Below are 72089 nucleotides of genomic sequence, written 5' to 3' on the forward strand. Positions count from 1 at the left end.
CCATTAAAAGACCATAAAATTGAAGATGTTATTCCAAAACTTTCTATCGATAGACTTTGTGAAATGCAGAGAAAAGATTCAAATTTGTTTGCAATAATAAACTACTTGGAAAAAGGGGAACTGCCTGACCAGTCATCGAAAGCGCGAGAAACTGTGATTTTATCGGATAATTATGAATTAGACAATAGTGGTATTTTATATCATTTATTCACACCGGGGTCCAGAAAACGACGACAATGTTTAAGAAGACAATTAGCAATACCGAGATGTTTAATTGGTGAGATACTGTATGCGTGTCATGATGATGCCACAGCGGGACATCTATCTCTAAATAAAATGTACACTAAGATTCAAGATCGATTTTATTGGAAAGGAATGTATTCTGATGTCGAATTTATATTAACATTTAGTGATTATCTGACAAGATGGCCTGAGGCAATACCTGTGCCTAACGCCGATGCTACCACTACCGCAAATGTCTTTATAGAAGAAGTTGTTTGTCGTCATGATGCGCCAAGACAGCTACTTTCAGACAACGGTAAAAATTTCGATCAAACCTTGTTAAAGAAATTTGTAAACTTATGAACACGAAGAAAACATTTACAACAGCATACCATCCTGAGACTGATGGCTTAGTGGAACGTTTTAACGGATCATTAACTGCCATGTTATCCATGTATGTTAGTGGACACCAGCGTGATTGGGATACCTTTATTCCTTTTGTTTTGTTCGCTTACAGAACTTCGTTGCACGAAAGTATACAAGAGACTCCGTTTTTCTTAATGCATGGCCGTGATCCAGTACAACCAGTGGAAGCAGCGATGTGTCCGCCTACTATAACGTATACCTCGAGTGATGATTACAAATCAGAAATAGTGACCAGACTACAAGAGGCATTTACACTAGCCAAAGACAATTTGCAAGCAGCGCAGCGGAAGCAGAAAGAACAATATGACTTGAAGTCTGATGTAATAAACTATGCTATCGGTGAGAAGATATGGGTTTTTAATCCAAGTACAAAACCAGGACTATCAACAAAACTGTTACACAATTGGCATGGACCATATGTGATAATTGATAAACTTTCAGATGTGAACTATAAGATTCAAATGTGTGATTCGAAAAAGTCTGAACAAACTGTACACGTTAATCGCATCAAACAATTTGTTGATCCAGATGATAGGCCCATTATAGATGGAGAGGACATTGTTCCGAACATTAATCCAATTGAAAATAGTGACAATACAATGGTGAAAATTTTAGATACAATGCGATCACGAAATGAGTCTAAGAGATTAGAAAAACATTATTTTGTACACTATGAGAATGGTGAGACCCAGTGGGTAAAAGAGGATGCTATTAAAGATTTTGCCAATATAAATGACTTTCATATTTCAAATGAGAACAATGATTAGACTTTGAATTTGTTTAAATGTGTTATAAAAGAAAATTAAAAGAACGAAATTTATTAAAAAGAAAAAAAAATATTGTGTATGTATATATATACCATGTATGAGTAAGCGTGTGTTTGTGTGTCGGGACGTCACAGTTAATTGGGGAGGTATGTCATAGAGTGAAACTTTGCACATTTATTTCTTATCTCAGATCGGTATTTAATTGCCCACATTAATTTACTATGGTCAAGCGTGTTAAGTATTTGTAGATTTATTGTTTTCATGAACTTTAGCAGACTGTCTGATTGACCGTTAAATTTAATGTATGATGCAGCTGTGTTTTAACTGTAATCATTTCTAATTAGTAGCCGTATAATTTATGGTTCTGTTTGTTTATATTCTGTCCCTATACTTGTGTGATCTTGAGGCGAATGACGATTTAATGTGTGAGAAAGTCATGAAAGTAGGAAAGGCCTTTTCGATGATAAAAAGTAGGTGGATGTTGAGATGCGAGAGAGTTTAAGATAGTTAGTGTTAGAGAATGGATGTGTCTCTATATTGAACAATGTAATTTAATGAAAGTGTATATATATGAACTTGTACATAATAAATATGTATATATGAAAATTAGTTTTTAAAGCCAGTGCCTTAGAATAGCTCCGTGACAAACTGACAAATATAAAAAAAATATGAAATTTATTACAAAAAATGAAATAATATAGTATTGCCCTTGTGAAATCATCTCAGCTACTTTTGAAACTATTTTAGCTAATTTTTTTAAAATATTTTTTCCGTCGAATTTCATGAATCCTGTGCTGTTGTAAAGCGTAGTTTGCGCGAATTATTGATGCTTGCGAAACAGTGGTTGACAGGAAATTCGACTGACCTGTCCTATTTACTGTAGTATAACTAATGAAATGTGAGTTGTAGGTTGATAGAACTTGTTGGATAAAAAATTGTCATTTAAAAGACTGACCAGTGATAAAAAATGCGATGAATGGCCATTGCTCAGATTATATAAAAAAAGAAAGGTATGAGCTGAGTAATCCCCCAAGTTGTAAGATATTAAGTGAGGTGGAATTTAAAAGCGATATAAACGAAGCTTTCAAGTCGCATGTGGTGAAAATGTAAGAGAGAGAGGGAGAAAATCAAAAATGAATATACAAAATATGATGCACAATAACATGACTGTAAAGTTTGAATGTATCTAGAAGAATGAAACAGCAACTCGTCACATGGCTGAATAAATTTAGAAAAAACTATAAAGTTCACATGTGTTACTTTTCACGTTTCCTGTAGGCTCTAAATTGGAATACGCATTTCTCGGCAAAAACTCAATGATATAAGTTCCGTAAATTACATTAAAAGATAAGCCCACATGTATCAGGAAAAAAAACAGCAACTCTTCAAACGGCTGAATATTCTATGAAATCCGTTAATTCGAATTCAGATAATTGTCACTATAGATAAGGCTTAAAGTTAAAAAAAAAAGGCTACTGTACAAGCCGTTTCTAACATATCTCTCAAAATAATTTCAATAATAATTATTTTAAACAAACAAACACCCGAAAGTCGTTATGGGTCATTAAGTGAAGAACTTCTCAAACGAGCAATAAAATGCAGTTGTCGAAACAATTATAAACCAAATTATACCAATTATGTAAATCAATTGTATCTGATTTTATGCCCTTTATGGGCCCTGTAATCTGGGAAATAAAAATATTCTATTCTATTCTATTTTATTCTATTCTATTCTATGATATATATTCAAATAATTTACATTAATCAATTCGGATACATAGGCATCCCTGTATACAGTGGGGTTTACTGAATTTTAAAGATTCTTTAGTAAGGGTACAGATATATAACGTCTGTTGATTTTTTTAGCTAAAAGATGTTGTGCTGCAAGGAGTAAATACATTTTGTTCTCCCTATCATTGAGAGTGTTGAATGTTGCACACCGTACACATTATCCCTATGTTCCGTTGTCTATGTTGTTAAATTCATTAAAATGTTGCCTTCCCTTCAAAGTGTCTATGTTTTTTTTAACAGCCCTTCCCCTTATTGCACTCACTTTAGAGATTGAATCATAGTACGTCAAATGCGTCATGGAAATATTCTATTTTACACCACGTGGAGGAACAGATGACGCAAACACTGTTGAAAATAAAAAAGGTGTATCAAACTTTTTTCACATGATAAGATTGAACATTGCTAATTTGAATGATTTTGTTTTGGGTTAAGATACTGTTGCCAGGCAAAGATGCAATTAAATGGTTTTAACAGAACAATCTCTTACATTTATTGTAATTTTAATGTAATTTTATCTATCCTTCTTCAAGATCCAAAATAGTCCGTGTACATTAACGCCAAACATTTGTCATTTAAAAATGAAAAATAGATTTTGCAAAATGCTCTGCAACTTTTGAAGTTAATTGGTTTGAAAAATGTAACAAAAATCTATTGAAGTCACTTTTGAAAAACCATTTTCTCTATGAGATTTGAAATTTGTTATTTTCATGAGATTATATTTTTGATTTCACGTAGATATTGAAACAAAAAACAATAAGTTTGTGTTAAAAATGATTTTGTTTTGTCAAAAGTTTAAATATATTAAAACATTTGTATTTGCTTGTTTTAAAGAACAAAACATATTTCAATCTCATTCTTAAAAGCAAATACTGAAATTGCTGACCTTTAGCATTTTTCAATTTCACTTACAATATTGAAAAATGAAAAATGCTCTAACGTGGAGCATTTTTCAATTTGACTTCAAATATTGAAAAATGAAAAATGCTCCAACGTGGAGCATTTTTCAATTTGACTTCAAATATTGAAAAATGCTCCACGTTTGTTGCTCTTTGTCTTTTCTTTCTTTGAATTGTCGGGGTTGAAATTTTTAATTAAGTTCTCTCGAAGTGAAGAAGTCACTTGTTTACATGTACATGTTGAAAGAATGTTTTAGACCATCATTGTTTGATTCAACAAATGATAATTGACGGAAGAACACACCAAGACATTTCTCAACACTTGACTTCTTTAGGAATCAAGCATGCATCAGCGCGAACAATAAGCCGTTTTTGTTCTGAAAATGGAATTACTAGGCGATGCGGAGTAGACGAAGGAACATTAAACCATATCGTGACTGAATGTGTCAAACATGTAAGAAAAGAAGGGAAAATATTAGAATATTAGATATTGTCCATGTCAGTTTCTGTGCATGTTCAAGGAGGAGGGTTCGCGGGTGGAGTGGGGGTGGGGAGGGTTGGGTGTAGATGTTATATTATTCTGATCACTGCGCTAGTATTTGTTTTCACATTTGTATATTTGTATATACGAATATTTTCTGCATTGTACAGCATTTCCTAATTTTGATTCTGTTTAATACAAACTTGTTATTATCAAGCTTATAATATTCACAATTCTCTGTCGCAGAATATCAAATAAGCATCATCTTATAAAAGAAAATATGAATTTAACTCACATGCATGTATGTGTGGTAAATGTATATTTCGAAGGATGAATCACTTCTTATAGCAAAGAATATAATATTATCATAATTATGTGAATAGTATTTCAACAAACATAATACAGTTCCCATGAAGTTCTGTTTTATGTACATTCTATTATCTTTTATTTAATATGATTTTAATCTTTACTATGTGAAAGCAAAACGAGTATTATAGGACAAATATGTCGACACAAAAAATGGGTCTCAGTCAGTGACGATCTTCTTTTGAAATAAAAAAAAAAGTAAAAAAAAAACAACCAGATCGACACAAACGTATTCCAAACCATATACATCATGTACATGGAACATATACTAGTAGTTACATTTAAAACATGATGTGCGCATAGTGTGTGTTAATATCAGGTTGGACCCACATACGGTCGGAAAATGACGACAGGCCATTTATCAAGCGAAGGAATCAACGTGTCTGAGGCTAGAGTAGATAAAGCATTAGCGACAGTTAATCCTCGCTACCATCATTTACGACAGCAGGTATACGAAATAATATTCATATTACAATTATACGCTGGATTTGACTTAAGTTTGTGATGATTCAAATCTCTTTTTCCTTCTTCTCAGATGGTTAAGTGATGAAACCCCGGCGTTCATAACACTCTCCAAATCACACAATATTTTTAAGATATAACATGTAAACCTAATTTCAGATTTATTGATTTGTTTTATTTTACTTCCTCATTTATTTCTTTTAAATTGAAATTTGAATGCTTCCTTTCATAGTTTTATTAGGACATTCATCTACATGTAGGTCACCAACGGAAATACATAGTGTTTCAACTTCTGCAATGATGACAGCGTATTATGCACATGGTCGACGCTTTCACAAAGCCAAGAAGTAAGGGACGACATCAAAAGTTCAATGTAGGATAAAAAACTTAATTCACATAGTTTTTTCACTGACACCCCCCACCCTCCTCCTTCTTAACTTAATTTCGGAAAAATTGATTGTAAAATATGGATATATGTAAAATCGTTTTGGATAAACAAAACTCGCAGCAATTTTACACCCCCCTCCCCCTCTCCAACCTCAAACTATTTGATTTAAGTTTTTCATCCTACATTGATCTTTTAATGTCGTCCCTAAAACATGAATGCAGGATATGGATAAACGCTGACAATTTTAATTCTGCTTTGGTACAATTACCACGTTGCTAGTCAAAAGAAAGGTCAATAAAAACTTAATATTTAATACATAAATCTTTTGTCATTGTACAAGTTTTTTGTGTGTGTGTAAAAATCGTCTTCTAGTTAGTCATGTCGATTTCTTCTTATATATCATTAATTTTTATCTTGGTATCGTTCTTTACTACTCCCAAATGGCATGACAGGGACTTGAACCTTACAAACATTCTAAAACAGTAACTTTCTTATTATGTTCCTGCCTACTAGTATCCCAAGCTATTAATTTGTATGAATGTATTACAGTTGTGGTCCTTATTCAATTTGCTGTCATTCATAACTTTTTTTTTTCATCGTTTTATGATAATTTTAACCGTGTTTTTTTTCTTTTTCGAAATCGAAAAAGGAATTCCCGGATCCCCAAAGGATCAATCCCGAAATCCCGCGCTTAAAAACACCCCATCCCGACGTCCCGCGTCCCGAAAAAGGTCCTGCCCCCTCAATGATGATAACAAACTAAAATTTATTAGTTTACTTCGCTTCCTCTACCTAGTATTTGTTTAGCAACCAACAATCAATCAATCCAGCTCTTAATTATTTGTAACAAACGTATATAATGGTCCTTTCATATTTTTTATAATTATCATTTCTCTGCAGGGAACGATGTTTTGGAATATTGTTTCATATCATTTTGTAATACGCTTACGGAAATATAATTGTGCAAGGTTTAACTTAATTTAAGAGTTATGGAACTTTAATCACTGTAGGGTAAATTCAACTGTTTCATACTAATTACTTTCCCCTGAATTATAAATAAAAAAAAAACTTTCCTTTCTGTTGTCAGAATAGGAACGAGAATTGGGCAAAGAGACAACAACCCGACCAAAAACAGCCCAAGGCCACTAGTGGGTCTTCAATACAGCGAGAAAATCTCGAACACGGAGTCGTGCTCCAGCTGGACCCTTTACACAAATGTGTACTAGTTCATCGAAAATGGACGTCACATTCATTTCCGGAACATATTAATAAACCTAAATAAAAAAATATTAAATACAAAACGAACTAAGGCTACATAGCAAGATAATCACACCAGCTTCTTCTTTTTTATTCTATTATAGTACTTAACTTATTAATAAGTAGTTTGTGCAAGCGAATGTACTTCCAGTGTGACTTTCAAAAATAACTTGATAGTTGCTTAAGGTATATCATACTTTTCAAACGATTCGGAAGTTGACATATTAATATATGTAAAGAGACACCCGTCTTCTGTTGAATACAATATAAGTGCTTCCCAAGAGACTTTTGGTTATGTGTTTCGTTGGGTTGTTATTTCGCTGCCGTGTTAGCGACATCTTTTTCTGTTCATATCAGTATATATCAAATTGTCGTGTTGCGATGTAATTGAAAAAAGGGTATGAAGAGAATTATAAAGCCATAGTTTTAATAGAGATTCTGCTGAGAATACTAACTTACAGAAAAAATAAATAAAAAATTAACTGTCGATATGTTTGATACATAATTGATTTTTAATCCGAACAGGTGTCGATAGTAAAATTACAGTAATTTTTTGGGCAAAATCCATTGCAAGTGTACTGACTGATTTTGTAGGCTCAGACACATGATGGTTTATAGGTTGTTATTCGCTTTGAACTAACTATCACAAACTTCGAGCACGCTTGTATTTGTACTATGTGTGTTTAGCCTTTTTTATAACTTGTTTCTTGGTTTTTATACGACCGTCTAAGACGGGACGTATTATGGTATACCGTTGTCCGTCCGTCCGTCGTCCACACTTCGGACAATTTATAAAAAACGCTTCCACCAACTTTTATGAAATTTTGTTGAATTGTTTAATATCTATTGACGTAAGCGCCCTATCGATTTTTATAAATTTTAAATTTTTCGTTTCCATGTTATGAAGTTTTATCCATAAAATTTTTTTTTTTTTTTTTTTTTTTTTATAGTTTTCGGACAATAACTCAAAAATGCTTCCATCAACTTTAATGAAACTTTGGAGAATTGTTTATATCTATTGACGTATGCTCCTTTTCGATTTTTATAAATTTCAGATTTTAAGTTTCCGTGTTATGAACTTTTATGCTTAAAAAAGGGGGGATTTTCCAGTTTTTGGACAATCACTCATAAACACTTCCACAAAATTTTATGAAACTTTGGTGAAATGTTTATATCTGTTGACTTAAGCTTCCTTTCAATTTTTATAAATTTCAGATTTTACGTATTTCAGTTATGAATTTTTATATTGAAAAAATGGGGATTTTCCACTCATTGGACAATAACTCAAAAACACTTTTACCAACTTTTATGAAACATTTACATTTTGGCGTTATGCAGTCTTATTTCTTAAAATAAATTAGGCTTTTTCCAGTTTTTCGGATATTAAATCAAAAATACTTTCAGCAGTTTATGATGAAACTATGGTGACTTGTTTATATCTATTGAACTAAGTACCCTTTTGTTTTTTTATATAATTTCTGATTTGATGTTGTACAGTTGTGGAATTTTTCCTCTGAAAAAAATGTCGGAAACGGCCAAGGAAATTTATTCGTTGAAAAAATCATTTAAAGCATAAAGACAAGCTAAAAGGGCAACGGGCGTATCATACGCTTATAGCGCAGCTCTTTATTTATTTATTTGATGAGTCAAGTCTTTTCAACTGATTTTATAAGAAGTTTTATAATATTTTGTTTATCACTGTTCAATGTTAAGGGGATGGTTGTGCACCTAAAACGAGTTTAATCACTACGAGTTCTATATATGCGCCGTAAAATTATTTTTTCTCGAATGAATTGAATTGTTATAAATTTTTCATTTTGGAATCTTTTGTAGCTTGCTATGCGGTATTGGTTTTCCTCAATGTTGAAATCTGTACTATGAATTATACTTAACACTTGATCATCATTTAATGTCTGGTGGAAAAAATTGTTTCTCTGGCAATCATGCCACATCTTTTTTTTATAAACTTATGAATAAAACAAACACTAGACGTATTCGTCAGTTCAGTTACAAAGTTCAGTTACAAAGCACGCCATTCACGAATTGAGTAAATGAATGCATGGAGAGCGCAGCGTTATATATTTCCATGTGCCATGCGTAGCTATACATATGTGAATTGTTATAAATGTACATGTATCAATTGGTGATGCTTTTTGTACTTGCTAAAGGGGAAACTGAGAAAAAATAAGAAAGCAACGTTTCTTCGGTATTGATTATGTTTATTGATTGCGTTACGATCAATAACAATAATAACAACAGATAAAATTACTGAACAATAAGTGATATATATCAGTCAGCGGGCATCCTTTATAAAAAAATTTGGAGCCGGCAGATTTTTAGAGGAATAATATATATAAGTATATATATATATATATATACAAGTCTAAATTGAAAACAACTTTCAAACCTATAAATTCGTTGGATAAAAACCGCAATTTTTATACGTGTGCATGCAAAACAAATTTCTTAGTAAAGGGGTCTAAATACAGCACAAACAACAATTTCCAAAAGACCAAAAAAGTGACAAAATCTTTTTTCACAAAACGCATTTGATTAGCAGGTCGAACAACAGATGTTCTTAAACCCTGCTGACTACCATTGGTGATAGCCAAATGAAATGATCACCAGATGTAACAAAATGGATCTTAAATATTAATTCAATATCAAACAGAAAACAATAAACTCGCGGAAAATATGGTATACCGCAAACAAAAGGTACAAAATGTAGTACACCATATCCGGATTTCGACAATTAATGTCTCTTCAGTGATGTTAGGAATCGAAACAGTATTTGGAAGGACATATAATTTACCTCAATTTAGGATAAACTCTTGAATTTTGAAGAGTCGAAATAGTATGGACGGATCAAATAAACCTGAAGGCAAATAAAATACAAGCACAAACAAAAAATATAAACAAGTCTAAATTGTAAACAACGTTCAAACCTATGATTGCGTTGGATAAAAACCGCAATTTTTATACGTGTGCATGCAAAACAAATTTCTAAGTAAAGGGGTCTAAATACAGCACAAACAACATTTTCCAAAAGAACAAAAAAAGTGAAAAAGTCTATTTTAACAAAACGCATTTGATTAGCAGGTCGAACAACAAATGTTCTTAAACCCTGCTGACTGCCATTGGTGATAGCCAAATGAAATGATCACCAGATATCGATGTAACAAAATGGATCTTAAATATTAATTTAATATCAAACAGAAACATTTAACTCGCGGAAAAGATGGTATACCGCAAACAAAAGGTGCAAATTATGTATAATTTGTATCATTGAAAAAAGGTTCTCAGATAACAAATAAGGGAATGATAGTAATAATAAATTCAGTTCATTCACAGTGGCAGATCCATAAATTTTTAGGCCAACAATGTTAAATCTAAATTAACATTGTTGGGCTGATGTTTAGACGAAATTTATACAAAAGTGTGGTTTTTTGAGCCTTGTATCACCATCGCTGCTGGTGATCCGATGGATACAATGTGTCGCAGAGCTGTCACTGGTTCAAACGTGTTTATATATACATCATTGAAGAGACATTAATTGTCGAAATCCGGTGTACAAATTTTTGCACCTCATGTTTGTGGTATACCATCTGTCCCGCAAGTTTATTGTTTTCTGTTTGGTATCAAATTAATATAAAGATCTATGTTGTTACATCTTGTGATAAATTTAAATTATTTGAGAACATTCGACAATCGTCAATGACAGTCAGTAGGGTTTAAGAACATTGGTTGTTCCATCTGTTAGTCAAATGGGTTTTGTAACAAATATACTTTTTCACTTTATTTGGTCTTTTCGAAAAAAAAAAATGTTGTTTGTGCTGTATTTTGACCTCTCTACCACAATTTTGTTCTACATGCACACGTATAAAAACTTTTGTTTTTAATCCAACGCAATCGTTGTTTTCAATTTGGACTTGAATATAAGTACGTCTAAACCAGTGAAAACTCTACAACAGATTTTATCCATCGGATCACCAGCAGTGATGATGATACAAGGCTGAGAGTACATTCTGTATATATAATTCGTCTATACATCAGCCCAACAATATTGGATTTTTTTTTTTGCGAAAGCAAAGGAGATAAGGGCCGATTTTGGCCTCAAATTTCAGGTTCATACGACGAAGGATTTTGGACACTTTTTGAACACTAAAGTGTCTATTTTGGTTGATTCTATTAGTTTATGTGAAAGATTTTAACTGATTTAGTCATTAAACACGCTCCGATTCAAGCTTAAATATGAATAATATATCAAATATGCCAAAAATGTCACTTTTCAGAAGGTTTTTGTCAAAATTTAAAGTGGCCGCATCCGTGTTCATCCTCAACCTTTATATATGTTATGCATTTTCATTAAATACAGCTTACATTTCAGTATTAAGAATTAACAGAAATGCGGCCACTTTCATTTTAGACGGAAACCTTCTAAAATTTAACTAAAATGCTTAAATTGTGAAGATTTCAGTAATTTAGCCTGACTAAAGGATGCTAGTACCCGATATATGTGCATTGTTTTGTCAAAAACGGCCCATATTTATGTAGCAGAAGCATTCTTCTTACCAATAAATAACTTAAAGTTTACATTTTAACAATTTTGTAAAACTGCTATATTTTGAGGCCAAAAAGTGGTCTTACTGGACCTACTCCTTTACAGATCTAAAATTGACATAACTTAATAAAGCTTAATTACATTGCGTAAATGAATCTTGCAAGTAGCTCTCGAAGTGGGATATAGAGAGGGGGGTGATGTTGAGGTTACAAAAAGGGGATGTTGGATATAGGATTATAAAAAGTGGGGTAATGAAATCAAGGGGACAACAAAGGTGGGATCTGGAGAAAAAAAGAGTAATTTAAGAAAAGGAGCACACCGAGGCACTCCGATAGAATTCCATCTGGAATGTCGGAATAAGATTTTAGTGTTGTTTACTTTTTTTTTGGGGGGGGGGGGGGGGGTGGAGGGACGGGTCTTATAGAAAGATCTCCCACCTCTCACTCAAAATATGGATGATTTTATGTCAAGGGCTTTATAATTCTCCTTCAGACATAATAATTTTGTACCATCTATTTTTTTAAATGGACAAAATCCTTTACTAGTATGTTAACTTAAAATGCATGAGTCAAACACTACCCGAGTTTGTTTTATAAGTATTTTCTTCCCTCTTCTTACAATATAAAGGCATAGATGAAGTAATAACAACGGAATATATATGATTTTTTTTATAATTATTCGTTATCCACATTGGACTATATACAATTCCAATTACCAGTAACCAGATTGTGCCCTAACAATAAAGTTTACAAAACATCGATTTTTAAATGCCCATATATATAATGTGCTACCCCGCTGGTGCTGCTGGAGACAATATTATGTATGCACACGCAAATAGTGCCATGCGCATTGTATTGGCCGAAGTAATAGTCCTGGGTACTATTCGTTCGGCTAGCCGGACAAATAGCAACTGCGAATTTTCTGCATCTTTCCAGTCTCAAAATCTACGGGGATAATCTAGGAATTGCGATATTGATATACTAATTCCTGGAAGTTCAGTAACGAAGAAAATAGTTTGCGAAGTTGTACCATTATTCATCAAATATCCACATGAACGACTCCCAAAAAAAAAAAGAAAATTGCATCTGCATATTATCTTGAGAATTTTTATGGTTGTAATAAGGTCAAAAGTAGAACGTGCATATGAATTACTGATCGGAGTATTTTATGTGACATCTCGTATCCAAGATCACTCCCAGTGTTGTGAAAAAATTACTGGCAGACTTATAACCGCGAAATATGTAGCTAGACTTTGGAATAATCCACCGACTTGCGGAAACTGCAACTTGTGTGGACACTTTGTTCAAGATACACTTTACCATCAAATTAGTATGTGCACAGAACTTCAAACACACTTGCTATATAAAAGATTACTAGTATCAGAAATGACCAGTGACAATTTCGTATACACACTGCTTTCGAAATCAGACGAGTACGTGTCTTGCTTTCTGCTTGGCAATGAGGAAGCTCTCTTAGACCTTTTAACACCAGAGCATTTTTTGGAAGTATTTAACGAAGGAAATAATGTACGGATGTAATGCCATACAAATCGTAAAATTGAGAATGTAAATGAGAATGTGTGCCTGTATATAATGCAAATGCATTGGTATTTGTTTTTAAATAATATAAAAATAAGATGTGTTGAAATTACAAATTAGACCACTATCAGCCACAGTTTCATTAGGTAGATCGAGTGGTTTTTTATCTTCTGAGCGTCCGTTCTGGTCATATTGCAAAAATAATTTTGTGTTTATGAGAGTAGGGGAGATAACGCGTGTAACTAACGACGCACGTTTTTTTGTCCCAAATTCCTCTGGAGGCGTGCAAAACGTTTACTTTGCCTTAAAAAGAGAAATATGAAGTTTTTAGTTTTAATCTTGGGAAATAACAATTACATAATAATCCTGTCTTCCACATTCTCCCCCCTAAGACAAACAATAAATTTCATAAATAAAGTCTGCAAAATGTATCTGTACCAATAAATACGCAAACTGCAAATGTCAAATAAAATAATTATGAATAATTTGTAATAATCAAACATTAAATCAGATATATATATATATCAGTTAAAGTTAAATACAGTAACGAAGTTGTTCAAGGAAGACCAAAACATCAATCTGCTACCCTCCCCCTCCTTTACGAAAACAATTGTATATACATGCATTAACATTTGACAATCAAATTTAACAAAAGTCTATCAACGTTTATCAGATTTAATGTCTTTAAGACGGGAACTTTGTGTCTTCTTGGTAAAGGTCTTCAAATTCAGTTTTATATCAGATACATATGTATTGTAACGGCACATCTAATGTTGATATCAATGAAAAGTTGCAATGACCACCTTTTTTATGCAAGATTCTGAAAAGCGAATTGGACGATGCCCAAATTTTATGCAAGCTTCTATATATAATGGATCTGTATAGGCTAATAGTGTTCCTTACTTCAAGCTTATTTACTCTATTGGTTTCTGCCATCACTAACAGAAATCAGACTTCCCTAAACTCTCTAAATACTAAATATTTAGATAGCGATCACAAACAAGCAACAACTCATAAAACAAACCAATACCTACTAAAACTACTTAACAGTCTACACTTCAAACTACACAGATCAGCCGTACAATATGTTTCTATACAAACATATAACAACATGCGATGTATGATACGCATAGCATCCTTCGCTTGGACAAAACAAACAGCAAACATTGAGAAGTGTATCATCTCTGAGTACATTGAAATAACCTTAAAGTAAAACTCTATATATACAACACAATCTAACAACAAACATTGATCAAAGGTAACACAATCTGAAATTTAAAATTCGTGATTCAAATCGTTCTTTACTATTCCGTCTATTTTTGAAAATTTCACTTAGCCTGTGATAAAGCTTCACCTAAACTCTAAGGGTGCTTAAAATTAACAAATCTAGCCATCTCAACATTCAAACATGATGTAAATAATTCATTAAAATACACATCTAAGTCTGAATAATTATCAGGATAAGTGATATGAGCTAGTATCTTAAAACGCTAACCAAATTCATATCCCCCCACCCTTTTCCTTCAAACTACAAACTCGCAGTTGAAATTTAAAATAGGACACCCTCTCCTTAAGATTGAACCTCGGAATAATTATTTTTTTCAAGCAGTCATAATCATATCAATTACTCTTTTGTTTCGGGTAAGAGTGAAGATTGGTACCTATTAAACGTGTAAACCGGCTACATTTGTTTGCACCTCTCCTACATGTAAGTCAGTAACCTACATTAATGTTCATTGTTGTCGTTTGTTGATGTGGTTCATAAGTGTTTCTCGTTTTGTATATAGATTAGACCGTTGTTTTTCCCGTTTGAACAGTTTTACACTAGTCATTTTGGGGGCACTTTATAGCTTACTGTTCGGTGTAGCCAAGACTCCGTGTTGAAGACCGTACTTTGACCTATAGTGGTTTTTATTTTAAAAATTGTGACTTAGAAGGCGAGCTGTCTCATTGACACTCACACCGCATCTTCTTATATCTAGAGAAACGTAAACTACCTTCACATTTTAAGTTCATTTTTAACTGAAATGCCACCTCACATTCATTCCAAATAATAGAAAAACTGTCTCAAAATGAACAAAGTAATCAGCAATATCAGTGTTGACAACATCAAACCTATTATGATTATACATTTAACAAATAAACCATACTATAAAAATAAAATACCACAGGAACAATTATACACCTAAATCTTCAAAACTTGTCTCCTAAAGACAGTCGTATCGAATTCCACCAAGCACTGACTCAAATGCCTGATTCATTTCTGATTAGTTTTCCCAAAATAATGTGTTTCAGTTAAACAGAAAAATTGCTGTAAAATTCAACATCCACCTCGCGGGACCAAAATGTAGCATTGAGATTCGGAGATGTAGACCACAGCTTGTTCTAGTTGTAAACAGAGACGATGGATGCCAAATGTTAAAGCACTATTAGTATCTAAATAGCTAAGTAAATAAAAACCAAAAACAGTGAAAAAATTATATAATTAATTTTATTTAGTTTAGAAATGGAGCATTCAATGACTTCCAAATAAGCCGTATTTAGAAGGTATATGGCATATTCATCAACCTTATACAGGGAGATTTGGAAAAGAACAGCTTTTATCTTTACACCTTTTCTAGGTTGTCACCGAGGGTATTACCATCCCCGTAGCCAGTGCATGAAAGTACGAAATTTTATGTTAATAAAGTTTCCTGTTACAATTTAATTAATTTACATTCAAGAATAACTCTCTCGGCTTCGGGTATACTAATTTGTCGTTGAGGGCTTAGAGCACTTTGTTATTCATTTCAGATTTACGTTATCCATTAAAAGGCATCTATATAGACGTGTTTCCAACAGGAGGCATTGATCCGCCTTGAGCATTACACAGATCAATTGCTCAGATCTTATATTAAATGTACATTGACTTTTTAAAGAAGTTTACAAATGATTTGCGACGATGCAAATACTTAACTTGAGAGTAAAAATAAATGTCTTTATCAATGAATTCAACATACCAATATCTATTTGATTTAACAGATATATAGAAAATATTTAGTTAACCTAAATGTAAATAACAAAATAGGGAAATATAAAATTCATGGTTTTAAACAAGGGAAATAACAATTGTTTAATAATCCTGCGCCACATCACAAAATTTTGCTGGTGCGTTGTTGTTCTCCTATCTTTTCGGTGTAAGGTTATACATGTGTATATACGGGTTCACACATACACACATGTGTATTATATTTAAAGCATAAAAACAAAATTTCTAAAGAGTTAACAATGAATGAAAAATAATTTGATTATCTATTTTCAATATCTTTGATAAAATTGAAAAATGAAAAATGCTCCTCTTTGGAGCATTTTTTTATTTTGGCAAACGATTACAAAAATTGAAAAATGCTCCACACAGAAACATTTTCATTTTTGAGAAAATTTTCTAAAAATGAAAATTCAACCAATATGGGGCATTTTTCATTTTTCAATACAAAAAGTCAAATTGAAAAATGCTCCACGTTAGAGCATTTTTCATTTTTCAATATTTAAAGGCAAATTGAAAAATGCTCCACGTTGGAGCATTTTTCATTTTTCAATTTTTAAAGGCAAATTGAAAAATGCTCCACGTTGGAGCATTTTTCATTTTTCAATTTTTTAAGGCAAATTGAAAAATGCTTAAGGTTAGCAATTTCAATATTTTGTTCTTTAGAAGGAGATTGAAATGCGTTTTTTTCTAAAACAATCAAATTCAAATGTTTTAATTTATTCAAACTGTTGATAAGATGAAATCTTTTTAACACAAACTTATCATTACTTTTTATATTATCCTCGTGAAATCAAATAATGTAGTCTCATGAAAATTACAAATTTCAAATCTCATAACGAAAATGATTTTTCAGAAGTGACTTCAACAGATTTTTGTTACACTTATCAAACCAATTAACTTTAAAATTTGTAGAGCATTTTGCAAAATCTATTTATTCAGCTTAAAATGAAAAATGTTTGGCGTAAATATACACGGTCTACGTCCAAAATCATATAACATACAAAAACCAGTAGTTGTGTGAAAATTTGTATTTAATTAAAACTATTTTCTTTTCTCAGCATGTCAAAGTACAGTACCTAAATAAGCAAATAAGCATACACATTGTTTAACTAACATAAGGATTTACTGTAGCTCATTGCTGACATGAATTATGCATAACCACATAGATTAATTGAACATTTTGCCAAGATTATTTTGTGAAAATGCCTCGCACGGTCGATAACTTCAGGTAGTATGGGTGTCTTTCGCCTTTTTGGATTGTGAATAACAGAGAACCTAAGGTCCAGATTTTTAATCAAAGTAGCAAAATTTGATGAGGAATGCAGATAACTAATGCGAACTTTCGTTTAAAAGAAGAATTTTATAAGATTTTAACTAATAGATATTAATATTACAAGCATAGATTAGTTTTGCTTGATTTTTAATGTTTTTGAATTGGCAATTTAAGGGAAGGTAACTGTGAAATAGTGCATTTTCTGAAGGAATCTACATGAAGTTTTGTAATTTTATATTTTAGCATGAAAAAACGTACGGTGACCCTATCTCTACTTTTGATATTCTCGAAGCATTTTCTAAAAGCTGTCTTCTCGTATTTTATTTTACAATTCTTTCATTTAGTTAAGCTTCTAATCACATAATGATATTTTTCCCTGTATAATCCATACAAAATGTGTCATTTTGTCACAACCTGTAGCTTGAGAAAATGCTCGGTGACCTATAATTTGTATTATATTTTTGAACATATGACAATATATACTACGTTTAAGCAAAGTTTGAACAAATTCTATCATTTTTAATTCATACTCCCATACCACCTTAATCATTTATATTGATATTTCAAATTTCGTTTATGAAAAGATGGTTAATTTTCGGCATTTTGTTTTTGATTAGGGAAAGACCATCAGCAATCCTATGGCCAGGAAACGTGCCAGGACAAATAGTGTTATGCCCTATCAATAAACAAGCAGCAACTTCAGAATCATGACCAGTAAAACACACAAGTGATCCACTATCTCCAGGTTCCCCGAAGCATCCATTCGCCTCATTTCTAATTATGATCGAAGGATATGATTCTTTTGTGTGTTTTAATTTTTCGTAGGTTTCTTTGTATATCCCTGTAGTTAGATTAGTCGTTGATCCCCATTTGTATATTAGAGTTTCTGGGTTTAGGGTAAATTCATCCTTCATAAAAACTTGCCCTGGTACAAACTCATTATTTCTATTGCGCAGACCAGTGCAAATTGGAAGGGAACCAGATGTCGTTTCAAGTTTTAAAATAGCAAACTCAAGGGTGTTTGACGGTTCATGTTTTTCAACTGCTTTGCTGATAGATCCATCCAGTAATCTTACGTGTATTTTATGTGCTTCATGGTTTGTTATTACATGTCTACATGTTGCACACCAAATATCATTTTCTTCTTTCATAATAAATCCTAAAGTGCCGTATGAATTGTTTGACACATCTAGTACAATTCTATCCCCAGATTGAAGACTTGCATATTCTTCTACAATCATATTGCTGAATTCACGTATTTCAACTTGACTTGCATTCATCAAATTCTTTGAGAGATAGTCCTTGATTTCTTGTGCTTTGACTTCGCTATTATGTAAGTATACGCAAAATTGTCCACCATCGTACCCAATTGCTTGTATATGTTCATTTCTACAAAAAAAAAAAAAAACAACCAAACAAAATGGATTGTATTCGTCACATCGTCTATACCGGAAACGGCCGTTAAAAAAATTAATATATACAAGAAAAAGTGAGAAAAGTATCATAGATAAATGCATACTGCTTTTGTATCATAAGAATGAACAAATCGTAAAATAAAGATACCATTAAGTAAAGGAGATTCATGCAGTATCCAGAGGGCGAAGAATACATGATTAAACAGTTCCGAAATGTCTCCACTATACATATGTCCGAATTTGTTTTATTCACTACTGTGCATGTGTTGTTATTGCATTTTTACAGAAGGCATATTTTATTTTAGTACAAAATTTGTACAATTGATATTTTAGCAATCAATATAAAAGTTCATTTTCGTTTGATAATTTTTGCAGAATTTTATTCTTTTATAAAACAACTTCTCAAAAGGAATATTTTTGTACTAAGCCAGGAATAAGGCAGCTGTTTTTCACTTGTTCCGTTGATTGATAGCATATTTTATTGTCATTTTTCATGGAATTCCCCTTTTTTTATTTACATTTGGAGTTCAGTAATTTTGTTATATACTATTTCATCAACTTCTAAAACGAGACTTTACAAAATCTTTAAGGAGTTTCGTTTCTAATTTTGCTTGCTTGAGCGACAGAAGTGTCCAACAGCTGTATAACCCCTTAATAGGATTGTAAGTACACTCCTTCTGAAAAACAACCTTTCATTGACAGTCTATTAAAGCATTTCCTAGCCTGGTACTGATCGCTTGTCATTATTTTGTACCCATTATTAGGTGGGATAATATTTCAAAAATACAAATCAACGTTTTTACCTGTCCGGTCATCTACACTAATGCTTGAAATTAATATCAACAAAACGGTTAAACACAGAACTACAACAGTTTAAAAATGTGTTTGAGGAATAACCATTGTTCTTTTTAAGCTCACTTGGCCCTTTTCTTATCATTTGGCGTCCGTCGTCCATTATCCGTCGTCGTCATCATCTAAGATGACCGCCAGCATGGGACATCGTTTAACATAGGACCCTATGGACAATACATACAATTTCTTTTTTTTAGAGAACTACTTAATTGAATGAAACAAAACATGGCATGAATGTTCCTAATGAGGTGCTGACCAAGTGTTGTTACTTTGAAGCCGATCCATCATCCAAGATGGCTCCCAGCGGGAGACTTCGTTTAACATAGAACCCTATGGACAATACATACAAATGTCGTCTTTTTGAGAACCACTGAATGCAATGAAACCAAACATGGCATGAATGAGTCTTATGAGGGGCTGACCAAGTTTTGTTGCATTGAAGCCGATACATCATCCAAGATGGCCACCAACAGGGGACTTCGTTAAGCAGGGGAACCTATGGACAATACACACAAATGTCTTCTTTTAGAGAACCAGTAAATAGAATGAAACCAAACATGGCTTGAATGCTCCTTATGCGGTGCTGACGAAGACGTGTTGTTACTTTGAAGCAGATCCTTTATCCATGTTATCGTGATGGCCGCCAGCGGGGGACTTCTTTTAACATAGGACCCTATGGGCTATACATTCAAATGTCTTCTTTGAGGGGACCATTGAATGGAATGAAAACAAACATGGTATGAATGTTTCTTTTTGTATGTATTTACCTCTTGTTTAACATGTGAATGTGACGGAGTGTTTTTAAATAAAGAATATATTTATATCTATATCTATATGTTACTTTGTTGAAAATCAATTAACAAATATGGATGCCAACGGAGAACTTAGTTTAACAAAGGACCTTAAGGGAAATAATTACAAATGTCTTCTTCTAGAAAACCGCTAAATGGATTGAAACCAAACATGGTATGAATATTTCTTTTGAGGTGCTGACCAAGTGTTGTAACTTTGTGTGCGATCAATCATTCACGATGGCGGCCAGCGGGGACTTAGTTTAACGAAGAACTTTACTTTAAGGGAAATACATACAAAAGTCTTCTATTAAAGAACCACTAAATTGAATGAAACCAAACATGGCATGAATTTTCCTTATGAGGTGCTGACCAAGTGTTGTTACTTTTTGGGCGATCAATCATCCAAGAGGGCCGCCTGCGGGGACTTTGTTTAACGAAGGAAAATATAGGAAACACATACAAACGTTTTCTTTTAGAGAACCACTGAATGGAATGAAACCAAACATGGAATGAATGTTCCTAATGAGGTGCTGACCAAGTGTTGTTACTTTGTAGCCAATCAATCATCGAAAATGGCTGCAAGCTAGGAACTTAGTTTAACAAAGGACCCTATGGGAAATATATGCAAATGTCTTTTTCTAGAAAACCGCTAAATGGATTGAAACCAAACATGGTATTAATGTTTCTTTTGAGGTGCTGACCAAGTGTTGTTACTTTATAGATCGATTATTTGTCATCCAAGATGGCTGCCAGCAGGGGACTTAGTTTAACATAAGAATCTATTGGAAATACATACAAATACCTCTTCTAGAGGTGCACTGAATGGAATGAAACCAAACATTGCATAAATGTTCCTTATGAAATGCTGATGAAATGTTGCTACTTTCTTGCCGATTTACTGTTTAAGATGGCTAATTACGGGGCCAATATTAAACCAATTTTGGGCTCAATCATTATAAAGGTATCCGTTATGATTTAAATCTATTTTTATATGATTTCGAAAACCAAAGTAGAATCAGGTGACCGACACAGGCTCTCGAGAGCCTCTAGTTTTTTTTTCCAACCTTTAAACTTTACATTCTATTTAACCTTTAATTTTAATGTTTCGAATCCAGTGCCACCGATTTACCAAACGCTTGTTTAGCATACCATGTAATAAACCATTTTCACTGCTGGTAGACGTATCTCACAAGCCCAGTTATTAGCACCCCTGTTTGACATTATTGATAGTCGTCGTCGAAAGAATACTGTTAAATCATTTTATTCTTAGAAATACTGAAATTTTAGTCCTCGAAACATGAATAATATTTTTTTTGATTTTCAGTTTTAAATGCGCTTCGTTTTTTATAATTCTTCTTTTGTTACAGAGAAGTTTATGAGTCAAATGTAGATGAAACGTACAGCTGGTGGACTAAATAATAAGCCCTGTATCTTAGATAATTTTTTATTTGTAAATGCATCATATTTAGAAGTCTTAGAAGTTAATCTAATATACACACCTCTTAAAATGGAAAAATTTGATTAAAAAAAAAGTGTTTTCTTTTTATGGCGAATAACATAATCCTTCCTTTTGCGCTTGCAGGATTATTATTGCGAATTTGTGATGCAAGACCATCTTCTTTATACTTTGGCGGGACAAATTTGTACCTGTTTATGAAAGTTTGGAAAGTAGATACAATCTTCTATGATTTAATTATTAAATAGCCACAATATATACAAATAGGAGACACACCACTAATTCTTGACCCCCATTGCTTTATATACTAAATTCTTCAATTTCAAGCATTCATAGCACTTTTGTCTTATGTTCAAAATAAAATAAAATTATTTCAATATGTCAAATCACCACCATAACTGGTCTTTTGATGGAACATCAAATATCTTTAATTGCGTTTCAGAGCACATTTGTTTCAGGATCATAGGAGGCACCTGAACAGGTACTTCAGATCTACTAAATTGCCCAAAATATTTTTTCTTTCAAATTTGCATGCATTTCTTTTTATTTTTCAAATCTATTAGTCAAAAAGTATTCTACTATGAACATCAGTAATTCAGTTTTCATTTAATACAATGATTACCAAAGTATTCGTCATAATTTTAAAGGTTAAACCTATGCGTAGAAACTTTTTTTTTTAATATGTTCTACTTCTGGGATGTTCCTTCTGACCTTTCGAATAAGTGTTGTTACACCAGTTTTCCGCGTACTTTATAAGTAACAATATATTATGAAGACATTCGCCACTTTGTAATAACGCTTTAAATCTAATTATTTGAAACCAATAGATATATAAGACACAATCATGTGTAAGTATGGAACGCCAAAACTGTCTTATTATGATCATTTTCATTATATGATGTGCATTTACCTTTATCTTATATGATGTGCAAATATTCTTATATGATGTGCAAATATTCTTATATGATGTGCAAATATCCTATATGATTACTTATATGATGTGCAAAGATCCTTATATGATGTGCAAATATACATGTACTTATATGATGTGCAAACATTCTTATATGATGTGCAAATATTCTTATATGATGTGCAAATATTCTTATATGATGTGCAAATGTACTTATATTATGTTCAGTCAGCTTTATATGATGTGGTTGTGTCATTATATGATGTGGTTGTGACCTTATATTATGTGGTTTGGTTTACTTCCTTATATGATGTCGAAACGTCATTATATGATGTGCTTTAATCGTCGTTATGGTCAATGAACATGATTACGATTAGAACGATTACTGTCTACGTCATAACTAATTCCGATCTTTTTCTGTGGAATTACTATAAACCTGGCGCAAATCTGTAGCTATCGTTTGGAAAATGGTTGAGATTTAAAAAGAAATAAACCTTGGCTTGTTGGTACCTCGTTTTAAGATGAAAAAGATCACATCTGATATTGTTGGAAAATTGTCAAAATATGAATTGCAAAGTTCAGTTTTAATCGATGGGTCTACAATAATAAACATACGGGGTCTACAATAATGAACATACGGTTATAGTTATTAAATTTATTTATTTTATGCCATGCTCTATGCTCATTTTAACAAGGGTAGGCATTATATTTGTCAATATCTTTATACCTAGCGTTAGCGTTTTTTCTATAAGAAGTTATTACATGAATTTCCAGTATGTTCATTTTTTGTACATTTTGCACTGTTGATCATTTTAGCTGTTCAAGTTTCTCTTTATATATTACTTTTCTTAAGATAGACACATAAATGGGAAAAAATCGGACATTGATAGGGTAATGACTCATATAAGGGACTGGTGTTTTGTAACCCCAAAAAGAGGGGATAGGAAGAAATTAAGAGGGCCTATGATTTAATTTTTTTTTGGATGCAAAGGTGGTATTCAATTTTTTATAGTTCTTATGTTTCATTGATATGCTGAATCTAACAATATATTTAGATTTTGAATATTGGACCTTATAATAGGTAAATGTTCATTTTCATCTTTTTAAAATCATAGACAACACCCATTATGTGTCACAAACCTATGATGTGTCAGATATTTAATCATATCAAAATATAGAGCTGTATCAAGCTTGAAAGGTGTGTCCATACTTGCCCTAACTGTTCAGGGTACACTCCCCCCCCCCTTTTTACAGTAAAAAATAATAGTTTTGACTCGAAAGACATCAATTTTTACGCCTTGCTGAGCTCGCCTCAATTATTCAAACCTAAAGTCCTTAGTTTCAAAAATTTCCTTTTTTTCTTCTAGCAGAGTATTTTTTTATCTGAAGCTTATATTGATTGAAGGTGTGGTAAATATCAATGAGACAAATCCGGCATATCCAAATTAAGTTCCCTAAAGTCGCAAACAACTTCCATACTTGAAGTTCTAGATCCACTACTGACGTAATATTTTAAACTTCTAATACAATAGAAACTTAATGCGTTTTTTTATATTTCGAAACAAAAGTATTGAGAAATGTGTTTGTGTGATTGTTCGGTGGTGACATTTTTTTTGGGGGGAGGGGGGGCTGGGGATGAAATGTTTATGTCTTTGGAAAGGGGGGGGGGGTCGTGATTGTTTTTTTCTTTTTTTTTCTTCAAGGTCCAGACTTGAAAAAATAAGAATCCAAAGCTTAGACAGATGATCTGTACATTGTATCATAATCAGATTGGTTAGGCACCGACATTTCATCTAGTGTAGGCAGGAGCACGTGTATTTCCTTGTGCGTAGGAAAAACATATTTTTCGATTTTGATAAAAAATATACTTTCTTTTTCAATAACATGGTTATCTTTTTTTTAAATTTCATTATTGTTTTATTTTTCCCTCATTTTTAATGGAAACAAACTATTTCGCTTCCCTTCTGAAATAGATAAAATCTCTTTCAAGAAATTTGGAATCAAACATTTACGAAACACATGCCCCTCACTCGCCTGAAAAAACAAAACCATGCTCGGTACGTAAGCCCTGTTTACTTGAGTCTGGAGGTGTATATATGAGCGGCTTCCCACGAAACCTTTTATATAGCGGGTTACTGTCTAGTGGCGGTGCTTTCGTGGTAGCATATTCTCCTCGAGTGCGGGAAGTCGTGGGTTTGAACCAAAGACTTGAAAATCGATATTTGCTGCTTCCCTGCTAAGCACACGAAATTAAGGAGTAAGAGCAAAGACTGGTCGGCTCGGAATCAGAACAATGTGTCCGGGAAAGGCGACTTGTCTTCCTGTGAAATAGCATGTTGAAAATCCGGCTCAGGGTGTCGGTCTAATACAAAGCAGGGTTAATATTCAAATCACATTAACATGTTCTCGTACGAATATGCATATCAATTTGCCGCTGGACGTCAAGCATCAATCCATAATCATCTAGTTGAAGCTGTGAAATAAATGCACAAAAACATAATAAAAAGCTGCACGCAAATGTGATGCACCGAGTTGAAGTTCATCCCATATCTCCTTAAATCCATTTCGGGGGGCGGGGGGGGGGGGGGGACTCGGTGGCCGAGTGGTCTAAGTAGCTACGTAGTCGAACTACTGAATCACTAGCCTGTCAAACACTTAGGTTGTGAGTTCGAATCCCGCACGTGGATGGTAAGCTCGACCCCAATCTTAATTGACTACAATTGTCAGTTTTCCTACAGAAGGCCGGTGGTTCTCTCTGGGCACCTCGGCTTCCTCCTCCAATATAAACTCACTGCCACGAAAAAGCATGATAGTGTCGAAAGTGGCGTTAAACACCAATCAATCAATCAATCAATCAATCATCCATACCGGTATGATTATGCATGAGTAGATAATTTTATAGCTATTGTTATGAAATATTTTTAAAACTGACTGTAAATTCATTGGTGTCTTTTGCAATGAAAAGAAATAAGAAGATGTGGTATGAGTGTCAATGAGGACAACTCTTCATCCAAATCGCAATTTGTAAAAAGGAAACAATTATAGGCCAAAGTACGGCCTTCAACTCGGAGCCTTTGCTCAAACCATCCAGCAAGCTATAAAGGGCCACACAATTTGTTTTATCATATTTTCGCCGCAGCCGGGAAATTCTTCAAATAGATACTGCATTAATTGATCCTAATCTTCCTTCGAAATGTTTGAAACGTTGATTTTTGTTAAATTGCACTGTCTCATTTTTCCTATAAAATGCAATTTTGCTTGCGATAGCTACAAATTTGAGCCGGGTTTTGTTAACTCCGCAGTAGCAGATCGGAATCAAGTTATGACGTAGACAGTAATCATTCTAATCGTAATCATGTTCATTGACCATAACGACGATGAAAGCACATCATATAAAGACGTTTCGACATCATATAATGAAGTAAACCGAACCACATGATATAAGATTACAAGCACATAATATAATGACACAACCACATCATATAAAGATGTTTGTACATAATATAAGGGAAAATGCATATCATATAAGGATATTTGCACATCATATAAGTATATTTTTACTTCATATAAGTATATTTGCACACCATATAAAGATCTTTGCACATCATATAAGTACATTTGCACATCATATAAGTATATTTGCACATCTTATAAGAATGTTTGCACATATATAAGTAATTATATTTGCACATCATATAGGTATATTTGCACATCATATTAGTATATATGCACATCATAATAATGATGTTTGCACATCATATAAGAATGTTTGCACATCATATAAGTATATATGCACATCATATAAGTATGTTTGCACATCATATAATGATGTTTGCACATCATATAAGGATATTTGCACATCATATTAGGATATTTGTACATCATATAAAGGTGTTTGCATATCATATAATGACAAGTGCACATCATGTAAAGGTAAATGTACATTGTATAATGAAAACGGGCATAACAAGACAGTTTTTGCGTTCCATATGTAAGAGCTATTTAATCCAAAGGGTTCTAAGAAATTTGCAATTGATCTTTGGTCAAAATTGCACCAAAGTTTTCCAATATTTTCTGAAGTTATCAACGGAGAAATAAGATAATTTTGTAAAACATCATGTTGGTACCAACGCATTGACTTCTTTGTTGATAATACCCTCGGCAGTGGTATCGACCTTGTTCTTGTAAATGAAAGTAATACTTTATTTATTCTGTGGTCCGACTCGCATTTGTACTTTCAGTAGGAACGATAAAAACCAAAACTTCAACGGTCTGGATAATATCAACCTGAATAATTTGAAAAGCGTGAAAAAAACTGTATTTTTCGTTTTCATAAGACACTCTAATTGATAGAAGTATATCTCCTCCTTTTTGAGAATATTAGAAATTGTATGGTTAATAAGATTTCATGCTGTAAAAAAATCGTATCCATAATAAATTGAAAAGCAAAACATGAACGAATCCTTTTTTTATCGTTTGTTGTTAATGTTAAAGCCTTTTCTCTAATTCTTAGCCGATTTATCGTTTTCCTTACCTGTTCATTATTTTTATTTAATCAACGTGTGGTTCGTTTGATCTCAGCTATTCATTGGTCAAAATTCGATTATGACGTCAAATTTTCTTGCTTTCCTCTGAATTTGCTATTGTGACGTCATGAAAAAAGGCGACCATGCCTGATGACGTCACATAGAAAGAACACATCTTTTTTCAGATCATTTGAGAAGAAGGAATAAGTTTGCCTGCGTACTTCATAAAAATCAATAGAGAAACTGATTCCACCACCAAATCTCGTGTAATACGATATGTATCCACTCTCGACAGTTAAATTTTAAATATTTAACTGTCTCGAGTTGATAAACATCGTATCACACTCGATGCTGTGGTATAATCTATATGTATTGTTGACATACAATTGATATTTAACTTTCGTTATCTATCAAATTTACAGTTGTTGTCACCAATATATAAATTTGAAATCAGTTTTGAATATTCATAATATTTTTAAACGAGATGTCACATATACCTCCATTAGAAAAAAAAGCCCCTCCTAAAAATCAAAGTAAAAAGTAGTGCGATTTTAAAATATATTTTTAAGCAGTTATTCAACATGTAAAAACTGCAATCTTTTATCGACAGCAAATCTTCTGATTGCCAACAGGATCTTACTACCTCAGAACAAAAATTGAACCTTAAAAAAGAAACAGCAATCACTTAACACGGAAAAGGATGAACTTGTAACTATCATAAATAACAAACAGTTAATCGGCACACCCTTCCTCAGTAAAAAAAAAATGTTTCTTATTTTTAAAAGGTTGCTTTTGCTTTGATGTGAGTGATGCCTTTACATTATGAAGGTCTATGTTTACCAATAACTAACCAAGGATCCAATCGAGGATGAAACAACTACAAATTGCGGCCTTATAAATACCATGCCTGTAAAGTAATATACATCAAACCTCTGTATCACAAAATGCAAAATAGTTCAAATGGAAACAACATGTCGTGATTTTAGCGTCATCAAACAAACCAAGGACGACATAATAACAGAGCCATGACTTATGTGAGTCTTACACATGTATAACTATTTTGAAAGGATCGACATAAAACATAAAAAAAAATTAACTAAAATACAAAAGACACAAGCACTGATTCAGGAGTCATAGCGGATACTGAATGCAATTGCAAACTATAAACCAACTGATACACGAATGATGTCTTCCCAAACTAAAGTACATCAATCATTACAAACTCAATTATTTAAGGGTAAATATGTCAGATAGAGATTAAGAAATACATGACCGACCCAGAGCAGTGACAAATTATATAGTGTTCATAACTCTATAGCAATACGTATTTCGTGATTTTTTTTAATTATTACTGTATCAATAAGACAGTATCAAAGATCATATAACAGTGTTTTAATGATAACCCTAAAGAATAAATGTATGGTATTTTCTAAGTAAACATGTAATATACACAAAACCACCGCAAAATGTATATGTTAATACGGGTACAGCAAACAGCTAATATTTTCAAATGGAGTGCATCTTAATTAACAGGTTTTATACACGACATCACCGCAAAGATTAATGTTACTACGGGTACGACACACAGTTTGCATATCTATGAAAGAATGGAGTAAAAGTATAAACCAACTTGAAATTTTGAAATCCCTTACTTGATCATCTACCAATTATACTTATCCTACAGCTATTGAAATCCAAATTTTTTCTTTCGACCCGGACATAATGATCGGGTTTTTAAATATACACATCGTAAGAAGTGCATATAGAAAAATTCAAATACAAACGGAAAAGAAATTAATCTTATAAATTTCTGTTGTTAGCATTGAAAAATGAAATATAAAAAAATAATATTTGATTTGTTCTTTTCAGAGGTACTTGTATATCTTTAGTCAGTTCTCTTGCTTAGATATCGAAAATTATATTTTATACTGTTTATTTAATTCTTGCTGGCATGAAAATATATAGGGGAGAGTGAGTGATGCTATTTTTGTTTTACAATTTCAAATCAACAATTCTTTTATAGCTATCTTTCTGATTTATACATTCACCTCCATTCGAAGGTTTTTCCCTTTAGTTTGTTGATCGTTCTTTATTGTAATAACCATTGTTCTATAACAGGAAAGGAATAGTAATATATATTGTTCTTCACTAATTTCAGTTGTCATTACACTTTTGGTTGGACGAAAACTCAAAATAAAGTCTAATATGAACTCTAAATCAGTTTCATTTATTTTAAAAAAACTCATCAGAGATACTAGGCGTTTCATGTTGAACGCCTGACGCACCTTTTGTGGAAGTAAGACCCATCCAATGGCTTTAGATAAAAACAGTTGTTGGGTCAACCAAATACAACGTTTTGAAGCCTTTTTACAAAACCAGAAATAACGAAATTCTATGCCAAATACGGATATAGCAATCTATAACTTGGGGTAGAAAACCTAAGTGTTTCTAAAAGTTCAGCATCTTTCAAACACCAAATTTACGGAAAAAAGAACGTCTTAATAAAAACCCACGTCAGCAAAAAAGTGTTCACTAGTGGGCTGTTGACACCTCCTTTGAACGAAACGTCTTTTGATTCGAGTGCGTCTAAAAATTCATGTGCAGACGAATTGCTCGGCAGACTTTAATAATTATGAATTCTTTTTTTTTCACTTTGGGTTGGCAGAAACACAGAAACAACTGGTTGTCTGAATTAAGTCCAAGATGAACTATAACACATCGCAAAATCGTGGACATTGCAGCTTGTTCATTGTTGCATCATTAAAATAAGATATACATATAGAATAAAATGTACAAAATTTACCTAGAAGCGACAATTTTCAACTCGTGGTAATAGCAGTCCATCTCAGTACGACATTCGAGTGGATCTGCAGTCTGAATAAGTATTTCAAATAAAGACCCCTTAATCTCTTGAAGTATAGGAAGCTGTAATTCCTTGAACTTGACTAGTATAGACCATATAAGCCCTTTTTTGTTCTCTGTTATTTGCTCATGCACTGTATGTGCAATTTTGTCTCTAAATGACCTACTGTTCAGGTTTTCAGTATATAAGAATGTAATAACAACAGTTACTACAGCCTTAACGCCATTTACAATTCTTTCTACCATATACTTCACTATAAATTCGTGGATAGCTTGTCTTACACCGTTGATGTCAGTATTGGCATAAAGGATAGGCGAAATATCTAAATCGGCTGCTTTGAAATCTGATTTGAGTTTTTGAATAAGAGATTTTGAAATGATGTTTCCAAGTCTCTCGCAAATATGATTTGTTAAATTTTTCTTCACTCTATCTACAGTCCATTTATTACGAGTCGTGTCAATATCTACCCATGGATATTCCTTAGCAGCATTGATCATAAATTGTAAACTATCGTAAAATGGACCTTCTTCTAAACATTTCCGGTAAATATCATAATAACTTGGTGATTTAAGATCTATTACTAATTTTTCAATGCGTTCGAAGGTTCGTTGTAGCTGCGATTTTATGGATCTGTACCTATTTAACATTTGTCTTTCGAGGTACAATGATGCTCGAATTCCAATATTGTCGTCATGAAGCCCGAAAAGACGATGACAGATGTCCTTTGAGTCTAGTTTGAGTTCTGCTGCTATTAGGTCACTCAGATCATTGAAGGTTGTGGTCGTTAACGAATCCTCTGGTTGGTCTATAGCAAAAAAAAACGTTATCGAAAGTCTCATTTGTGAGATTTGTGAGATCAAAAATATCATTCATCATTGAAAAGTCCTAAAACAAAATTATATTCTCATAAGAAAGAGGAAACATATTCAAACATTTCATAATATTTATAATCGTACAAGGAAAGTTTCGAAAAAAGTAGCATGGCCTTCTCTGTCACTTATGAGTTTTCGTTTATTCTTTGGTATCTTCATTTTCTTTTCATTATTGAAGATTCCTTTGAGGTAAGATAGAACTTATCGGACTGATATATATACCTTACCATCATTCGACACACCAAATGTAATTCACGTATTACTTATAGTATCTGAGAAGAAAAAACACACCAGCAAAAACTTGACATTAACCAATAAATCACGAAAATAAGGTAAAAGTAAAATTGACCCTACCAGACAGATCTGTTCACTAAACAATCATTCTATTCACTAGGTTATTTATTTCTTATTTCTAAAAACTTGATATAAGATACAATTCACAATTTTTCACAAGTTTTTGGACGCCTCGATCATGAAAACAAAAATAGTTAACGAGTTAAAAGAAAAAAAAACATAAAATTCTTATTCAGTATACTGTAAAGTAATGCGTGTTCTAAAATGATATTCTTTTACACCATTTGTGGATTTGTGGATAAGAAAACAGTTCTTAAGTCAAAATAATGAAGAAAAAAATCTTTAGAAAAATATTTCCAGAAAACTCCTCTGAAATAAAGGGTACATTATAAATATTATAATATCCATTCATTATTGCCTGTTAAAGCTGGTAAAAATGACACGAAGGTATTTGAATAGGAGTAGTTGTTCACAATAGTTTGATTTAGAAAAAAAGTAATATAAATTCATTGAAAATAATTCTGGTACACTTGTAAATTATTTGTAACACAGTTGATAGTATGCCTATCAAAACTTTAGTGTAGTTTATTTAATGGCCAATGGTACCTGTTAACTTTTTGTAACCTAAACTTGTGTAAATGCAAATAAAACTATTGAAATGATTACATACATAACGTTCGAAACGCCTACGTAGAGAATGGGTCTGAATAACACATATCAAAATCACCGACAACGAATTATCTGATATGTTTTGCATCTCCAGTCTCGTTTCTCTTATATCAGACACTTGTACAGATAATTTTGTCCAATCTATGTACTTAGGTTCTTTTCTATAACGCAGAACTATGAGGGGATTATCCATTCTATAGGTCCATTTCCAGTTAACTGCAACTTTGTCGATTAAGCCTGTTATGCGACTAACTATACTTTGTATTCTCTGTTGTGTTTGCTTAAATCTTGGAAAAGCCTCTTTGTCAAATTCTTTTATAGTCTGCCGTGCTGTAAATGTAGATACAATAAAGAGAAACATAAATATCGGATTAAAAACGAGAAAAAAGAAAGCAGTGTGTATGGTTGTGACATTATGACTGAGTGAAAATTCGTATTGCTGTTGATGTAACTAATCTCAGTTCTTCATGTGCCCACGAAACTCCTTCAGTTAATGTGTGCTACCTTGTTTAATATCTTCGAAATCCATTTATGAGATTTAAACATCGATAAATTAGGGCTACAATATTTTTACGATTTTCAAATATCAGAAATCTACTAAGATGGGATAACTCAAGGCAACAATTAGAAAAACCTTGAGGAACAATATGAGCCCCGAAAATGAAACTGGGTGCGTATATACGGCAAGTGTTTCCAGTAATGCAAATGCATCACAAATCAAGCAAATCCAGTCAACTTATCACAATCGAAAATAGGATACAATCGGCAAATTTTAGTGGAAATATCTTGCATCTAAAAGTCAAAACGGACAACACATGTCGCTAGTGGTTTGAGACACCGACCCGGCTTAACGATTAACCAATTCGATTTGTTGACTGAAAACTTTTCATTCGTTATTGCCCATAACTGCATCTTATACATGTAGAGCAGTGTTCGTGCAAGGAGCACTTTCCATATATCCTGACCCGGCACAGGCACCTTATTATGTAGGAAATTGTGGATTAAACCTAGTATGTTACGGTTGCGAAAATTGACAGCAGGAAAGTTGAAATCATCACTTTTATCATAGATTCTAGGTTGCATTCATCATGTTCATCCAGCTGTGTCAATATCGAGGAAAGTATCAATATGTAAAACAGACCCTCGTCTGTCGATACTGTGGTTTCATTATTTATATATTCGTTGGATACCTTATTACGTGGCAAGTGTGAACAGGTTAACCACGAATTCAAATGTTAAACAAATTACAAATTTTATGTATGCCTTTTATGCAGAGAGTTTGTGAAGTTGATAAGGTATAATTATCAACAAAGTCTTAGTATCGTCCGATGAACTTTACAAAAAGACATAGTGTTTTTTTCTTTTTACAAAGTATGATTTTTCATAACTCAAAAGAAGGAACGTATATCTACGTTTCCGTTTAAGTACAGTTGTCTTATTCGAAACAAAGAAATATAAAACGCAACTATTCGATAAACTTTATCTAAGAGTACATAATATGCCTATTTCGAGAATAAGCAATAAACGTCAAGAACTTTCATAGCGGTTTGTGTTTGTTCCGGCCGACAAAGCCAACAATGTGACGGTGGTATGCCGTTAATAATACACGGACGTTCTTAAGAATAAAATTGTTAATTCAGCTACATTGAAGTTCGTGCGCTTCACAGAGAGTCATATAGTAAACAAACATATCATAAGCCTATCACAGCTTAAGGCCTCTTCTGAACATTTGAAGGTCCCTACTATGTATGGGTTACCTAAACGACACAAAAAAAAACCCCAGTTTCATCTCGGCCTCTAGTAAGTGTTCTACAACTAATCTTTCAGTGCTTTTAACTAGTTCCTAAACTACTATCAAAGAACTTATCATAAACTTTTGTAATACAATATATAAAAATAGTGGAATTAGCTGTTTTTGGAGTTTTAGGTGAATAACGTGCTTTTGATAGTCCTTTTGATTCTGTTGACCGTTTTGACTTTTCAACTCTTTACACTACAATTCCACTCAATCTAATCAAAGAAAAGTTTTCCTATCCAATGCGGCATTCACACATTGCCCATTATGGCTCCCGTTTGAGACTAAAAAGCGATAAGACACGAAAAGTGAAAAAGTCGGATTACTATCCTCAATTATCTTGAATGTCCTATCATTGTCTGACCGCAGTCGTATAAGTTCGTAACAGATTCCTACGGATCGGGAATGGTCCGGAGAGGTCGGCCAAGCACTCCCGTAACATTCGGGGAAACTCAGCCGATTTTGTCTAGTCGGACTACAATCGTTACTATGTCGTGACAGATTCTGCTGTATCGGATCAAAATCCTATTAATGTTCTGTGTTTTCTGAACGGTGTCCTCTGGAACGGGAATGATCAGGAGAAATGTGTCATTGCTGTTTTTCTGCCGATTGAGTCCAGATTGCATCCAGATCTTGTCGGATGCGAACCGTCTTTGCCGAAACGAGATTCGGCAATATAACCCACGTCAGAACACAATAAGACTGAGTCCAGACAAAGCCGTTTGCAATGCGGTACAGTAGACCGTGATAGGATTACGTTCCGACAGTACCTGATCATCCCGAATATGCAAACAGTTTTCTAACGGATATCTTCCGTCAGCGTCGGATCACTGTCTGGTCACTGTCCGATCTCTGTTGGACTACATTCGGTATAATCGGGACGCTGTCTAGACAGAAACGGTCGTTTTTTACCATGCGAAAGATACAAATCGGATTGAGAAAGGGATTATCGGGACAAACTCGCTTCGAAACGGTTGAATATCGATGCTTCCTGAACAATATCTGATTGTTGTCGTGATTAAATAAAAAGTTTTACAAATTTTAATTAAAGTTTGAATTTCCATCCACGATTCACAGGATCTTGATCAGACTTTAAAAAATTTTTAATCGGAAATGGTCCTGTCAAGGACGGCAGTGAAAGTTGTGAATGTGTGACAGCTTATTTAAATGGTCGTTTGGTAAATCTGAATGCAAATATATTTGATGCAACTCATTTAAAACCTTCTTCTCTAATTAAAAAGGTAAATATGCTAGATATACTGGTCCGGGTACACAGTTATCGTCCTTTGATTTTCGTTGTCCACGAATATAGTCCCTAGTGTGGACAGTGTGTTACTTGTCGATTTTTTTTATACCCCTTCCAAATTTATTTCTCCATGTTTTATGACTCAAATAGTAAGTAGGGGGGTGAAATGACACTGTAAAAAAATTTGGGTCATGAATTTTAAAGTAAAGTAGTGATTTGGTCCAGCTGAAAAATGTTAAAAATTAGCACTTAGGAAGCTGTCAAAAGATTTGAAGACCCCCTTAACATGAAATTGTCCATATTTTGAGTTAGAGCCGATGAAGTTTTCTATAATTTTGATATAATTTGTCCCAAAAGTAGTACAACACACTGTAAACATATTATTGAGAAAGCGCAGGTGGGATTTTTTTAATTTTCATTTATTGTCTAAAAGAAATGCACTACGAAATAACTGTGTACTCGGACCAAAGAGGTGAAATCAGGAACTATAGAATCTGTACTTTGGCAACTTCCCTGAATGATTTGATGGTGTAAATTTATCAAATAGCATAAAACTAAAGGATTTAAACTTTTATTTGATAGAATTTCTGCAAAAATAACCAATTTTGGCATTTTATGGTCAAAATAAGCATTTCATAGCTTTTTCAATTTTGATGCATAAGTGGCATTCTGACTTTCATCTGACAGGTTTTTATGTGTCAATATTTGTGTTTCTATGCTTCAATCCAGTTGTATTACTCATTTGTGAACTCTGAATCTACAGAAAAGAAGATTATCTCGGACAATATGTGCAAAATGTGTTGTATCTATGATCCTCGTCTAACGCCCTGTTTGGATCAAGTTAAATGTGAGGAGCTTGGAACATAAAAGTTGAAGTCTATTATAAAGACCCCACTAAATTTGTATAAAAAGCACTTAATAATGTCTTTTGTACCTGTTTTATGCCACATAATATCTTTCTTTTCTTCTGTAGGATAGCAAGTTGTTCAAATATAAGCCTGTTGAGACTAAAATTGCATGCATGTTTTTCACTAAAAAGTGAAAAATATTTGTATCAGACCATACTGTCTGCAAAAAAAGTTGAATGCAAGAGTCTTTTTGTGCTCAGATTTATTGTATCATGTCACCTGAGTATAGAAATGATAGAAAAGACACAAAATTTTATTTCCTATAGCTTCAATATGCATTTGTAGATGTAAATATGTGATACGGCCTAAATTGACCCTAAATTATTTTCAGTCTTACTTGGCCTAAGACCCTTTTAAACTAATGTGATATGTTATTTGTAAGTTTTCTTTCCATTTAAAGTACATTAAATACATATGTAAGGATTATTTATAACCAAAAAGCTTTACAAATTTAAAATTGCTGGAAAATATTACATCTTCATGTAAGGCCCCCCTTCATTGGAAAACCTCCATTTTTAGCCATAGGCTCATATAAATTTGACTTTTTAATAATTATGATAAGTCTGATAAATCAAATGAGTACTCTATTGCTTTTAATACATAATATATTATATATTAAGGCATTTCAAAAGTATTTTTTTGCAATATTTTAATTTTTTAAGCCCCCAATGTTGATAGTTGAAAGTTTTCAATTTTAACGTCTAAATTTAACACGCAAAGTTGAATATAGAATTAGTCATATTGTCTATAATATATATCCTATTGCCATGAAACTTTGTAAGCAGTCTTATAATTCAATAAGCTTTGGTCATACCAAGTTTCATTAAGATTGGTCAACTTTTTCTACCCTATTAGGTCCGGGTACACAGTTATCGTCCTTTGATTTTCGTTGTCCACGAATATAGTCCCTAGTGTGGACAGTGTGTTACTTGTCGATTTTTTTTATACCCCTTCCAAATTTATTTCTCCATGTTTTATGACTCAAATAGTAAGTAGGGGGGTGAAATGACACTGTAAAAAAATTTGGGTCATGAATTTTAAAGTAAAGTAGTGATTTGGTCCAGCTGAAAAATGTTAAAAATTAGCACTTAGGAAGCTGTCAAAAGATTTGAAGACCAACTTAACATGAAATTGTCCATATTTTGAGTTAGAGCCGATGAAGTTTTCTATAATTTTGATATAATTTGTCCCAAAAGTAGTACAACACACTGTAAAAATATTATTGAGAAAGCGCAGGTGGGATTTTTTTAATTTTCATTTATTGTCTAAAAGAAATGCACTACGAAATAACTGTGTACTCGGACCTACTTACTGGAGGTGTGATGAGATGATTGAAGCTGTTAATTTTATCCGTGATAATATTTATGAACGTTTCGTCAACAAAGTATATCGACAGATTGTAGATCTAAATTGCATTTAATTGATATATTCAACAACACTTTCCTTTATCTTGATGATTTGTTTTCGTTAAAAGCAAGAATTGTCATACTGCCGACATTTACCCAAAGGAACTAACATTAAATAAATCAAATGTAAACGCTAATAACTGCCCTTTTCTAGATTTAGATATTTAAGTTTCACACGGGAAACTCCACACTAAAATTTAAGACAAAGGGAACGAAAAATAATTTCCCTCTTTTAGATGGTGATGTTCCTTTGGCACCATCTTACGGTATTTTTTTTTACAACTCGTTCACTATGCCCGTGTCTGTTGTGACGTGTTAGATTTTAACGAATGCAATCTATGTATTACTGGTTAATTATTAAGTCAGGGATTTCGTTAACACAAATTACTTAAAACTTTTACTAAATTCTTTCATAGATATAAAGATTTGGTTTTGATGTTTGGTTCTATTTCAAACGGGATAGCACTTCATCATTTTTACTGAGATGTTGTTTACCATGCCCGGAAATTTAGAAACGATCCTGGTAAACTTATCGATCCTTAAAATTAACTTATTCTAAAGGTTACCAGTTCAACACTGTAATGAGATCTTAGAATATTGTTTTTATTGGTATTAATATTGATTTTGTTATCAGTTAATTAAAAGCTAACTACTATTATTGTTATATACATATGCACTTTCATGGTTTTACAATCTGTCGATTACTGTACCTTGGCATTGCACAATGTAATGTTTCCTCTGATTGTTTATGACGTCTTTACACTAAATCCATTTGATGTATGATGTGTACTGATTGATAATTTAGTCTTAGATGCATGATTTTTTCTATTTGTTGTTATTGGCTTTGCACTATCTGTCAATAACTGCGAGTTCCCTCAGATCTGTGCTTTTTTGTTGTTGGGATGTACAAGTACCCGGCCACGTCCACTCTGTGTTTTTGTAAGATGTATTTCTATTTGTATCCATCTGATGATTTAAGCCTTTTTCAACTGATTTTTATAGTTCATTCTTATGTTGTACTGTTACACCACTGTCCCAGGTTAAGGGGAGGCTTGGGATCCCGATAACATGTTTAACCCCGTCACATTCTGTATGTATGTGCCTGTCCAAAGTCAGGAGCCTGTAATTCAGTGGTTGTCGTTTGTTGCCGTGTTGCATATTTGTTTATCGCTCATTTTTTTTTACATTGATAAGACCCTTAGTATTCTTGTTCGAATTGTTTTACATTTGTGATTTCGGGGCCTTTTATAGCTGACTATGCGGTATGGGCTTTGCTCATTGTTGAAGGCGGTACGGTGACCTATAGCTGTTAATTTCTGTGTCATTTGGTCTCTTGTGGAGAGTTGTCTCATTGGCAATCATACCACATCTTCATTTTTATATTTGCATTTTTTCAAATCTTAATCATCATTTTTACAGTAATATTCTACATAAGACATTGGCTGATAGTTCTAGCTCAACGTGACCTGTGTTTTAAAAATACAATAAATGTAAAAAAAAATAATCTCTTAATTATACATCTACTGAAAAAATGTTTACTTCTTGCAATCTTTCAAAACGTGTCGTCCTATTACAAAATCATGAAAAGGATTACGTTCTAAAATAATTATTTAAAAAAAAATGAAAATATTTATAAACTATAAAAATAAGATAATGTGGTATGACTTCCAAAGGAAAAACTTTCCAGAAGAGTCCAAACGACTAAAAAAAATAACAACTATAGGTCACCGTACAGCCAACAATGGTGAGTAAAACCCATACCATATGGTCAACTATAAAAGGCCCCGAAATAAAACCATAGGAAGCAGATATCTATTACAGTAAAGGAAATAGAACATTGATATAATGGAACATTTATACAGCTCTGTCAGAATAAAAAATCCCGAACTGTAAATGAAATATTAGGGTATACACTACATCTCTACCTTTCACATTTATATGTGTTGAATGAAATGTTTCACGCAACTTGATATTTGCAAAAGAATTGAATAGTATGAATTACACTTATTTGCAAGGGTCTCCTGATGTATGTTAATATGACTTTACTTTTATTCAGAAAACAAAAAGATGAGGACGTGTATCCAATGCTGAGGTAAAGACCGGATATTTGAAATAATGTTATTTGGATGCATTTTGAGTTGGGATAACTGCTAAATATTAGGGCGAACATCTACTACAACACAGCTATTAAAAATACTTTCTTTTTCTTTTAAAATAGAATAACAAGAGTACACAGTACTTATTCTTATGAAATTAATTTGTACCCCTGGTGTTGATTGGACAATATTTTATATTTTGAGCGGGTATACTCAATTGTTTATCGATAGTATAACGATGAAATTATACAAGGACAGGTCAATGAAAAATATGCAATTTAAAAGGTTTCATACAGGAAGCGTATCTCTAGGAAATGTGTCTGTAATAAACTGATCCACATAATTATTTCAGATTTCACATACTGCTTCTACTGGTAACAAAACACGTGAAAAAATGTTGTAGGTTACCGTTTTATGTTTTGAAATACGATCAATTAAACTTAAAAGCATATTATGCAAAAAAAAAAAAATGCAGAGGAACTATAAGCCAATTCATTCACTAAGATTTTATTTTGACTTTATGGTAATTTTCTAATTTATAAGCGCACAGTATTTAAAAACAATGATATACGATTCAAAAAGGAATGATGAATCGATTGGCGCGATTAGCGCAAAGAGTTAGCAACTGTAATAGTTTTTAAGCTGTAGTATGTGACAGTCCTTAGTTTAAGAAATGAAAAAAAAAGCGACGTTATGGATGTATCAAGTAACGTTGCACACATTTATACACGTTTCCAAATTTTGTGCCAATTAAACTGAAAATGCGCGTTAAATTTTTGCAAATGTGTTAGCGTATTCAAATGATAGGAAAACTACTGACCACTTATCGGGGACATTTTTGCCCACCACAAGATGTATTAGAAATAAACTCATCATAGATACCAGGATTGAAATTTTGTATTTGCGCCAGCAGATTGTTTCGTCTACAAAAGACTCAACAGTGACGCTCGAAAAAAAAAGTTGCAAGTATTTGAAGGTAACTGTCAGTTTTCAATCATGAGAAAATTTAACAATGAATATGTGATTTTAATTTTTTGTCGATTAAATCATACTTCCAGATCGGTTGAACAATTGAACGAAGTTTAATCTTTTCGAAATCAAACAATTATCAGAGCCTTTTTTTTATCGTACTTGTAGAAGTATTCGACTGATGTTTCGGAATCAAATCAAAAGGTACTTATATAGTTTGTTTTTGTTCCAATTTTGTTCCAATTATTACATAAAAAACTGAAAAATAAATCAACATACATGTATTTTAATCGGCTCCAATGTGAATATTAATGTCGCATATACACGTAGACATTGCAAGGTAATCTCAAATTTGTGACAGTTGAACATTAGTTTTAATTTAGTCAAGCTTGAAATACATTACTGTTATCTCCACTGTCTTAGTCTTGAGGTTTTTAAATCAACTTGTCTTTTTTCGTCGTTTTGGTTATTGCCATGTCGTTTTCAGTTTTTAGGTTTTGAATGCACCCTTGGTATCTCCCTCTTTTGTTTTGATTAGTCAATTGTAATACATTGTAATTGATTGATTGATGTTTTTTAACGCCGAGGACATATAATATAACCATGATATTAGAGTAACTATATCACAGATGATTCCAATCTTAAACATTAATTCCAGACATGAGAAATCTAAACTACGTTATGTCCTTTAGTATTTGGAAATCGCGTCATTCTTTTGCCTTTTAAGTTCAACCAGTGAGACCATCGTTAATCAATTTGACATTATTCTTTATTTAAAAAAATAACATCTGAATGCAAATTTATTAAGTGCATTTAATATTAAACCTTCTTCTTTTATGATAAGGATACATGTGCTAGATATATTTACTGATATACCGTATCTATGTTTTTTCTGAAAACTGTTATCAGGAATTTGGTACATTGTAACAGCACTTTAGTTATTTTTACTAAAATGTCCAAAGGTGAGCTCTACTTTTATATTTTTTTATTGCAATGGATAGTTGTCCTAAGTTTTTCCAATAACAAATATTCAAATAGCTTTGTATTTAATAGGTGATCCATGTACAATAGTTTTGCGGTGGAATGAACATCTTTGAATGTTGTCCTTATCGGTAAAAATAATTATTTTATTTTTTAAATATCAAATGATAAATTAACATGATATTTCAATATTGTAAAATTATACTTTGGTTTGTTGACATTACCTATGTAAAAACTTTCAGTTACGGTGAGTACTCTTAGATCGGTAATGTGTGACTGCTATATTTTGGGTTAGTTATTTTTTGTAGCTCTTTTGGCGTATCAAACAACACCCAATCCAAAATGATGTTTACATATTGGTATTATGTAGTGATGTTACACCAATGTCAAAGATTAGAGGCAAGGTTGATCGCTCACAAAAAATGTCAACCCAAGGCATATTCTTGATGTGACTTTCCCTATTTTTTAAAAATCTCATTCATTGTTTTAGCATTGTTGAATGCTTCTGTTGACCTTTAACTTTTTATTGTCGCTTTTCTGTTATTGACTGTCCCGTTCGAAATCATACCACATCCCCATTTTAAACGTAATATGATTATCAAGTTTATAACACATATCGTCCTACTCTGTAGATACTTATATTTTGGAATTACGGTCATGCTTTTGTTGAGTCTTTTATGACCTCTTTCCAAATCTTGACCTCTAAGTCAATTGAAAGTATACTGATTAGCATAACGTCAAGACCAAGGTTTATTTAAAAAAAAAATATTTAGGTTTAAACGCACTGTCGATTAAAGCAAGTACTTTAAAATGTGTACCTAGTTCTGATTAGAAATAATATTTCCAACAGTATTTTATAGTTCGATCTCATTTTCTGGTGTTTCACTATTGTCAAAGGTTAGTGAAGGGGTACAATTTAATCCTTAACGATGTTTGTAAATGAGCAACATTTTTTGTATATCTGCATTCATGTGCCTGTAAATAAGTGGTTGTCATAGCTTGATATGTGCAATCACTGTTCTCGGTCATTGGTGTAGTAAATATCATGATATGTGATTTTGAATTGACCCAACATTTATCACATGAGATACATAATCTATTAAGATCAAGAAAAACATTTTTTTTTTCAAAAAGAAAGAACGTTTTTCAATAGATAAGTGGATTTTAACTAAAGTTATGCCCGTAAAACTAGAATTGAAAAATAGAAAGAACGTTTTTCATTAGATAAGTGGATTATAACTAAAGTAAAGCTGGTAAAACTAAAATTGAAATATAGAATCTATTTAAAAGCAAAGAATTTCAGTGTATTAAAAGGGATTTTTCACAATGTCAGAAAGTAGGTTGCCTGTCATTTGCATAAATTTTAAAAAGTATGAAATAATTTTCCAATAATCGTTTTTTATACAGTGATACAATCTTTGTTCAGCTTGTCTGAGTATTAAATATAGCGCCACACTCAATTTATCAATTTGGTTCGACATTTGAGACAGCAATCAAATAGTAAATAAATCCAAATATTAGACATCAGCAAGTAAGTTTAAACAGTTAAACAGTTAACGTTTTAAACAATAAGCACGTGTCTGAACCAGATTTACATATCATATAAAATTGAGAATGGAAATCGGGAATGTGTCTATCTTCATATTTGTGAGTGAATTCTCAAGAATTAAAGAATGACTATGCTAACAATTTCTGATAACAAAGCGTTATAGTTTTAATTGTTCATTATGCCATCAATAAAGTGTGAACAGTAAAACAGAAGCATACTGATATATGATAATTTAAATGATTTTTGGTAAACTAAATGTTATAAAACACTTACCTGGTAAATTCAAAAATGACATTTTTGGTTGCATAAAGGATTAATAAAAAATATGCATGTTACTCATGCTTAATAGTTAAGACCAACTTGTAAATCTAGTGCAAAACCTGTGTTCATGACCCAAATTACATAGAACAAAGGTAACTGATGATTGTTTAAGAGAAACTATACAGTATGAAGCTCGATACAATACACGTAATTGTGAATTATTCAATCGAAACTATAATTATGGGAGTGTGCATGAATTTCAAAAGACTTCAACAACTAAATACTCAAGGTAAAGTTACCAGTTATTTGTACCATTTAACATATAGTTAAGATATATATATTAAATGTTAAACTTGATCTGAAAGTTAATCTAGTATGACAAAATATCAAACAATTCATAAAAGAAAACCAACGACCTGATTTAATCTCAATCAATAACGAAAATCATATATGGCAGACATTAAGCAATGACAACCACTGAGTCAAAGGTAAGACAGACGAAAAACGTGATTTGGCGAAACATGCTTGGCAGCTCGCCATCTTATCCTAACCGGGACAGTAGTGTAAAAGTAAAAAAATATGATTGAGTTAAATTAACTCAACTCAACAGCTAAACGATGACACTGAGGCCAACTTCAGCAATCTTCTCAGACGGTATCGTACATTTACTGGAAATATTATATATAAGTTCACAAAATATATAGTTTAAAATTATACAGTTTTAAAGAACTGAACTGAACCATAAAATATAAAAAAATAAAAAATGAACCGAGTGTACGCTGGCATGAAACTTGCATACAAAAATGACCATAGCACAATAACACACTGGCGGGATGTATAAAAACCATGCCAAGCCAAAAGTGTGTTACCAAACAGACTAAACAGTGAGTTTCTAAAGTCTGAGTATCAAATGCAAGCTCTTGAACACCGGATGAGTTGGAAATGTATATCTCAGATGAGTATACAGATGATGAATTGAGTGTAAAACGTCAAACCCAATAAACGTACGTATACTTCTTAGAATCATATCACAAGCCCAGTGGTCAGCACTTCGGTGTTGACATGAATATCAATTATATGGTCATTATATAAATTTACTGTTTGCCAAACTATGAATTATATGAAATACTAAGGATTTGTTTTATCCCAGGCATAGATTACCTTAGCCGTATTTGGCACAACGTTTTGGAATTTTGAGCCCTCAATGCTCTTCAACTTTGTACTTGTTTGGTCTCTGTTAAAAAAAAATCCATGAATCTTGCTGTAAATGACAAAAGGTAAGGCAAAAATAAATAATATAACTTTTTAAATAGAGAAAACATTTACAGATGAACAATTAAGTAATATCACAGTACAAAATATGTGTAAAAATGCTAAAAAATACTAAAAATTCGTAAAATTTCACATTTCTTACACTTAAAATATATTAAACTGGAATTTACTCTGTCTTTTTCTTCTAAAATTAAGTAATTAAATGTTTTGTTTGAATGAAACAGAGAACATTTGCCCTATAAAACTATGTCAAAATGTCAAACAGTCAGTTTTAAAATTCCATACCCAAGCAAGGGGCAGAAAACTCTAATTTAGGAAAATTATTTGTTGAAAATGTGCTTGATTCAGGTGAAAATGTGCAATTTTTTGTGTTTTCAAGGCCTGACTTCAATTCTTATCGTACGGTGTGTGTCTACAAGATGGAAGAAATGTGGAACAATGCCTTTAAGGAGCACCAGCATAAAAGTCCTGCCTGTGAGGGTAAATTAACATGTGATCTAGAGAAAGAGTAGAAAAGAGGATTCTCTTCTCGCCAGACTTTGATTTGTACAAGATGCGGTAACATATCAGAGAAGTATAGCTTGTACGGAGAATTAGAAATAGGAAAGCCGGGCAGAAAACCATCAAAACTAGATACAGCTGTACATGTTGGCCTGAGTCAAACACCAATAGCTTCCTCCAGTATGGGCAAAATCATTCTCAGTGGTAATATGCAGGCACCAGCAGCATCCAGTCTACAAAGAAGAATAAGTAAAGTGCTTAAAAACATTGTAGATGTAAATAAAATGGACATGAGAAAAAGAAAAAAATGAAATCGCTGAAATTAATCGCCTCAGAGGCAAGGAAGATCCAAACACAATCAGTGTGCAGATGGACGGAATGTATAACAACCCGCTGTATTCCGGTGTTGGACGCATTCTTTTTCAACCTGCAACACAAACTGTCTACACCACAGCTGAAAATATAACAAAATACCATAATATATTAAGCATAAATATAAAAAAATAAGCTTTGCTCCAAACATTCAAGTCTTGGGATGGATCCTGACTCAGGCCGTCTACATGCAGAGTGTACAGATGAATGCAGTGCCAACATTCCAATGGTCAAAAGTATTGGGGATGAATATACATGGGCCAAGGAGTGTATCCTTGATCTTAAGGCAGACAACATTGAGGTTGAGTACCTGGTTATTGATCCTGACAGCTCTGCATACAGGGCTGCACAAGACTTGTACGAAGAAGGATCAACAAGTACTCAGCCTGAACATTTCCTCGATACACGGCATGTGTCTGAGAATATTCGTAAACGTTCGAAGAATGATAAGAACCTTTTACAGATTATGCCAGCAAGAACTCAAGTGAAGCGACAAAAACTACTGAATTGTTTTTCAGTGGATTTGACAGAAAGGTGTAATGCAGAGCTGGCTCAGGCAATGAAAATTTTCAGTGGAAACTTTCAAAAACTCAAATATAAAATATCACATGTCGTTGACGCAATCGTCAACTGTTATACAGGAAATCATTTGTCATGTAAGAAACATTCATGTTTATGTGATGGATTAAAGAAAGTATGGATTCAAGGACGGTCACTACTACCAAAAACATTCAAAATTGCACACTCACAGCAAAATGTAGACTTTATAAGAAAGACAGTCAACCTGCGTCTTGGCCCAAGTATGCTTGAGAAGACCAAACTTGATATGAACACTTATTTTGTTGAGGGATTCAATCGTAGTCTGAGGCGTTTCTTACCGTCAAATGTTACTTTTAAAAGAAGTATTACCGGTCGTGCTCATTCAGCAGCTCACAGTGTTAATTTTGGTCCAGGTGAATCAGTTCTGGAGCTTTGTTCTGCTCTTCATTGTGAAGTCCCAGTGGGAGGATCTGCATACAAGGCTCTAAAAGATATACAAAAAATGGACATTTTACAAAAACAGCACAAAAAATCTATACAATAAAAGCAAGTTAGAAATGATAAAAGGGCTATACTGTACAAACTGTATGAAAAACTAAGTGAAATAATAGAATACGAAAAAAAAATTTGCTAAAATGTGATACAGGACTGAAATCTACGCCGCAGAAACATAGCGATCATCCATACAGCAGAAATGATCGAAAGAGGAAAAGATCTGTTAAAAAAAATATTTATTTAATAAATTACATATTAAACAATATGGCTTGTGACTTTTAGAGCAATGACCCTGATTTTTATAATGTAGGCGGTCTTGGTTGATAAAACGAGGTTCAATAGTTATGTGTTCAGGATTGACACAGAGAGTATGGTGAAAAATATGGCTACATTCTACTTTATTGTTGTTTTCATCTATTTGTGGCATACCATATCTTGTCAATCTATGCTTAATCATGTATACCAGTCTATGTGCAGCCTCCCTTTTTTCCTCTCCCCCTGGCCATTTCACCTGTATGCCATAACAAGATTTTCCCTTTTTTGCTCCGACCCATACGACACATCCCTTCCCATTCCCCATAACTTCAGTTTTCTTAAAAAAATTGAGTTCAATGTTGTCCAAAAATTCATCCATTGTGACAGAGTATTGATCAAAATCATTCGTGTGTTTTAAAAGGTTCCAAAAATACTTCTTTTTTGAAAGTGAAAGTAAAAGTCCATTTTCAGTATAGGTAACAAGAGCGCAATTATTTGTAATGCATTTTCCATAGGACCCCAGTGGTATTCCAAAATTCATTTCTTGAAATATAAACAAACTAGAAAAAAATGGATAGCAGTTCCTGTGACTATAGATGTCAGCCTTTTATTACAGCAAAAAAAAAGTCTTATGGTCATGTGGCAAAAAGTGCCCTAAAATGCAGTTGTTATGGAAGCTTCCAAATTCTGCACTAAATAGGAAAGGTTAATTTTGAATGGCTCCTCAGTTAATACAAAAATTATATCTTCTACACATTGTAAATTATGAATTTAATTTTCACCTATTATCAAATCTAAATTGATAAGCTTTCAAATAAAAAATAATTCCAACCTGCATCATCCAATCAGGAGCCTCAAAGTTTTTTATTCTGAGTGCCATCTTGAGGTAAAATTCTTGCCGGTTGAATGTAAACAAATAATTGCGCTCTTGTAACCTGTTGTTTTATATAATATGTAGAAATCGGACATGATTCAAATAAAAAAGAAAACTACTTGACAGAAAAACAATAGAAATCATGAGACAGTACGTATAGAAGTTTATATCTTCTAATCAATGATAAAAATAGAATTCAATAGTGATATATAGTATTTAGTACAAATATATTAACTCAAACGTTTAACACAGCAGAAACTAAAGCTTATATTTGCTATCTGAAAAGACGAAGAGCTTATTATTGTAACTTTCCTTTTTATGCCGTCCTACGATTGAAAAGGGCCTTATCTTTACTGTTTTGTTCTGTGCGACTGTCCGTTAGTCTGTTCTGTATCAGGTTATGGTTTTGTTTCGATAGTTTATTATGCAGGTGTGGTCTCATCAACTTGACATTCAGGACAATTGTTTACTATAATGAGAACTTTTCATATAGTATGGCAGATTACATATTAATGTGATAGCTTTAAATAAGTATTTTCTTAGATTAAAGTTTTTTGGTTAAGATAATTAACCATAAAGTTTTGGTCAGAACAATTATTCTTTTGCGCGTATTTTATAACTTGTGTACACATTCATTTCCTGTAGTTTGTCGCGTAAAATATGCATGTTCACCCTGTTTTGGCCAAAGTTATTTTTCTGCTTTAGAATACTCATTTCAAGAATCCTCCCGCCCCTCCCAAATATCAAGATGTAGAATAATTTGCTGACAGTTGTTTTGTCAAAAGCACACACATATTTTTTATCTTCATTATGTCAGATAAGAGTTATAAACTTGTATTCACTGAGAAGAAATGTTTGCTGTAACTTGTGTCTGTTGATGCATTTTTAGATGAACAGTTGACTCATTTAATCCATTAACCTTGGTTTCGTTTTCGTTTGTTTGTTTGGTTTCGATTTATGTTTGGATTGATAGTGAATATGTCTACTAAAGGGGTATCTTGCTATATCAGGTTTTTTTTCAAATAGTTAAAATGCAAACAAAGGTAAAAAAACAATCTAAGGAGTTGTTTTTCTTGATATAAAAACGAGTAGTTTCACAGCGACATTTAAATCTCACATGAAGTGCTAAACTATATATGTTATATACCTGTATACAGCTGTTTGAAACGTGGATACTGTTTTGCATGCTATATGAACAGGCACTTGTCTCTGAAAAAAAATTCCGATATACCTTAATATAAAACAAGGTACCTAACTCGTATTTTTGAGAAATGTGTCACCCGGTCGCAAGCTTCCGTTATATTGTGATTTTGCGGTTGTCTATCCCGCTGAAACTTTTTATCCCGTAAATCTACATTGAATTATCTACAAAATGCTGAATAAAACGCCTCTTTCTATAATAGGAATCATTCGTAATAGGCCTTCCAGGTATGTCAACAGTAATTATTTCGTCTTATCACAGTCCTTTGGAAATATCAGGTACGCAGTGAATGATTAATTATAAAAAGTATTTCCAAAAAACCTGTTAGTTTTTCCTTGAATAGAACTTATCATCCAGATAGTAAATTTGTAAAAGATTCCGTGAGAAAAAATCTAATACGTGTTATTTGGGGTATGTCAAATGAGTTACGAGATTTTATTTTAAGACTCAAATTTTCCCATTCCATCAATTTCTTTCAGACTCTCTCTGGACTTTACATATTCACTGAGATAACTCCAAAAAACATTTATTTTTAGCAATACGATTTTACCAATCGGAAACCGAGATATGTATATAAGAGGGGAAAGATACCAAATGGACAATTATAATTAGTCATTTACTGGAAACCTTATATTTCCAAAGGGCTGTGGGAAGACGAAATAATTACGGTTGACATATTTGGGAGGCCTGCTACGAATGATTCCGACAACGAGATAGGCGTGTGTCATACACCATTGTGTAGATAAATCAATGTAAATTTACGGGATAACAGGTTTTAGTGGGGTAGACAACCGAGGAATCCAAAATATAACGAAAGTTCGCGACCGATTGTCATTTTTCAAAAATGCGAGTTAAGTAAACAAATTTCAGAGACAAGTGCCTGTGGCTGTAATTATGTAATAAAAAAAAACATAAAGTACTTTGAAAAAAAAAATCGATACGATATTGATCACCTTCGAATTGATCACAAATGTATTAAGAAACCTTATTCATAATTGCGCGTTTACAAGAAAATTAAATTCCACTACATAATTTGATCAATAATTACAGTACATGTATGGTTCATTAGAATCCGTAATTTTGATTTGGTTACAATTATCGTGAGGCACTTAAATATCATATTTTATTTCTGTAAAAATACATCAGCTATGACTGCACATGCTATCCATGACAATGTTAAAATAATACATTAAAAAATAAAATTAAAACTTGATTTAATGGTTGTAGCAAAACAATATAATTATAAGATTTAAATACTTTTAATATTTTTATAGGGTCGTAAAAGCGTTGATCATGTGCACATTTTCATATGGAATGTGCTTCGGTTATCGCTTTTACACTCCAATAAAAATATAAAAAGAAGCAATCCATTCTTAAATACACTCCTGTCTTGTATTGTTGTGGTTGGTCGTATAAAAGAAAAAAATACACATATCATTTACATAACGAACTTCTATATTGAACTGTTTGAATGATATGAGTTCAAACTCCATCAAGCTGGTCGAATCAGTAATGTTTTTGCATCATTTCTTTCTAATTTAAGATGTCAGTCATCATCGGACGCCATGATTTTTCATTTCTAACAGATGTATTTGTAAGAGACTTCTTTGACTTAAAATTAATGTATAAAGGATATGTACCATGTAAAATTTCATACGTCCTCTTAAAAATCCTTATTTCTGGTTTTTATCCAAAAAAATTATGAAATACGTATTTCTTTAGTTCGAGTTTGACGTATTTATATCAAAGAAAATGTAATGAAAAAGCTTACTATTACATCTGCTTCAAATCAAATTATAAACAGAAACCGAGGCAATGTTTTTCCCGAGATAAGCATGATCAAGTGGCCTTTCCTTGTAGTTTTTCAATGTTCTTCCTACGTCTACGACTTGCGGTAGGTTCGATAATAAGTAGACTTAAAACGTAAGCAATTGGTTTCTTCCTGAAGTTGTATTTTCCGTTATAAAATAATGAAGATTTTTCCTTTCAGAACAATGGGTCTTCCTATAGAAGAAACCGCTCAAACGATAGCAAATTTAAATTAATTTTGCTTGATAAAATAATGTCCCGTGGCAGGTCATTATATTCCCTGATTAAACAACCGACTACTGTTCACTAAAACATTTACATTCATTTGACAGTTATCATGTGCTGTTGCCAATTGGAATTTTACTTTACAATTTTCCATCTTTAATAGGTTTTATAGACAGAAACAATCCTTTCTTCCGGATATTCGACTGTAATACCAGAAAACGTCGTTAACGCATATTTTCGAAACTTTCGAAACAAAGATTATACAATCAGATTCACACTGTTTTGGAAATCGTATTTTGAACTATCATAATGGGTATTCGTTTTTAGTGTTACATGTAAATTATGATTCTGTGCTCTCCACGTGTTAATTCTTATTTTAGACATTTATATATAGTTGTTATTTTATCAAATGACAAAATATTCTCATTTTCTATAGAATAACCACCACGTTCTTTATAATGAATGGAGGAGAACAGTATTCTATCCTGATTTAAAATTTTTGAAAATGTTTTACCAGAGAATGGAGAGAAAACAATTATTCTGAGAAGTTTCGTTAACATTGTTGAAAAAAATTATCAGTTTGTTTTTCCGCGGTAAAAATGTCATGACAAAAAAGAACATAGCATCTACATTTCATTAATGTGAAATAATAAATTACAAAACAAAGTGACTGGCTTTTGTCATGATACACCGTAACAATGCATTTTAAATTTAATTATATTATGAGCTAGGATGAAATTGAATTTTTATTAACTAAAACATTGCATATGATGTTTAAGAGGAGAAAAATAAAGTTATATCTTCTAAAGAGTTTAAGTTTTTAATTATTTATTTAGAAGCATATTATTTCAGATTTTTAAATCAATTTTACTTTTTTTTGTTCTTTTAGTATAAAAATGTTGATCTTAAAAGTAATTGTTCTGTACTTTTAAATAATTTTTAATTTTGAAAAATGATTTTTAAATTGTGTATGCTTTTAATGGACATGAGGTAAAAGTGTCTCCTATGTCTTTTAAGGCAGGAATCTAATATATTTTTATACTGCTTTTATCTGATGTATAATATATTATGTATAATATTTTATTGTTACACTGTAATAAACTAATTACTTACTTACTTACTTACTGCATTGGTTTCTCGCTTCATGCAGCTACAGTAATATTTTTATTATAACTGGACAGTGATTTCTAAATTTATATGTAGATTAATAAGTGAATTTTATTCCATATTATAAATGACCCGTAAGTCGTATTTGAACCTAAACGCATTAAAGAAATATCCCGCTTTAGGGTGATCGGTTAATTAGAATGCAAATCTGCAAATTTTTTTTTGGCGATAAGGCAATAAACAAGTCAGTAGATGCATATTTTAAGGTTTTTTTTATCATATAACACACTTTGTGGTGTCGGGCTTCATACATAATGTGCTGCTACGCATCTACTCCTTAATAAAATGATAAAAAGAAGCATTCAGTTCTTAGATAAATCATTGGATCAATTTGAATGTTCTCGACGAAGCTAAACCCAGCAAGTGCTTTGGACGCCGAAAAGGTAATGCTATATTTATCTATAAACGGCTAAATAATTAACGTAGAATATGAATCTTCTTTTTTGTACAATGAAATTAATTAATATCGAACTTGAAGATTAGGTATGACAAACTGGATACCTATTTTCACTTACTAGATAGTATTCTAATATACTGCTTCCGAACCGTGCAAAGGTAATCCGAAGATAACCGTAAGATTATTTCCTACATCCATTTACAAAATTAAACTTAAATACGGGATTTAATAATCACGGGGTCAGTTGTTGTATCTGAAGAGATCTCTACATGAAGACCAAACATTTTTTTCTTGTTTGAGTAACACTTTTTCAATTTCAACTTAATGCACGTTTTCAAATTAAAGTTACAAAGAGTATGATAATAAATTAGTCTAAAAATCGTTTTTCTTTTTTTTAAGATAGAAAACTTATCTCCTTCACGGAAACACATTGCAGTTCTGATTCAGCTTATAATTCAAAGTTTCTCTAAAGGCAACATAACAATTCCTGAACATTTCCAGTGGTTAGAAAAGAGTGTTGCAAGTGCATCTACACTGGATTGTCCAAGCTGTTGCAAAGAAAAATGTGCTGATTTTGAATTCGTGACAAAAAAAGATGCACTGTGCTGTGCAGAGTTTGCAGAATCGTTTTTGAATTTTCCAAAATATTCTAATCTTTGAACAAAGCTACAAATAGTGAACTTTGACACATTAGAGGGACCGCAAATAAGACAGCACGAAAAATCGAACAGTGCCAACTATTATGTCATAGATTACCCTGGAAAACGTCCATTGTTATATTTTCCGCATTACATATGTAAATATCCCGATTTTGTTACAGTCAACCTTAGCTATAATAAAATTCAGAATTTACCAAATATCATTTGCCTCTCAAATTTGGACACGTTAGATTTATCAAACAATTATTTAGAGAATATCAATTCGTCCACTTTCAGCAAGTTTACATTTTTACGTTACCTAGACCTTTCAAATAATTAGATATCTTATATTGAGCCGGAGTCGTTCAATTATCGACAAGGGAGTTTAATGCACATTAAACTAAAACAAAACAGATTAAACAGTTTCGATATAACAAATATTTTCCTGGGTTTCTGGTTCTATGAAATGGACTGCATAGAAAATAATATATCCAAATTCACAAACAAAGTAAAAGGAAAACGCTTCAGAAAAAGAGAGTTAGTTGGCGGAGGATATATTAGAATGACTTCAAATAATTTAAGCCGTATACCAACACCTAAAGAACTAGGTTTTGAAGATGTAATAAGTACATTTATTGCAGCCTTTTCATACGCCCTTCAGTTTGGTGACAACCGTTGGAATTGCGATTGTAGTATAGGTTTATACATTAAATACGTAGAAAATGCTGCACGTAAATTTAAAGGTATTACACGGCATAATGTGACTTGTTTCAGTCCTCCACAGTTAAAAGGTTATGTGATTGGTGCATCGAAAGGTAAATCGTCAATTTACGACCTTTTCATTTGCAACATTAATATGAAAAATAAATGCCCACTGCGATGTACTGGTTTTCAACAACCGTCAAAGGAGAGAGTTGTAGTCAATTGTACTTTCAGTAATCAAACAAAATTGACGTCGTATGTTCCTGATTTCGACAACTTAGATATTGACATGAGTCGAAACCAACTAAAATATGTACAGTATGAGGAATACCTTAATAGAACAAAGCGCATCGACCTATTTTATAATGACATAATTCACATTGATCATTTAATCTATCAAATTAAAACACTGAATTACATTAATCTTTACCAAAATAGAATCAATTTCTTTGATAAAGCTATTCTCCAGAAAAGTCCTTGTAATCTCGTTTTGGGTGAAATAATAACAAAATGCAGGTGTGAAATGTTTTGGATAAAAACATGGTTAGAACGCGATAGTAGTCAAAATTGCAGCCAAAATCGCGTCACCTGTGATCTAAAATCTGAACATATAGATGCAATGTCGTTATCAAAGGAGGATTTTTGTCCAGTGGATAGAAAAGACAGAGTTGTTTTTATTGCTTTAATTACAGTGATATTATTATCGGTTTAAAAACCTTTCGCAGATTTAGATATGAAATAAAATTATTTTCGAGACAACTACGTAACAGATTTTTAAATACAAAAATGCTCAATTCAGAAATGAACCGTGTATATATATCATTGAACAACGAAAACAGAGAAGCAAGAGTTTGGGTCACACAGACCTTGAAAGTTAACCTTGAACAACATGGGCTGGAAACATGTCTTCCGTGTCTGGACTTTCAGTATGGTGGTTATCATGTTGAACAGATCTATGATAATATTATACGATGTCGTTTCTACATCGTTGTCCTGACAGAGGATTATCAGGAATCTCAATTCCAAAATATAGAATGGAACCATATATGGAGCTCCTTCAAATGTGAGGATAGAAAGAACATCGTTGTGATTAATTTCGATGCTTTAGATAGTGCAAAGATATACGATAGGAGACTTAGAGCATTATGTAGACTAGGTTATGCGCTTGATTTTTGTTATTTTGATCACCGTTTACTTTGTAACGTCAGAAACCGTCTGAATTTTTTCTAAAACAATTGAAAACATTGTCTCAATTGTTCAAAAGATGTGATCAATGCATTACTTCTGATTATTGAAAGAAAGTAAGATTGATAATGCCATTCATATGTCGACCATAACTTGTGTGTCAATCAGATTTAACTGTTAACCGTGAATAGTTTATTCAATAACGATTGTTAAAACATATTTACACTAGGGTATACTTTAAACATGAAATAAGCTATCTAATATAGTTCAGTCATAATTTACAGCAGACGACTATATTTAAACATGCATTAAATGTGTTTAAAATTTAGTTTCCTGAACATGTGTACTCGCTTATCTTTTTTTTTTCATATCCTGTGATCTTTAGGTTTACGCTTTTATTCTGATTCAAGCGACAGCATTTTTTTTAAGAGAAGTAGCTTTGATATGTTATTTCCTTACATCACCACTCTTAAGTAAATTGATATTTGTATGTCGATTCTGTTCTAAAATGTATATTGTTAGAATTGTTTTTCTCAATTAAAATATGAATGACATGATATTTGTATGATTGCTTGTGAGCCACCTTTCGTACCACCTGTCGTATTTGTTTTATCTTTTTTCTAAATCTTCCCCGATTTATCCTTTTCCTGGCCTGTTGATGATTTTTAGTTAATCAACGTGTGGTTCGTTTGATCTCAGTTATTCATTGGGCAATATTCGATTATGACGTCAAGTGTTCTTGCTTTCCTCTGAATTCCTTTTGCAAAGTAGCTCATGTATATAAAATATCAATTGAAATGGCTTAACTCAGTCAAAAGACATATTAACATGTACATTAATTATAGCTTTTTCATACGGCCTTCAGTTTGGAGCAAAGTAGCTCATGTATATATTGTTCATAGATATGGGTTGATAAGACTCTTCCTTATCGTACGCCTTGTTCAATTCTAAAACTGAAGCTATGATCTCTCTGCCATATCACTGTAGATGTAATATCATCATATTGGTATTCGATTATGTCCCAGATTGAATAATCATTCCAAAAAAAAACCCATTTTGTCGAGTAGAATTTGATGATTGAACACATGAACTGCTTTGGGGGTGGGATGGGGTGGGTGGGTTTTTTTTTTAGCCATCACGCGTCGTAATGAATAATCATTGGTTATTTCCTGTAATTTCAGAGCACACTTTAGTTAGAATAAGTGAGACCATATTTGGGGATAGCCCTTCAGTAAATCCAAAACTGCATATTTGATTGAATCATTTTGCGTATTTAAGCCTTTTCTATAAGTACATGTTCGAAGACTTAGCCATGAATTGATGTGACACTGATGCCTATACAGTTGTCTGTATATATAGAATTTTTTCCTTTCTTCTAAACAGGTGTTATAACTCCAGTCCTAAATAACTTTGCTTCTTTGCCTTCCTCCAGTATTTGTTTAAACATGTTTTGTTGGCAACTAGTGATTCATCTCCAGTGCGCTTAATATGTTTTGCTCTTATCTCATACTCATGTGCTGTCTTGTCATTCTTAAGCTTAAATATAGCTTTCTTTATTTCTTCCTTGATAACACCAATTTGCCTTTGACTTTCTAACTTTTTGACTTTCTTGGTGATATTATATCTGGTTTGGCTATTTTGCATTAATTGATCATCAAATTCCGGATGGTTTTGTGGGGTGTCTAATTCTTGAAAGTATTTGTTTTTGTTTATTTAAGATTGAAGCTATTTGTTCCTCTTCATAATAAGTTCTGCTGCATATGATTTTAGTTGACCGATTTGTTTTTTAGACGAAAGAAGTTTTGTCATTTGGACCATGCTCTTATTTATCAACAAATTGGTGTCGTCCAATAGCGATTTCTTTTCTCTGTTGTTATCTTAGGAAAGTTTCGCTTCTCTCTTAGCAAGAAAAGGTTTGTGACCGTTTCATGGACGGCCTGTCATATCCCAATCTCTATGTCCTTTTTTGTTTTTTTTTATCAGCTGCCGTATAGTACGAGATGCTTTTCTTTTGAAGCCATTAAGCTTAATGAGCTTATTTGGGTACAAAAAATTCAGATGTTTTATGTAGAAAGAAGGTATGGTCTTGTAGTTTCTCATCAACAGAATAAATGGTCCAGTTGATTTGTGAACTTGCTAGTAATTCTTTTGATGTTGATTGATAACGTTTTTTATCTACATATCCCACAGCTGTTTGTATGAAGTAGTATTATTCTTGTTCCTATTTTGCTGTTTAGCATCAAGATCATTTATTGTTACGGCTTTTACTTACAGATGTTTTGAGGTTTTTATTGGACTTTGCAAAATAAACATTGCTGTTTCAAGAATGTCATTATTTGATGTAATATAATCTATTCTAGACGAAGATCTGCCATCATTATGATAAAAAGTTGTTTTTTTTCATGTCAGGGTGGATACTCATGTTGTTTTCCTTATAAACTTCTTAAATGTCTGTTATTCCTTTCATTCAAATATGTTCCATTCATATCTCTACGTACTAGTACTGAATGAATTTCTTCATATTTGTCTACTTTTGATAGTAAAATATCCAGGTGTTCTTAATATTCAAAATCTGAATTCACTGTTTTGGTTTATTGATTGATAAAATTACGACAGCAATTGTTATATTAGTTCCATCATCTAGTTTTTTTTAACAAAAGGGCTCCATTCTGTCGGCCCTAAAATCGAAACTCCACCACAACATCTTGTGACTTGAAAATTGATTTTTGGATTATGCCAGTCGTGATATCTTGTAAAATTTTACATTTGTGGAATGGTTTTATTAATAAAGTCTTGCTCGAATGTCCAAAGCCAGTGTCACTGTATACACCACAAGTTTGTTGTTTTATTAGTTCTTTCAAGTATTCTATATTTGATTTAATGCCTTCAATGTTGTATGGTGTTACACCTGTAAAAGAGGGACGAAAGATACCAGAGGGACAATCAAACTCATAGATCGAAAACAAACTGACAACGCCATGGCCAAAAATAAAAAGACAAACAGACAAATAATAGTACAGATGACACAATGTAGAAAACTAACGAACCCCACCAAAAACTGGGGGTGATTTCAGGTGCTCCGGAAGGGTAAGCAGATCCTGCTCCACATGTGGCACCCGTCGTGTTGCTTATGTTATTACAAATCCGGTAAATAGTCTAATTCGGTAAGTCACATTCGTGAAAAGGGAAGGGTATTGTAGTTACGACATAAGGAACATATCCGATATCATCTGTGAAACGGTTATTCCATAACGGTCAACCAACTCGTGATGGCGTCCGTAAAATTTACGAAGGGATGATCTCAACTTCACCATTTGGAACTCTTGGCTTAATAGCTTCCTTGTGAGCAGCAATTCTCTATCAAGGAAATCATGATAGGAAACACAAGCCCGGGAATATCGTATCAATTGGGAGATATATACTCCGTATGCAGGCGCTGCTGGAATGTTGCTACATAGAAATGGAAAGTTCACAATTGGGAAGCTGAAATCATCTCTTTTGTCGTAAAGTTTTGTTTTCAACCGACCCTCATTGTCAATTTCTAGATGTAAGTCAAGATATGAGGCAGACTTAACTGTATCTGTAGTATCCTTTATCTCTAGTTCGATGGGATAGATTCGTTCAACATAGTCACCAAATTTTGTATTATTTAGTGAAAGAACATCATCTATATAGCGGAACGTAGAGTTAAAGGATATTGCTAACTTCTTATCTTTCTTATCTGTAATCTGCAAACTGCTTCAAATAATCTTGTTTCCTTGTTTGGTGTTTTTGTTAGGCTTGGGATGGTTAAAAAAAGTCTGGGTTTTTATGTTTGCTTTTGCCTTGATTTGTCTCGGGATGCTTTATAGCACTTCTCTGATCATTGATTTTGTAGAGCCCAATGTTTTAATTGTGTTGCATGTCTTTTGTATCTTGCCATTTTGTTTCTTTGTCATGAGTTACATTAGTCGTTCCTTGTGCTATATCATACTTTGTCCTTTTTGTCAGTCTTACCTGATCTATGTAGTTTTTTTTGTGAGTAATACTTTATATTTTGATTTGGTTCATATGACATTGGTTGAATGTTACGTTGTCAATATAATGGAATTCTATGCGACTGTCATACAAGTGAGATGTTTAGCTAGCTTTAAAACCAGGTTTAATCCACCATTTTCTACATAAGAAAATGCCTGTACCAAGTCAGGAATATGACAGTTGTTATCAATTCGTTTGATGTGTTTGAGCTTTTGATTTTGCTATTTGATAAGGGACTTTCCGTTTTGAATTTTCCTCGGAGTTCAGGATTTTTGTGATTATACTTTTTACAGTGTGCTTCATATTGAGGTGGTTTCATAACATATCTTGGATGTAGTATATGAATCTTGAGGTAATTGAAAGCTCTGTTGTACTGATGTGGACTTCTAGATTGCCTAGGCTGAGAGTTGACTGGAGGTGCTTGCGTTACTATATTGCTTTGAGTATATGCTGGCTGCGGGTTGTTCACATGCGCATAATCTGATTCTGACTGGGTTTGCTGTTAGTACAACTAGTTTGCATGACCATGATGAGGCATTTCTCGATTATACTGATGATGTTGATTTTGCTTATTGATACACGGAGGTATGTTAGTCGGTGGTCCTTGGTTTTGGAGTATGATTCTGATTTTGACTCATGACATCTTGATTGATGCGTGGATTTATTTGATTGAAAGGCTGGTTTTGATTATCTGTCCTAATAATTTCTGTTGGAGAAGCGTATCAACCTATATTCGATAAAGTTTGCCTAACAAACATGCCTTGTTGTAGTTGTATAGACATTTGTGGAGTTATTTTATGCACGTATGGTGAGTAAGTTGTTGTGCTAGGGGTTTTACATTATTAATTACATTTTGCAATTGACGGCTAAAGTGGTTGTTGTTATGATTGTCGTTATGACTGTTTGTATGTATCCAATAATAAAGTGTTTGGCAGTAACAAGAGTTAGAATTTATTTCACTAGTATGTGGAGTTGATTGGTGTCTTTGTTCCAGTTGAGAAAGTCTAGCCTCCATAGTTTGAATAGTTTTGACTCTATCTTGAACTTTTCTCTGTAGTTCCAGTATATAACTTCTTTGAAAGTTATCCATCATGCTTGATTATAGCTTTTGGTCATTTCCCATAATTCTCTTTGTGAATTTTGTCTCTTTAGAAGTATCCTCAGTATGTATATAAATAATCTCTTGGTCTCTCTCAATTGGCTTTTGGATTGGTTTTGCTAGCTCAGTAGTATTTGACTGAAACTTCTTTGGAGGTTTCACCTTTTGTTGATTGTCAGATATAGAGTCTCCAGTATAGCTCGGAGGAGCCCTTGCTGACTTAGAATCTAAATCTTGTTTTTGCTGAGTCTTACTTTCTCCCTGAATACGGTTATTTAGTGGAAGCTGCAGTTTGGTTTCATGGTTTGTCAGAGGTAGATTCTCAAATATAGCTCAAAAGGGCTCGTGCTGACTGGGAATCTGATTCTTTTGTTTTTACGGAAAATCAGTTATCTTGCTTCTTTCTTGTTTAGTATTATTTTGCGGAAGCCTCTTGTTGTTTTAATGAGACATGCCAATAGGCTCAGGTCCAAATTATTCCTCTTAAGAGTTGCAAGACACATTTGAGTTGTAAAACTGGTCATCTACACATGGCATACAGATGTAGGGAAGGTTTTTGTGCAGGTGATTACATCGACTCTTGTAAAACCAATGCAAATGAAGTCATGCCATTCGTTACTCTTCGCAAGTAAAAGTGTCTAACCTTGCTGCATTTAAGCATATGGGACATGCATGCTCCTCGTTTGGTGGTTCTGATTTATCAATTGATTCATAGTGTGTTATACATTGCACTTCACATTTAACCGAATCGTCTGTTTTAGAAGGTTTGACGTTTGCATGACCTTGATAAATTTTTATATGTATTCTGTTAAGGTGGTACCAAATACCTTGACTAAAACTAATTTGGCTCGTTTTTTTCATAAAATTTTGACAAAATATTTCCTTTGACCCTTTGACAAAAATATAAAAATTTCAAAATTTGAATCACACACTTTATCGGAAAAATTTCATTGGATATATAGCAGTTTGACAAACACTAATTATGATCATTAGCTTAACATTTTCTAAACAATAGAACGTGATTAAAACGTTCAGCCGATTTTTACAGAGTTATCTCCCTGTAGTGTTATATACCACTTTAATTGAGTTTTGTTGTTTCAAATTCAATGTATCAGGGTTGTCATCATGACGGTGGTTCTCTGAAAAAACCTAATTTCTGGTTTTCATCCAAAAAAATTATAAAATACATATTCCTTCAGTTCGAGAATGACGTATTTATATCAAAGAAAATGTAATAAAAAAGCTTTTACAGAAACAAGAGAGTAAATAGATTATTAACTGATATACATAATGATTTTGTATACAGACCCGTTTTATAATATCGTTTAATTGGCCTTTTTTATAAATTGAGTTTTTAGAAACTGGCATTTCGATTATATAAAATTTATTAATAAAATTATTGTAAATATTACAGTGTCATCTGCTTAAAATCAAAATATAAACAGAAACCGAGACAATGCATTTTCCGAGATAAGCATGATATAGAGGCCTTTCCTTGTAGTTTTGCACATTTCTTCCTACGTATATCACTTGCGGTTGGCTTAAAACGTAAGCAATTGGTTTCTTCCTGAAGATGTATTTTCCGTTATAAAATAATGAAGGTTTGAGTGTTTTACAATATTGACAATTGCTTCCGCTTGCTTGTATTTCCGTCTTAATGTATGTAGTTGTTATATTTGCTTTCAATTTTTCCAAAGGCCTGTATGAATATTTTTTTATTTGAAATTGGGTGTTATATAGAACCATGATATTTGTGAGTATAAATATATATCTAAATGCTATTTTCATTCCAAAATCAACATATACATGCATACTTTATAGTACTTTAAACTTACTTCTTTTAAATGAAATACATTTTTATACAATTATCAAGTTTTATATCCTGATTATCTGTTAAAAAAATGCATTGCTATTCAAAAGAAAATCATTCTGAATATTTCATTCGATTCAATTAAAATTGTTGAAAAAAATCACTTTTCCGCGATATAAATGGCATTACAAATATAAAAAAAAAACCCAACATAGCACCCTCCCCCTTTTTCTATAAACTAAGTTGGTACAATTAATTACTTACAAAGTGTCATGTATTTTTCATACACCGTTATCGGATGGTAACAAATCATTTGTGTCTTACTTAATGCAGTTACAGTAATATTTTTATTGTGTATGGATAATAATTTCTAAGGCTTATATCTAGAGTTGGTTTTTTTCACATTGTAAATGAGCCGTAGGGCGTATTAAAACCTGAACGCATTAGAAAGGAATATCTCACTTTCGTGTGGTCGGTGAAATAGGATGCTAAATTTTGCAAATCTTTATAAAACATAATATTTTTTTGACGGTATATAAGTCAAATAATGCATATTTTAAGGGTTTTCTTGTCGTATAACACAACTCGGGGTGGTGTCAGAATTGCCCAAAGAAACCGACCGATCCTGACACCCCTCGGTGTGTTCTACGACAAGAAAAACCTTAAAATATGCATTATCTATAGCATGTAGCTACAGTAATATTTTTATTATAACTGGACAGTGATTTCTAAAGTTTATATGTAGATTAATAAGTGAATTTTATATCCCCTTATAAAAAACCCGTATGACGTATTTGAACCTAAACACATAAAAGAAATATCCCTCTTTAGTGTGATCGGTAAAATAGAATGCAAATATGCAAATCTTCGCAGAAAATTATATTTTTGGCCGATAAACAAGTCGGATGATGCATATTCTAAGGTTGTTCTTATCATATAAGGTACTTTGTGGTGTCGGGATGCATACAAAATGTGCTTCTACGCATGTACACTTTAATAAAATGATAAAAAGAAGCATTCAGTTATTTGATGAATCATTGGATTCCTAATGTCTGAATCAGTTTGAACGTTCTCGATGAAGCTAAACCCGGCAAGTGCTTTGGACGCCGAAAAAGAAATACTATTTATTTATAAACGTCTAAATAATTAACGTAGAATAAGAATATTCTTAGGTTTCTTGTACCATACAGTTAATAGATATCGAACGTGAAGATTAGGTATGACAAACTGGATGCCTATGTTCGCATATTCTAATATACTACTTCCGAACCGTGCAAAAATAATCAGAAAATAACCGTCAGATTATATCCTACATCCATTTACAAAAATGTACTTAAATCTGGTTCTTTTTGATAATCACGGTGACAGTTGTTGTATTTGAAGAGATCTCTACATCAAGACCAAATATTTTTGTCTAGTTTGAGTAACAATTTTTCAATTTCAACTTAATGGACATTTTCAAATTAGAATCACAAAGAGCATAATAATGAGTAAGTCTAAAATTTGTTTTTTCTTTTTTTTTAAGATAGAAAAATTCTTTCCTTCATGGATACACATTGCAGTTCTAATTCAGCTTATAATTCAAAGTTTCTCGGATAGCAACATAACAATTCCTGAACATTTCCAGTGGTTAGAAAAGAGTGTTGCAAGTGCATCTACATTGTATTGTCCAAACTGTTGCAAAGAAAAATGTTCTGATTTTGAATTCGTGACAAAAAAAGATGCACTGTGCTGTGCAGAGTTTGCAGATCCGTTTTGGAATTTTCCAAAATATTCTTATCTTCAAACAAAACTACAAATAGTGAACTATGACACATTAGAGGAACCGCAAATAAGACAGCATGAAAAATCGAATAGTTCCAACTATTATATTCTAGATTACCATGGAAAACTTCCATTGTTATATTTTCCGTATAACATATGTGAATATCCCAATTTGGCTACAGTCAACCTTAGCGATAATAACATTCAGAAATTACCAAATATCAGTTGCCTCTCAAATTTGGACACGTTAGATGTATCTAACAATTCTATAGAGAATATAAATTCGTCCACTTTCAGTAAGCTTCCATTTTTACGTTATCTAGACCTTTCAAATAATTTGATATCTTATATTGAGCCGGAGTCGTTCAATTATCGTCCAGGGAGTTTAATGCACATAAAACTAAAACGAAACAGATTACAAAGTTTCGATATAACAAATATGTTCCTGGGTTTCTGGTTCTATGAAGTGGACTGCATAGAAAATAATATATCCAAATTCACAAACAAAATAAAAGGAAAATTCTTCAGAAAAGGAGAGTTAGTTGGCGGAGGACATATTAGAATGACTTCAAATAATTTAAGCCGTATACCAACACCTAAAGAACTAGGTTTTGCAGATGTAATAAGTACATTTAAAGCCGCTTTTTCATACGCCCTTCAGTTTGGTAACAACCCTTGGAATTGCGATTGTAGTATAGGTTTATACATTAAATACGTAGAAAATGCTGCACGTAAATTTAAAGGTATTACACGGCATAATGTGACTTGTTTCAGTCCTCCACAGTTAAAAGGTTATGTGATTGGTGCATCGAAAGGTAATTCGTCAATTTATGACCTTTTCATTTGCAACATTGATATGAAAAATAAATGCCCACTGCGATGTACTTGTTTTCAACAACCGTCAAAGGAACGAGTTGTAGTCAACTGTACTTTCAGTATTCAAACAAAATTGCCGTCGTATGTTCCTGATTTCGACAACTTAGATATTGACTTGAGTCGAAACCAAATAAAGTATTTACATTTTGAAGAATACCTTAATAGAACAAAGCGCATCGACCTATCTTATAATGACATAATTCACATTGATCATTTAATCGATAAAATCAAAACACTGAATTACATTAATCTTTACAAAAATAAAATCAGTTTCTTTGATAAAGCTATTCTCCAGAAAAGTCCCTGTAATCTGGTTTTTGGTGAAATAATAACAAAATGTAGTTGTGAAATTTATTGGATAAAAACATGGTTAGAACGCGATAGCAGTCAGAATTGCAGTCAAAATCGCATCACCTGTGATCTAAAATCTGAACATATAGATGCAAGTTCGTTATCAAAAGAAGATTTTTGTCCAGTGGAAAGAAACGACTTAGTCCTTTGTATTGCCTTATCCGCAGCGACATTATTGTGTTTTATCTGTTTTATTACCTATCAAAGTTTTAAATATGAAATTAAACTGATAGTGAGAAAGATACAAAATCAATCCAATACAACAATAATGAATTCGGAAATAGATTTTGATGTTTATATATCGATGAATATAGAAAACAACGGAGGAACAGCATGGGCCATACGAACATTGAATGTGTACCTTGAGCAGCACGGAATGAAAACGTGTATTCCATATCGGGACTTTGAGCCCGGTGGTATCCAGGTTGAACAAATATACAAAAATATTATACGGAGTCGTTTCTACATTGTTGTCCTGACAGAGGATTATCAGGAATCTCAATTCCAAATTATAGAATGGAACCATATATGGAGCTCCTTCAAATGTGAAGTTAGAAAGAACATCGTTGTGATTAACTTCGATGTTTTAGATAGTGCTAACATTAACGATAGGAGACTAAAAGCATTTTGTAGACTAGGTTATGCTTTTGAATTTTGTAATTTTGATCGCCGTTTACTCTGCAATATCCGAAACTCATTGAATCCATTTCCTAGAAACAATCAAAACATAACGTACTATTCAGGCAATAGACCAGATCAGAATATCAACTCAGACAATTGAAGAAAAACAGAAAATTAAAAATCTATATACGACAATTGGATGTCTTGGACTTTATCATTAGCCCTTTAGAAGATAACTGATTTAGGAGTATTATATCGATTGTTTAATAAACACATATACTCAAGGGTGTACTTTAAACAGATTATACACTTTTATATTTTAGTAATTAATGTTTAATATTATAATAACAATACATCATTTTTCATTCTATATTCTATTAACAGATAAATAAGCTTCGTATTACATAATCCTGGATATTGCAAGTTCGTAAAAAATAGATATTTCGAGAAATCATACAATTCTTTTTTTGTAAACTGGTAGATAGATGTGATAATATTATGTAATATCCTTGCATGATTTCTTATGTACTTTGTATTGCCATATGTCGCTTTTAGTATAAAGTGTATATTTTTATATCATTGTATATGGTTTGTGTTTTTTTTTTCAATTAAACTGCGAAAACTATGACACTTATAAAGTGATATGGTAAATTGTGCTATTTGCTAAACATTTAATAGACATTGGATTGTTAACAATCTACACCACTTTATGATAATTGCTAGTGTCTGACGAGAAATATTCCGTTTTCCTTCTTTCAAATGACAAAATTGTCAATATTAGTGTCTTTATAAAAACTAAAAATCTACAACTTTATATCAACCTACTACTCAATACCAAAATCAATATTTTTATATAGGTGTAATACCACCAAATCATAGTACGTCATATCTAGTTGCATACGAAAAAGGGTCGAACGAAATATCTCCTGGGACAGTTGTAGGATATTAATCTTACATTTCATTGCAGTTAAACATTCTGAGTCATAAACATATATCTTGGGTGTTTCAAAGCACCATATGTTTTTTATTTGGTGTTCTATAGAATATTTGGAAACTTGAGGTTACATGGTTACTAAAGCTTGTACACAGGAAAAAAGGGGTGGAAATTTGATTGGTTAACTTCCAGTGATGGTTATTTTATAGTATGCAATGAAATGTTATGTTAAATTTTGTCTATAGTACAGGACAGGATAAAACTTTACCCATGCCAAGTATTTCTTTATTTGAAATTATGATAAATTCTACACAATTTTTTATAAGGTGCAAATTTAACAAAGACTAATAGGGGGAAATCAATTACAAATGGTGGTATTTCACCTACAACACATATCACTAAATGTACTTGATTTAATTTAAGACCGTACCTTGACCTATAATGGTTTACTTTTATAAATTGTGACTTGGATGGAGAGTTGTCTCATTGGCACTCATACCACATCTTCCTATATCTATTGATTTCAGTAAATAAAATGTTTGAATTGTCGTCATAGTTACATGTAGCATTGAGGATTTGTGATTTGCAATGATGGTGTTTGCTTTGAAATTATAGACATGTATGGATGATCATTTCTTTTTTGCGTTAGTTGTACGGTTTGACATTACATAAGAAAAATAACGAGTTATGATATTTTTTTACTGCACATTTGTGCACAGAAACTTGTGCATCATACATGTAATGTGTGTTTTGAATTCAGTGAAGGTTTTGAGATCTGAATATTTGAACAGGCCTGCGCAAATTTGTCTACCAGTCTCGTTTAAAGCTAATTCGGCGGTGTTAGACAGGATCCAATTATATCGACATGCTTGGTCCCTGGTGGATAGTTGTCTGATTGGGAATCATACTACATCTCCCTATTTTATATTGATTGAAGGGTTTGTTGTTCGTGCTGTGTGGATGCTGTAGAATTTGTCTCAATGCTTGCAGTGTACACCCTTATATTTTACAGTTATTGACCTTTTTACATTTGAAAAAGGGGTCTTCGTGTACAATTATATTAATATGTTATTTCTGTAAATGTACCGTGTAATATATTTGCCCACTACTATGGTTCTACTGAGAGTTCTTTTACTTCCTATATTCACCTTGTCTTTGCTATATGTCTTTAATGTTTACTCAATCCTTTGCGTCGGGCTGTTTATTACAGTTTTTATAAAAATTCTTCTACTGTACTGCATATTGTTTATATATCCCGGTATTGTAATCATAGGGTTTCACAATTGTGTCAAAGGAACCATTTCCTCTTCAGCCAAATCAGTAAACAAAATGTTTGTATATATTAAACAATAATGACCCTTAGGAAAGGTGAATATCCAAAATTGTCAACCATTAAAAGTTATTTCCCCTAGGGCTACAATTGGTTTATTATACAATACAAACAGTGCTTGTTGAATATTTGTTTCAGTTTTATTTTTCAAATTGTTTTTTATTTTTATTTTAAAGAGACCGTTTTATGAAATCAGTATTTTGAACTAGTTAGAATTTAAAAGTATACAAATTTGAACAGACTGTCCAAGAATGAAGTGATTATTATAATTTTTCACATTGAAATCAAATTCACATTGAATATTACATTGCAATTGGTAATCATTGGTGTAAATGGTATTTTCACGAGTGGTTTGAGCACATTAATCATCAAGTTATTTGTTGACAGTTTGCATGAGTTAGACATACTGACAGGTTGTTATCCGTCATCTGCGTGATTATCAACGCTATCAGTAGTTGGTTCTAAATTTTCTACCAGTGGCATTGGGTCTATATTTTGGTCAAATGGTTCTTGTTCTCCGTCAACTTGAAACCCATTCGTAAGTTGAGGCGACGGGATAAATTCTTAGATATAACTATTCCATTTTCTTTCCTAGTAATATTTTAAGATAAAAGGGGGATGGTTGAGATATAACTTTAATTTTACGCCGTTACCTATTCTTTAACGTGTGTGTGTTCCACGTCAGGAACATTGTCGTTAGTGGTCGTATGTCATATCGTAATGCGCCCCCTTTATTTATAGAAGTGAGTGTTAACAATAGCAGATCTTTGATTGTTTCTGCTGAATTTGTATATATCTTTCATGGAATCGAGACAATTAAGATCGAGACATATTGTTTGGCCACCTGTCTATTTGTCGAAGACTATATGTCTGCATTAAGATGTTTATTTTTGTTATTTCTGTCGTTGGGCTGCTGTTCCATTGACGTATAGCCTACATCTAATTCTCCTTCTATTAAACACTTCACTATCCGTGTACACTGCTGGCTGAAAAAAAAAATATATCTGATAGCTCTTATAAGACATATTGTTGAAGACTAAACGTCTCCCTCTAGATGTTACGGATATTTCTGTAGTTGGGTTGCTGTCTCATTGACGTATACCTCACGTCTCTTTTCAATCACGCAGCACTTAATTTTTCGTGTGCACTGATGACTGAATTTTTTTTATCATATAAAACTGATAGCACTGCAAGTTTTTCTTTATTTCAAATATAGCGAATTAATTTGTTGTTTTCTGCTCAACGTCCAGGCGCAAATATATCATGCATATTTAAGCCATTGTGTCAGAAAAGCACATCGTAAAGATTTTGCACATGTGGCTAGTCTACTTAAACACTTGCTTTTTTTTGTATATTCTGTGTGAAGAACGAAAGAATTTTATAGAAACGCAAACACATACTTGCTTCAAATGTGCTTTCTGGAATGAAATCACTAATTCATAGCCCTCATTGCTTTTTATGTTACATTGTACAATTTTAGGCATTTATAACTATTTTGTTTTCAGTTAAAAAAAGTGGCAGTCATTTCATAGCAAAACGAAACCTTATCCGGACGACCTGACTGTGCTGAAAAATTCAATATAATTATCTTTAATTGCATATCAGAGTGCACTGGTTCCCGAAGGTAGGGTAGTATAAAAACAGGTACTTCTGATCTGAGCAACAGGGCAAATATGCCCCTATCATAATTTCTAATATTTATTCAATTATTCATGGCAAACGTTCATCAGGGATCTACCGTGATCCCAAGACGTGGAGCTTTCATTTGATACCAAAATTACCAATTTTACTTTTATTTTTTGAAAAAGTTACAGCTATGCGTAGGAACTATTTTGTTTAAAATATGTACTATTTTCTTGTATGTTCATTGTGACCGGGCCCGTTTTAGTGGTTCTATACCCTCCGGCCGTCAAGCGAAAAATAAAAGAATCAACACAGTGACTATTAATTTTAGGACATAAGCGCAGACGTTTACGTGCACGCTCTTTCGTAAGTTTTACTAATTTTCTGGCAGAAAATAAAAATAAACGAAACTAAAAGAAGCGGGAAATGAAAAAAAAAAACCAAATATCATTCATTATGATTTTATATCAACAATGTTCAGACTCTTTTTAAGAAGGTTTTGTGACTGTAAAACGAGCCGTTTTTAATAAGCAATTGTCATTGTTCTGTAATATTCTGTCTGGGAGAAATCACTTTAACTGCTCCTTCGAATTCAGCAGTAATAACATTGGATTCTTCCTCCTCTTACACTGCAGTGGAGACCGATTTCTCATATCATCTCACTACTTTTTCATTAGACGATTGATGGTATTGACCACGTGGAAAGTGGTTTATATTTAAACTGACAATCTGATAAAGTGAAAATAGCGAATTTCATACCGTTCAGTTGTCATGGTTGTGTAATGTTGGGTTGCTGTTTTTATTGATGTATACCTTACATCTTCTGTTATCCATACATGTGTTAAAAGTGGTTACCTACTTACAAAACATTGAAAATATTATCGCATTTTATAGCATATGTTTCTCCTTAAAAAAAGCTACATCACGACATCCCCCTTTTCTTAAAAAGAATTAAAAAAACCAAAACAATGCAAAAAAAAAAGTAAAACACAAAAAAAATCGTTTTCCAGTCATAATACGTAACAAAACAAGCTATTTCTTTCACAGGCTAGCATACGATATATAGGGTTTGAAAACCTTATATAGTACACAATTTGCCAAATTTCCTCAAAGAAGGTATTGGTAAAAATCTGCATCGTTATATACGTATTATATACGTTTGTAATCTTTTTGGCATTTTCGTCTTTTTTGAAGTTGTGATCTGCACAGATTAAAATCAAATAGTCCCTAAAAAATTCAAACAACGACTCAATAATAAATTGAGTCTTTATCATAGTTTTTTCCTGATAAAAAACACAAATTTTGCAAAACTTTGAAATATTTCCGTATTATTATCATACCTTTTTCATGAAACAATTTTTACATTTAAGTTTGCAATACTAGAACTGTAATCTGACCGCAGTCTAGTAATCAGTCTAGCGCTGTTGGGAACTTAGCCCTCGATGGGACTGGGTGAGACCCGTACGTACGTTGAGGCGACGGGATAAATTCTTAGATATAACTATTCCATTTTCTTTCCTAGTAATATTTTAAGATGAAAGGGGGATATTTGAGATATAACTTTAATTTTACCCCGTTACATATTCTTTAACGTGTGTGTGTTCCACGTCAGGAACATTGTCGTTAGTGGTCGTATGTCATATCGTAATGCGCCCCCCTTTATTTATAGAAGTGAGTGTTAACAATAGCAGATCTTTGATTGTTTCTGCTGAATTTGTATATATCTTTCGTGGAATCGAGACAATTAAGATCGAGACATATTGTTTGGCCACCTGTCTATTTGTCGAAGACTATATGTCTGCATTAAGATGTTTATTTTTGTTATTTCTGTCGTTGGGCTGCTTTTCCATTGACGTATAGCCTACATCTAATTCTCCTTCTATTACACACTTCACTATCCGTGTACACTGCTGGCTGAAAAAAAACCAAATATGATAACTCTTATAAGACATATTGTTGAAGACTTAACGTCTCCCTCTCATTGTTACGGTTATTTCTGTAGTTGGGTTGCTGTCTCATTGACGTATACCTCACGTGTCTTTTCATTGACGCAGCACTTAATTTTCTGTGTGCACTGATGACTGAATTTTTTTTATCCTATAAAACTGATAGCACTGCAAGTTTTTCTTTATTTCAAATATAGCGAATTAATTTGTTGTTTTCTGCTTAAGGTCCAGGTGCAAATATATTATGCATATTAAAGCCATTGTGTCAGAAAAGCACATCGTAAAAATTTTGCACATGTGGCTAGTCTACTTAAACACTTGCTTTTTTTTGTATATTCTATGTGAAGAACGAAAGAATTTTATAGAAACGCAAACACATACTTGCTTCAAATGTGCTTTCTGTGATGAAATCACTAATTCATAGCCCTCATTGCTTTTTATGTTACATTGTACAATTTTAGGCATTGATAACTATTTTGTTTTCAGTTAAAAAAAGTGGCAGTCATTTCATAGCAAAACGAAACCTTATCCGGACGACCTGACTGTGCTGAAAAATTCAATATAATTATCTTTAATTGCATATCAGAGTGCACTGGTTCCCGAAGGTAAGGTAGTATAAAAACAGGTACTTCTGATCTGAGCAACAGGGCAAATATGCCCCTATCATAATTTCTAATATTTATTCCAATATTCATGACAAACGTTCATCAGGGATCTATCGTGATCCCAAGACTTGGAGCTTTCATTTGATACCAAAATTACCAATT

This window comes from Mytilus californianus, unplaced genomic scaffold, assembly GCF_021869535.1.
Source record: "Mytilus californianus isolate M0D057914Y unplaced genomic scaffold, xbMytCali1.0.p SCAF_8, whole genome shotgun sequence".
Taxonomy (NCBI): Eukaryota; Metazoa; Mollusca; class Bivalvia; order Mytilida; family Mytilidae; genus Mytilus; species Mytilus californianus.